Below are 69,750 nucleotides of genomic sequence, written 5' to 3' on the forward strand. Positions count from 1 at the left end.
TGAGCAGGGCTCCCTCACCTTGGCTGGACTTGAAGCCATTGTGGGAGCCCGGTCAGCTGGGTGGTGGAGCTCTGCCCTCCCCACCAGGCTGGGCGCTGGGACCGCAGGACCCGGACGGCCTGGATTACCCTGTGGCGGCTGCTGTCCATTCTTTCCAGAAAACCCTCTCATTAGCGTGTGTGTCACCAGACAGTGATTTCTGGACAAGTGAAAAGGCAGCGCCTTTCTTGTTTAAGATTTGAAATTGCAAAAAGAGAGTGTCTGCCTTTCAAGTCAGTCAGGACACCTCCCTGGAAAGTTACCTGGGCTGCTGGGGCTTGGCAGGGGTGCAGGAGGGAGCTGGCCTGGAGAGGCTCCCGCCGGCCCGGGTGGCCAGCCCCAGGGCAGCAGCTCCCCTGGAGTCCTCCAGATTTTCCTAAACTGTAAAAATCAAAAAGTTACCTTTTAGAATCGTCTTTTCTTCTAATTCTTTTTTATTGCCTTTTTTTTTATTGCCTCAGGAAGGCAGTAACACAAAAGATCCTTTTACGTCTTTGATTTAAAACACAGAATCCGAGCGGGGCCTGCCTGGCCGGGTGCAGGGAGGGAGACCTGTGGCTGGTCCGTGCCCATCCCACCAGTAAGAGCCCGGCTACTGCAAACAGGTTCCTTCATTTCAGCTTATAAACCCAGGAAAATGACTTAAAACCCTAATATGTGAAAATAAAAGGCCTGGATCCTCACCCGATCTGACTTTATAAATTATGAAATCTTCACCTCTTTCCTTGTGTAAAACGGTTTTTATCGTGCATAGAAGCCCCCCGACCCCAACTGCCTTCCTTCCCCTCTGGATTTTATAGCGTTTTTTTTTTTATTTTTTTTCAGCTTAATTTCAAACTCTTTGAAACCCCTGTGCTGTGAGCTGTTTTGTTAAAGGAATTTATGAAGAATTTGGGATCATTCAAGACAAGCATATGCCGTTTCCTTTTAAGTGTTTCCCCGAGAGGTTTCTCAATACTTCTTTCCACTGGGCACCTAGAACGGTGATTGCCTGGCCAAGGGCAGGATGCAACCGAGAGAGTGAGGAAGAGAGGGGCGTCTGAACTTGTCCAGGAGTTGTGACTCAGCACGCCGTGGCCCCACCTCCTCTGCTGCGATGGCCTCCCTCACAGCTGGTCCCCGACCACCTGTACCAGCCTCACCTGGGCGCCTGTGAGAAACGCAGACTCCTGACCGCCGTCTAGTCCCCAGTTCTGGGGGTGGGACCCAGCCAGCTGAGTCCCCGCCCACCCTCCGGCTGACTCCTATGCTCTTCAGGTCAGAGAGCAGCCTGGGCTCCCTGCCCCCATGGCCCCTGGACTGTCCTTGGAGCAAGGCTGCCTCTGTCCACCTCACCCCTGGGGCTGGGGAGAGACTGGCCCGGCTTCTCTCTGCCTGCCTCTCTTCAGCTCACCCCAGGGCTGGAAGGGTCTCCAGTCCCTGCTGGGCTGAGGCGGACCTGGGACATAGTCCTCCCCACGCTGTGGGGGACAGCGAGAGGGACCAGTGGCCATCGGTGCTTCTGTGGGGCCCATGTGTGTGTTCAGGCCTGTGCTCAGGGGAATGTCTTTATCCAAAGCACACCCTGGACAAACACCACCAGGAGAAGGGCAGAAACAGGCAGCTCCATGGCCAGGAAGACACCCAGGTGCCCGGGTTAAGCAGGTGGGACCCGACTGATGGCTGCTTAGAAAGGACGTCCACACCCGTCCACCATTAGCACGTGGTGATGCTTTGTGGCATGTTTAACTGTGTTGACCCCAACCCTGACCCCATTCCTCCCCTACTTCGTTAGCTAATTCCCACAGAATTCGCCTGGTTATACCTCAAACCTTTACTTCATTTAGATTCTGTCGGCTTAAGATGTGGTGGCCTCCATTTTATTTGTTTTGACAAACATGGTTTTAAAATAAGTTCACTCTATAAGATAAGAGAACACAAAGTGATCAGTACACTGTCGACAATGTGAAATCTCACCAAAAGTTACTTAATACAAGAAATAGAGACCCCTTCGTTACACCTGCAGCTGGTCTTTGTGCAATGCAGGCAGGGTTTAGGGGTGCCCAATCCCCCGCTGTTGAAAATCTGTGTAACTTTACAGTTGGCCTCTGTATCTGTGGATTCAACCAACTGTGCATCTAGCAGTGAAAAAAATCCGCATATAAATGGACCTGCACAGTTCAGATGTGAGCCGTTCAAGGGTCAATTGTATATTATTACATATTATTTACTCAACAATGTGCTTGTGAAGTAAAATGATGCTCAATATAATTGTCTCTTATCCTTTTATTGTGTTTGGGCTAAGTTTAGGTATTATGAGATAAAAACATTTAAAAGAGAGGGAAGACTTACTTGTCATCAATTCAGAGAGAATAATCTTCTCCTAGGAAAGCTTGTTTGCAACTTTACATAAACATTAATAAGTAACACATAATTAAACTGAAGTGACACAGTGAAAGTAGCCTGGGAACTAGAGAAAAAATACACCCACTAAGACTGAATTCCACTTAGCAGAGTGTCCCGTATTTTAAAATGATACAGGGTAACCAAGCAGGGAAATCTGCACGGCTGCTCCCGAAGGGGCGACGAGCATCTCGGGAGGAAGCCAGGGGCTGCCCAGTTAGGAGCCCACCTGACTCCCAGGGGAGCCTCCGGGTCCTGAGGGGCTGGGCGCTGAACCCTGCCTCTCGGCAGGGACACCTCACAGCCAGCTGCGACAGTGTGGCTGGTTTTTCTCCCTTTGGGGTGAAATCACATTTAGAAGCATCTCTGCAGCGAGCAGGTCCCCCTCTGTGGGGTGAGTAGAAAGAGCTGGTATGTTTCTGGCCCCAAAAAGTGGATGAGGATTGAGGAAGACAGGAGGCGTGCTTGGAAAATTAGAGCAGACGTGCAAACACTGAAGCACAGCCCAGTCCCCCGTTGTGCAGATCAGGGCTCACACAGGTCAGGGGATGGGGGCAGGCGGTCAGGAGCGGAGGAGCTGCTTTGGTGGAATTTTGTGTGGCCTGGTCTCCACCGCCCTTAGCTCGCGGCTGTGTTGCGGGTGTGGGGGGTGTGGGACAGGGCCAGAACTGAGCTAGGCTCACGGCTGGGCTACATGGGCGAGGTTTCAGGATCAGCGGTACACGGGTCACCGGCGAACCGGGTAGAAATGCAGACTCCCAGGCCCTGCCCCGGACCCACCGCACCGAGACGCCAGCAAGGCCCACAGGTGACCCTGTGCATGTGGGCTTTGACAGACGGGGGACTGACCACCTCAGGCCTGCAGCTCAGCGAGGCTGAGTGTGGCCAAGTGGTGACCTGTCTCCTTTCTGCCAAATCTAAGTAGAAGACTGACCCCATCACGGAGGGCCTAGCCCCAGCACATCCGATGGAGAGACGGGCCGGAGCTGGGACTCATGAGAAACGTAATTACCACTCACTGCCTTGTTAAAAGAACGTGTCGCGTTTTCACCTAATCCCCGTCTTTCCTTCTCGCCCCTGAGAACCAGCTGCGGCCACCTCCTAAGCACGCGGTGGAAGAAGCCCTTCCGGGCTCGGGGTGGGGGCGAATTCCAGCCCCGAATGACCCCTGGAGGAGGCCGTCTGTCTTTGCCCACCGTCCTGGCCGCCCCTCGGCGGTTGTCCAGGAAAGCGAGTGGGTGAAAACTCAAAGCGCCCCCCGGTCGCCGCTGCGCATTTTCTGGAAGGCCCGGCTGCGGGGACCAGAGGCGCCCGGCCCCCCACGTGCGGCTGGGACCCCCGCGGGCGCCCCGGGGGGGGCCGGCGTTCCTCTGAGCGTCCTGCAGGCCGCGGGGGTCGCTCTGGCCGTCCCCGCGGCCCTGCCCTTGGCCGTGGACGGCCCGCCTTTACCGCGGACGGCGGCCCCGCGGGCCTTGCCTCCTCGCGGGCCGTCCCGGCGAGGCGGTGCTGCTGCGTCTCGCCTGCCTTTGGTGAAAAGGCGAGAAGGACGAAGAGGCGTGATGACAACGCTCAGCTTAGTTTTGTCCAGAACGTTTCCCACGTCTAAACGAGGGACACCCCCTGGGATGCGAACCCTGGCCGGAGCAGCCTTAGACGTCGCACGGTTGTAGTTGCCTCGTTACCCCGCGGTGCCCACGTCTCTGGTGGTGAGAGGAGCGGCCGTTCTGCTTGGAGGACTCCGTCTCGGAAGATAAAAGCCGGGCGAGGGCTGCGGGGGTGCGAGGGAGCCACGGTGGTCTTCAGAAGACGAAGTGTTAATGGACAGAGGATGGAGACCAGCTGCTTTCCAGCTCCGGCGAGAGAGGAAGGGGCTGGCGCGCCCCCCCCGGGGGGGGGGCGCGGGGGAGCCGGGGGAGCGGGTCCTGCTGGGCGCGGCCCTGGAGGAAGCAGGGCCAACGGGTTTCCAGGACGGCGCTGGAGCGGCTCTGCAGACTGCTACACGTGCTGCGTAACCCCCGAGTTGTGCTGCTTCCTAAGTGAACCCCTCGGCTGTTAACCGTTTAATCTCAGGGCACGCGATCTCCCCTCCGCCGCGCTGCAGCCTGCGCGTCCCAGGCCCTCCCTTCCCCTGCAGGGGGCGAAGCAGGAAGGATTCGGGTTTGGGCTTCCATTTTGCAGCTCAGGGCCTCTGCTGTCTTCAGTATCTCTAACCGGAAAGACCAGCTGCGGAGAAGCCGTGGCCAGCCGAGGCGACCCGGGGGCAGGCGTAGCTCCGGTAGAATACAGCGTCGCGCCCCGGGTGCCACGGCGTGCCGGCCGGCAGTGCGGGGACCCGCCCGTCCCGCATTGTGCCGCTGGGGCTGTTCCTCGTTTACACTTCAGGGACCGGGCCCCGAGGGGTTACGTAAGCTGCTTAAGGATGTAAAGCCAGTAATATGAACACGTATGTTGAATTTAAAAGCTGGTGCTTTTCCTACAATGCCGCCCTGTCTCGTATTATAGGAAACAAATTAAGGCTACTGAGAATGCTTATTAGAACGTGGATCTGTTATTAAAACCAGTTTTCAGAGCTCCGGCTCTCAGAGTGTCTATCACACCTGGTTCACCTGCCCTGGATTTGCCTTTATTCACATTCTGAGCATCTTACCTATTCGTGGGAGGCTGTCATCACTAAGTTGGGAGACACCAGTGAATTTGCTTTTCTCAAAAATTATCAAGACTCTTTGCAATAAAGGGGAATATGTGGAATTTATTTTAGACCTGCAAGCTATTTTTCACTAATTTCTCTTATTTTCTCCATTTATTCATTCAGCAAACATTTGTGGATGTGTGTGTTCCAGAGGACGTGCCGGGTACCAGGAACTTATATGTTAAGACGCTCTGTCCAGTGAAAAAGAAAGGTATCAAAAAAAAAAAAACCCCAAAAAACCTGCCACATTGTAAGATAAACGCCCCATTGTAAATGATATAAAGCTCCCAGAAAGAGTGAATCTGGAAAAGTATTTAAACTATGTGACATCCAAGCCAGGTCTTATGTGCTATAGGACATGTAGTCAAAAGCCTTGTGAAAATGCTGAAGTCTAAGAAATCACTGAGCTGTGTTTAGACAAAATCTCAACATGTGATGTACCATGTGAAAATAAAATATTTGTATCACAAATACACCGAGAACGGTGAGGACAAAGCGGAAATACATTGCAAAAATATTGCCACCGATTCTTCTTTAGGAAATTAGACAAATGAAGAGATTTTTCTTTTTAGAAAATTATGTTTGCACTTCGGACTTGCCTGCAGATGCACAGATGAGAGAAGGAACGTGAGCAGACGTGGTCCCTGGGAGAACCAGCCAGGTCACTGCAGGGTTGCTGACTCACTCACACGGGCCCTTGTGGGGGTATTTCCATGTATCACCTGGGCTGCAAACTTCCAGGCATCATTTGTACACCAAATGCACCAACTAAAGTGGTCTTTTTATGACTTTAGAGTGCCCCAGACAAGCCATTTCTTTTACATTTATAAACTGCTTTCCAAATAATTTTGCCTTTGAGGTATATGTCCTGAGATGTGAAAAGAAAGTTAGATGTAGAATATTCAATTGAAGGGTGTTTTTTTTCAGTTAAATAGCATACCTGCTTTCTACGTCGGCTAAAACTGAGATGTAACACACAGAGGAGTGCGTGTGAGCGTTGAGGGAATGGCCCTGGTTTGCTTGTGGCCCGCAACTAATCTGAGATGCCAGCTCTGGCTTCCATTTGTATCACAAGAACATTGGAAGGCAAAATGATTCTGCAAGTCCTGAGCCAACCAGAGAGAAGTGATTCGGAGTGGCGGAGCTGTCATCACGTGAGTGTGGAATCTGGATTTAAATGCACAGATCGGTGGCTGTCACAGTGCCCACAACCGCACATGTACCTGTGAGTGAGTTCACCGCGTCCAGGGAGCATGTGCTGCTGTGTGGACTGGCTGGCTCCGCTGCTTCATCAGGTGCACGTGGGGTCTGGGTGGGGGCCTCTTCCAGGTGCCATCAGAACCACCTTGATGTTCTCTCCCTGAGCCCTGCACCCATCAGACTGCTTCTTTTTGTATCAGTCACTAGATACGGGGTTTTCTTTTCAGTTTAATTTTCCAACTTGTGTAATTGATAATAAATCCATTTTTCCCTGAACACTTCATGCAGATTTTCTATTTTTCCTATTACCTGACATTTTTTCAAAACCTTCAGCTGTTCTAGTGGCCTATATGATAAGCACTCATTACAACAAGTGAGAGGAATTTGATTTCATAGCAAACATAATAAATAAATAAAAATAAGCAGAAGGTACAGCTCGGTGGTGGAGTGTGTGCTTAGCGTGTGCAGGGTCCTGGGTTCAATCCCCAGTCCCTCCATCAAAACAAACAGATCTAATTACCTACCCCAAAAAAGTTTTGAAAAGCATTCTTGACTATTAACAATGTGAATATTTTTAGCATTCAGAAAGCGTGATTCTTGTTACAGAGATATGCTAACAAACTCCTATTCTGATGTTGCCTTTCTGACTGTAACAGTATTATCTTAAGAGTAAAGAAAAAATACGGGCTGCTTATTCTAATCTATCAAAAAATAACACTTGATATTCATGGTAAACACTATTCACTTTTTCTCTTATGAACAAAAGAGACAATTCTTTGTATAACAGTTTGGCACTCATCATAAAGTCAGTCAAGTCTCTGAAAGTCATATACAAACGAGAGATTTTTAAATCAAAAATGTTTATTGTAAAAAAAAGAACCTTGAAAATTGCTTTTTAAAAAAGAGACATTGATTTCACAAGTCTTTAGGTTGTATGTAGGCGGCAGCTCTAGACAACATCTCACTGTCACACAAAACTCATTCAATCATAGAAAAATAAACATGAATTTACACCGACTCGTCAACGCTGCCGTTCCTTAGAAAGGCACTTGGAAGGGGCTGTGTGAGTTGCATTTGTGGTCTGCATTTCACATAGTTTAAGTACATGACACATTTTCTAAAAAATCCTTTGTTGCACATAGTCCCATCTTTAGTTAATTGCAAAAAAAAAAAAAAATAGAAATCATTAAAAAATCCATCAAAAAAAAGGAAGACACGGAGTATGCACCAGGAATGTTCAAAGCTAGTCTTCCTCGTATCCCTCAAGGCACTGAATGTGTATTGGCGAAGAAAGGACAAAAAACACGTTTAATACATTCTCCTGTGTTTTTTGTAAAACTTGTTCTCCCTCTGTCTTAAAAAAAATACAGTTTAAAGCATCACGGGTGGGTAATCAAACCAGGCTTTCGTTCAAGGATGGTGACCAGACATCACACATGTGATAAAGTAAACTTGGAACACTCTGTAAGGCACCTGAGAGAGTGTCTGGTCAATTCTCTTCCCATGGGAAATCTGATCACAAACTCCATTCGAGGCAACACTTTCCGTTGAAATGATTTGGCAGCAGTGTAAATCTTTGCGTTCTTTCTTGAGAAGAAGATGTGATGTGCTTTTTGCTTCATCTCTGAAGACAAAGATCCTTGTCTTTTATCCCCTCGATCTAGCTGTCAGGAAATAGATAGTAATTTTAAACTTCACATGGAAAGGATTAACTCTAAATGCATGGATTCCGTGCTTGCGCAGCGTGTGCGTGTGTGTACGTGTGTGTGTGTGTGTGTGTACGTACTGTTTGGTCGGTAAGCACAAGAGAAAATGCCTTTGGACTTTTACTTGTTGTTTGGAGGCGGAGTGAAGAAATGCCTTGTGTTCGAGTAAACACTGGCTGTGTCACTCAGTGTGCCACACAGCAGCCAGACTCCTCGTGCTTGTGCAGCAGGGACATTCTGGAGAAGGTTTTGGAGCAGTTTTTGCACTGGTATTTCTTGACGTCCGAGTGTGTCTGCAGGTGGGCCCTCAGATTTGACCTGTCTGCAAACGCCCTGCTGCAGTGAGGGCAGGAGAAAGGCTTCTCCCCTGGGGGCGGGGCGGGGGATGGAGAGAGAAAGACGGTCAGTGCTTTCAGAGGAAACAAAAAGCCAGGTCACATTTATGAGTAACAGCTACATTTTGCCAAAAGAATGAGAAACAGCAAAACTTGATTACATTTCCCCAGAGTGCGTTCTTATTTCAACGTCTGGCCCTTTAAGATAAATTTGCACTTTGCCTTAAAAACAGCAAATTTTAAAAAAAGAGAGAGAATATTCTGCCTGCTGCCAGTCACGCAGAAATAATTCCTGCAGCTCTGGGGCTTCACTGGTAGAGCACTGGCAGGTGCAGCTGAGGGCAAGCTCCTCCCCGAGCTTCCCAGCATTTCTCCTTTCCCCTCCTGCCGTGTTATAAGCGAGGCTGGACAGATGCCTTGACACCCTGCAGGGTGATTTTGTGCTAGGAATAGAAAATTCAGCAGCAAAACCCAAACCAGACCGACCATCAGAAGCAAATTCAGCCTTGCCACCCAGCTCGCTGGGGGGTGACAGGTGTCCCCTTCATCTGCCTGTCTGCACCCTCAGTTCAGCTAGCCACGCATGTATTGCTGACTTCAGGGAGCTGCTTCACAGAAGCCACGTTCCCGGACTGCCTTCCTGACTTTCTAACTGATCTTTGAGACCAAACCCTCCGAGTCTACCTCCCAAAGCCTCAGTGCTGCTTGCGGCCTCTGGGGCAGAGGCTGTGAGCCAGCCCTTCGTGCCCCGACCACTTTCTGAGTCGGCAGGAAGAAGCTACAGATGGTCACCCATCATGGAAAGCACTGTGTCGCTGCTTCATGCAGACAGGACAGGCAGCCCCGAGCTTCCTCCTGTCGGACAGCAACGCCCCGTCCCCGTTTTCCTCTTACCAGTGTGCGTTCTAATGTGTCCTTGCAGCAGCCAGGGCCTGGAGAACGCCTTGCCACAGATCTTGCAGACACAAGGCAAGGTGTGGGTCCGAATGTGCATCTTAAGGGCGCCCAGGCTGACGTACTCCTTGTCGCAGTATCTGCAGCTGAAGGACTTCCTGGCCTGGGCGCCGCAGTGCAGCTGCTTGTGCTTGCCCAGCCCCGAGAAGGTGGAGTAGGTTTTGTTGCATAAATTGCACTGAAACTTTTCAGCTTCAATGGCGTGAGGGTCTGAGAGCTTGGACTGTAGTCTTTCCTCTTCATCGCTAATGGGGCTTTCCGAGCCGCTGTGGTCCTTGGACGAGGTGTCAGACGGAGGAGGGGGACTCACGCGCCCCAGGGATGAGGGGTATCCGGATAGAGGAGACAGGCCGCTGGGCGGCGGGCCGTGGAACGGGGCGGCGGCGGCCCACACGGTGATGGGGCTGTAGGCTCCCGAGCTGAGGATCTCCGGCTGCGGGATGACGGGCACGGAGTAGCTCTCGTAGAGGTACGGGGAAACGATCACTGCGGGGTGGGGTGGGGCGGGAGGAGAGCAAGGTGAAACACAACGTGGAAACACCCTAGGAGGCGACTGGGCAACGCGCACAGGACTTGAGGACCGGGGGGCGCGCTCGTGGGGAGGACGCGCGCGGGGAGAGCATTCCCTTCCCTCCCCCAGTGCTGGCGGTCCTTGTGCTTAAGGCACGTCTGCGGAGGGTCCCAGGGGCCGGCCTGGCCCTGCGGTCAGCGAGCGCGCCCGGGCCCGCGCCTTCGCCGTCCCAGGCGAGGGGGAGCCTCCCACCCTTTTGAAAGATACGGAAAAGTTGCTTCCATTTTCTGCGTGGGCTGCTGGCAGGACTTAACGACCGTGAGCACAAAGATGTGCGTGAATCAAGCTGCTTTCTAAAGGAAGGGGGCCTTAGTACATGAAAAAAAAAAAAAAGGCAACAATTCACCCTTTACGCATCGCCTCACTCATCCTCCACGTACTCATTATGCAAGTACGCACACGCTTCAGAAAATGACGTTGCAAGAGTAGAACGGAGTCGTCCTTGCCAGTTAGGAGTTTGAAAAGTTTTGAATTAAAACGGCCTAGATGATCAAAGGAACGCCCGCTCTTTCCGGCCGCCGTTTAGCAGCAGACAGCTCAGCCTCTCGCTCTTTCGGAACCGAAGCTGAGCTGCAGCGGACACCAGTATTTGTCTATTTACGGGCAGATAAAGGTCCCTGTTTACCTGTGTGTGTGTCCAGCTCGCCATAGTTGGGCTTCTTGGAGGCGTTGAAATGCTTCTTGACCAGGAAGGAGCGCGGCATCCTGCCGGCGGCGCGGGGCGCGGGGCGCGGGGCGCGGGGGCGCGGGGCGCGCGGTCCTACAGCATCGCGGCCCCGGCAGGTGCGCGCACGGCGCCGCCAGGTCGCGGGCTCCTCGCGGACTGAGCCCGCGGTGGTGGGGAGGCCTTTTTTTCCTCCCTTTTGCAAGAAGGGTCCAATCACAGCCGAGAGGTTCAGATTTCAGCTCCTCCCTCTGGGACAGCTGTGAACAGAGGAAGAATCTGTTGTCAGACTAAATTATTCTGGTTCAGAATGGGTAGTTCTCCGGATTTCAGTGGCGAGGAGGAAGAGTGCTTAAGCATTTTCAAGAGAGGCCGTTTTCCTTCTTGAGCTCGCCGGTCGTTCGCGCTCTCGGAGGGAGAGAGCTGGATCCGTCGGACCGGGCATGGCTTCCAGATGTGGGCTCCGTGCGCGCTGGGGAGGAGAGGGGGTCCCCCGGATCCCGGCCAGCCCCTGGGGTTTGGAGAGATTTTGCTCGCACGGGGACGGGACAATTAACTCCTGGCTTTTGGAAAAGGAAGGTAGCGGCCAAGACAAAGCCCAGTGAGTGAGGAGTGGTCCCCGCAGGGGGCTTCCCGGCGCCACACGCTGGGGACCCGCTCACGCCCAGAGGCCCGGCACAGCCGGGGGCGGCACTTCCTCTGGAAATGAAGCGGTCCTGTCACCATATTAGCCATGGTGCTTGAAAGAAACGCTTTGTAGCCCCTGAAAGACCCGCTTGTGGGGAGAACCGGGCCACTGCAGAGATGAGAAGGAAGGAGGGGTTGATGTCACCGGGAAGGCGGAGAGCTGGCCACAAAGGCATCTATAAGGGCCTGTCTCTTCTCCCGCATCGCGATGTATTTTTATGGAGAAAAAGCGTGAAGGGGCCTTTAGAGGCAACGATGTCGGTATTTATCTGCTTTTATGCGGCGGTGTTGCTTCAGCATAAAGTCGTCAAAACTCACCTGGGTGTCTGTCTGGGGTTTTTAATGAAACGACGCAGCTTTGAGTACTGCTTGGTTCAAGTTCTGAGCTAGTCTAGTAACCAGCAAAAATACTTTGATTTCGTCTCTGGGGTATTAAATCTTAAAAGACACCAAGGGGGCTCACTTAAAAGATGAAGTTTCAACCGTATTTTCAAGCATCTCTGTCCCTTCCAGACTTTTCTCCCTCACTTTGGCTTAAAGATTAAGGAAGGAACAAATTTGCAATCAGACAGCCCTGCCCTTGATTCTAACAGGTGCTGGGAGAAAAAAAAAATGAAAAAATAACAGTGCGAAGTCAAGACTTGTAGGAGGGAAGCGCATGTCGGGCTGCACAGCTCCCTGATCTGGGGGTGCGGGAGGGGGGAGGAGTGAGCTGGGGAGGGCGGGCGCCAGGCTTCCTGGCTCATTTCAATGGTCCTATTTTTTTTCACCTCCCCAAAGTCACTAATTTAAACACCAGAGAAAGGAATTTAGATGCATCTCTATGCTAAAAGGAACAGAATTTGTAGGCTCATATGAATATGCGTGGGAATCCTCCCCAAACTGTACCCTGGAGGGTACAACTCAGAGCAAGATTTCCACGCCTGGTGTCCCCAGGGCTCGCGCGGATCCGCCCGTTTACTGGAGCGGCAGCCTGCCTTGTCCCGCCTGCCTGCTTCCTGCAGAAGGCACTTCTTGTTAGAGATGCGACCCACTTGAGAAAACGCAGGTGCCCGGGGCTCTCATTTCTCCCTTTTGCTCCCCACGGAGTCTGTTCACAGCAGTGAGGAGTGGAGGACATTTTGGTGTTTCTTTGATGGTAATTACAACACAAGATCACCTGCTAAAGTGTATTTGAACAATTCATGTTTAACAGTCATTCACTACTCTTGGAAAAACCCTTGGATTTGGATTAAGGATGCATGTCCAGGGGAGCTCATCACACAGACAGGAGTCAGAGTCAGAACATGTTCCCATGCCTGCTGGCCGAGGGGACAGCATTGGGGGTCCTGTCTGAGGTGTGTCATCATGCAGGTCTGTGCTGTTCTCAGTCTCTAGAGGCCTGTGTGAGGTCTGCTCTGCTCCCAGGAGGGGCTCAGCTCAGAGCCCTGGGTGGGTGACACCAGGATGCTGTTAGGGACAAGTGAAGGGCCTTCAGGTCCCCACCCACAGGCTAGCAGCAAGGGCCCTGCCAGATGAGATGAAGGTTCTTGCCCCACAAGGCAGAGGGGCCATGTGGAGAAGCTGGCCTGGGTTGCTGACTCAAGATGCTCCTTCCTGGGGACAGAAACCTGTGCCAAGGCAGGATCTCGGCCTAAGTGTTTCATTTGGGCAAAGCAAACCCAAGTGGGTTTTGTCGTGGAAGATGCCAGTCCTGGGTTGATATAGTCAGGCTCGCTGGGCTGGTGAGGGCAGGCGCTGGTCCTGAGATGTCAGCCCTGGTGGAGGAGGGGTGCAGGTTTCTGGTTTCTGAAGAGGCTGACAAGGATGGTCTGTGGACAACTTGGTAAACGAAAGGTCTGTGACCTCGCAGGACGGCCGGCCTTCCCCGCAGGTCCCTGTGCTGGTAGGATTTCTCCTGGCCCTGGTCTTTCCCGTGAAAGACATATTCTCGCCTTGCCAAAGAGGGGACGGGTCAGATTCATGAGATTAGGGACTGCACCTCAGGCTTGTTTTCTTGGCACAGAGATTTGTGGACACAGAGGTACTGAGGATGCGAGAGGCCGGGCGGATACTGACAGCCAAGTTAGGAAATACAGCGTGTCCAGCCCCAGGAGAACCCAGGGCTTCACAGAGACAGGGAATCTGTCTTTTCTGCTTGTTTGTGGCTCCATCGCCCAGAGCAGGCGGGGGAGGGATGACCTCCCTGGAAAGATATGCAGTCGTGGAATGCGGTGGGTTTGACTGTGATGTCTGGAGAACATTATAGGGCAGAACTAATAATTTAACTATTTAGATAGTAACAAAGTGGTTCTTGGGTGTGACTTTGAAGTTCGAATGACATGTGATGTCCTCATGCTTTTGTGTGCATCTGTATTTGTATGCAGGTGTGTGTGTGTGTGTGTGTGTGTGTGTGTATTTGTATTTGTAGTCCTAATTCATAATCCAATTCAGCTTCAGATAAAGTCAACCAACCGCTAAAAGAGAAATGAATGTTTCCTTTAGTACCTGGGTTTCTCCACCTGCGGATTATGTTGAATACTCTTCCCCTATTTGTTTTAGGATGATCTGGGAACAAACGCTTCCCCGTATAAAAGGGGAACCGTCAGCGGGTGGAGAACTCTGCTCCTCTATTCTGAGTTGCATCACAGGGAGGGTCCCTTTCCTCTGGGGACGTGGCTGTAACTCACGTCCACCTCAATGCACACGAGTGTGTCCGCTCAGCGAGGTGAGTGTGAGCATGAGTGTGTGTGAGTGTGTGTGCAAACCCCCGGGGAAGGGTGCTGTCAGGTGTCCTGGTGCTGTGTGACAGAGCCCGGTCCTTCCCACGTGTTCCCAGGGCAGCAGCGGCTGCGCCCCCAGCCGCAGGGCTGTGTCTGTCCAGCTCCAGTGCTGTCCATGTAGGAAGCGCCCCGTTTGGTGCGTATTTAGCACCAAACGGAAAACCCAGCTTAACATGGGGGCAGCTTCCAGTGAGATGCACTTCGCGTCCAGTCACTTGTGCTCGAAATCTCGTTTCTAGTTACGTGGTTTCCGCGCCCCCTTTCCGTCTGGGTGGCTGCAGCACGGCCGCCGGTCCCTCGCGGTCAAGGACACCCAGCTCCTCGGCGTCCCGTCCGTCCCGGGGGAGCGCCGCGCTCCTGGAGCCGGGCGGAGGCGCGCGGCCGCGGGCTTGCCCGCCCCGGCGCGGCGCCGGCATGTGTGGTCGCGCAGAGACCCCTGCCGGCGCCGCTGGGAAGGCGCCCTGCTTCGCTCTCCCGGCTTCCGTTCCCGCGGGCCCTTAGCGGGGCCCGCCCCCTCGTGGACAGCGGGCGACTCGACACACCCAGGGCGTCAGCCCGCCCTCGCTGGCTACCGGCCCGCGTTCCGGCGGACGCTCCCTAAATCCTGCATTTTACTTCGTTCCCGATTAACAGTGACTGCTGTGTGTTCGCAGAAGCACAGGAGGCCCTTGCACTTGGGGGCTGTGTAGGCGGTGCGTAGCGGGGTGGCGGTCACCGTCTGTGCCGCGGTGCAGGAAGCAGGCGGAGGCGCCGGCCTCGGGTCGGCGCTCAGTGGGCACCTCCGTGACGCCCCCTGCCCCGCTGGTGCCCCACCGGGCAGAGGTTTCAAGGCCGGAACAAAGCACCGGGGGCCTCGGAGGGGGAGACGGAGCGGGCGCGTCCGTCCTCCTCCAGGGCGGGGAGCGCGGGATGCCGCCTGGTCTGCTAGGCGGGGAGGGAGACCCGGGTCGGGCGTCTGCGGAGGGGGGAGACGACGCAGGCAGGTTGCCGGGGGTGCCGTGTGAGCCCGGCGGCGCGGCGCCCTCCGCCCTGCTCGCTTAACCCCAGAGCAGTCGGCCCTGCGGGGCGGGGTGGGGGCAGTGGAGACACAGGCCAGGCCGCCGGCTGCTAAGGGCCAGGGGGCGGGCATTGGCCTCCAGGCCGCTTCGCTTCAGATCTGTTACACGCTGATTTTCCGTCCTAGGACTGCAGAGCAGAGCACACCTGTTTGAAAAGTGCCTTCCTACATCCTCCTCCCCGCCCCCCCGGAAGGCTCACACGCGGGTTTGTAGCCTTGGTGCGGCCCCTCCCACTTCCCACAGTCTCGCTGCCTGTCTTCCTCCTTCCTAAGTCACCTGGGGTCGTGGCTGCCTGACTTCACACCCGACACCGCCCCCCAGGTGCTAGGTGTGACTCTGGGGAGACTCGCGGCCAGGAGCCCGAGTGCTCAGCGAAGCGGCTGCGTGGCCTCTGCTCTGCCCTGGCTGGTCACCAACTCCCATCCCGTAAGCACCACGTGCTTTTCAGAACCAGAAGGGGCTGGACGTTACTTAATGGGGGTTTTGTGGGGGCGGTAAGCCCATTAGTCAGGACTCAGTGCTTACAAATGCACTGGAGACATTAGTTCCACTGCCTGAAAGTGTCTCTCTCTGCAGACATGTGTGCGTGTGTGTATGTACGGTCTGCACGTGTGGGGCGTGGGGTGTGTGCTTGCGCCTGTGCACACGCGTGGGCCGATTGGGCCGCTCATTTACAAGAGGGGCCAAGGCCCTTCCTCAGGGAGGATGGGGAGCCCGCCTGTCAGACGTGACCCCGAAACCATCCCTGAAACCGACCCTTGGTCCCCGGGGGAAGCGCTCCACCTAGCGGGTCTTGGACTCCGCATCCAAAGTGCTGCGAGAGTTGGGAAGAAGCCTGGAACAGGGACTCACGAGGAGCCCTCGGGTTTCAGAGGAAGACGGCGCGGCTGGGGCGGAGTGACAGAGGAAGTGTGAGCGCCTCCAGGTACCCCCGCAGACGCACGGGCATCCAGGCATGTAGGGTCCAGGGCACCGGCCCTAGAGGCAACCGCACCGACAGGTGCCCAGGAGATGGGTGGGTGCCCAGGGAAGGGGCTGCGGCCCGGAATGAGGGGCTGCTGGACTCCCGGATGCCCAGCGAGCAGCAGGCGGGCCGGGGCAGAGTTGCTCCCTGCAGACACGGGGGCGCCCGGAGGCCCAGCAGCAGGGGTCGGAGAGGCCGGAGTGGCGGGAGGAGAACACCGGGTTCCAAGGGGGAAACGAACCCTTGTCCCATGGACCCCATGATAGCCCTGTGGGACCCGGGATGACTTCCAGGAGCTCAGGGCCTGGGTCAGTGGGCAGAATGGGGTGTCCCCGACATGCTGAGCAGGGACAAGGAGTGGGGAGGGGGGCGGCAGTTTTGCGAATATTGCTGCCCCAGACCTCCGCCCCGAGATGCTCGGTCAGTGCCTCGCCTCCCCCTTCCCTGGGGTCTGAGTCGTCCGCGTCCACCCCGACGCTAACGCCAAGAGCCTTTCAGGCAGACTGAGACGTGTCAGGGCAATGCAGAGAAGCCACGTCTAAATCATGCTATTCTGATGGTCATGTCCCCAGTTTAGGTCCGGGGTCACCCCCTGGTGAGCCACTTCCCAAGCAGGGTCTGCCAGTCACTCGGAGAACACGTGGCTCCTGCCGGCTTCTGCGTCCCCTGCTCACCCAGGCAGTGGCCGTCGCCAGCCCCTCGCAGGGGGGGACACTGTTCACAAGCCCCACGATGGGGAACTGGGCCCGGTCTGGCAGACCCTGCGGGCGTTTTGATTCACCACTGACAACTGTCTGTCCTGGATAGAGACTCACTTCATACTCCGTGATTTCTTCGAAGTAGACATATTCTTAAACGCTGCCTGTTTAAACACACACACACACACACACACACACACACACACACACACACCCACTGGCAAAGTGATTTTTTTTCTTCTAAATGTGCTCTCTGGCCCGCATTGAAAGTAAAAGTCTCCTCTGAAAGCCGGTGTCACAGTGGGAGCCAAGCACGTGCTCACTCGGCACCTTCAGACCTCAGATGTAAACCTCTCGCTCGTGCTGGGTGACAACTAACTGGTCCCCCTCGGCCTCTGCCCAGCTCCCGGACTGCAGAAGAGTATTAACACCTCACGCTGAAGTCCCCTGAACATGACCTCCCCACCCCAGCAGCGAGAGGCGACTGGCTGACCGCAGAGACTAAGTCCCTTAGGAGCTGGGCTGGGAGTCTGCACCCTCTCCCCAGCACAGCCGCGAAGGCCCAGGCTGGCTGAGGGATGCAATCCGTTCTGCTCTTTCCGACAGGAAGCCGGAGACCCCGTGAAATCACTCACAAGTGACAGTGGGTGGGCGTCAAGGGCATGAGGACAATTCTAAAACGTCAAATTGTCTTGAATCCTTGGAATTACATTACCGGTGATGAGCAATGACCAGACCCAGCCGTGGCTGCGTGAGGTTTTCCATCCGTGGTTGGTCTGGGTGTCATCAGCGTGAGGAGGAGGGGGTCCCCGAGATGGCTGCGAGTCCCCTCCACCCTGCCACCTGCCACAAAGCACCAGGCAAGCCAGTGTCCACACAGGAATGGCCACTGGCCCTGCGAGCAGGTCCACGTCCTCCATCAACAAGAACCCCTCCCTCCCAGTCCCTCCCGTGGGGACTGCCAGACACCTGCAACCATGCTGGCTCCTCCATGTAAACACACGTCCCTTGTGTCTACAGATGACAACGAATGTTTGTCCAGTTACCTACAAAAAGGAATAAAAGGAAAACCCGCCCCAGGTAGTTGCTGTTTAAAGTCGTGGGCTCAGGCGAGGACACACCCCCGAATCCCAAGGGCTCAGAGCCAGTCGTCTGCGTGGCTGAGACCTGGAATTCGTGGCAGCTGTTCTCTTAGTCCACTGTTTTTTAAAACTAGATATTAGCAGAACAACCGTTTATTAACCTCCAAGTATTTGGAAATCAGACAATAACAGCCCTTATGCCGACTGGGTATTTGTGTCTGGTCAAGGGCGTAATAAAGAATAACGTGACCCAGACGGAGCGCCTGTGGTGGCGGCAGGCTTTGAAGCACAGTAGGTCTGGGTCTGATAATGACCGGTGTCGCTGACTAGCTGAGTGACCTCAGGCGAATTATTTAATTCCCGTTTGTTCATTGGTAAAGTAGGAATATCGGTGCTATCCAGCAGAGCTGCATAAGGACCTGAGATGAGGCGCATGCGTGCAGACCGCAGGGCCCAGCGTGCGGGGCGATGGCACTGCCCTCCTGCAGGTGCGTGCTGTGTGCCAGGTGCTGTGCTAAGCGACTTAGCAGGTTTTACTTTGCTGAATCCTCTCCTAATCCCTTTAGCCCAGGCCTGATAAAGTCTCCGTGATGCACACGGGCTTCCCAACTTAGCCGCCCGCAGGTCCTGCGGACGAGGATGGAGTCCGGTTCACCTGACTCCGGGGAGCTGTGCCCCGCGCCTCCCCCACGGGCCAGCCGACCTGCTCCAGGGAGGCACGTGAACAGCAGCTCTCACTGTTAGCGACTGCGGTGCAACACCACTGTGTGACATCTTTTCTTGCTGTAGGAACGTTTTCACGAGGACCCGAGCCGGCTGTTAGGAGCCCGGCAGCAGCAGGCTGGTTCAGACACACGGCTGTTGCCTCTTGGAGCTGTGACTCTAGGGTGGCCCTTGGTCACTTTTTGTTCTGCTTTGTTCTGCAGCATCTTGTGTGGGGCTGGGGTAGAAGCAGTTCTGGGGCTTCTCCGAAATGAGATCCTGCCTCCACTGTCATTGCTGTAGGTTCTCAGGTTGGTGCTCATATGACGGCACAAGGGGGCAGTGGGTCTGAGCCAAGGCAAGCGATGAGACCTCCGTCCCTTCCCAGCTGGAACTGGAAAGGACAGTCGACTGTTGTTACGACACAAGTCATTGCAGACTTGGGTATATTGCTGGTCGACCCAAGTCTTCCAAACTTAACAAGGGCAGCAGCCAAAGTCTCGGGTACCTTGGTCAGTCTACAACACAGGCGTCAGTGCCACTCCTGGGGCGGGGTTCTGACGTGTGGCGGAGTCATCGCTCTGAACGCACTGCCGGAGCAGACGCGCTACGCTGTGACTGCTGCAGCGGCGCCGAGCACAGAAGAGCGTGCGCCCGGGGTGAATGCGGCGGGGCTGGGGGCGGGCAGACTGGGTTTCCCCTTTGCCCTGATGCTCGAGGATGGCTCCCTGGAGTTCACGCTTTCTACCCGAGGCGGCACATGGGGCTTCGGAGGCCTTGACTGCTAGGTCAGTTCATGACTTAGTTGACAAGTATTGAGGAAATGCCCAGCACGGACAAGGCCAGGCGCTGGACACCTGGGGACCCACGGTGAGCAGGGCCGAGCCCCGATCTCGGGAGCTTGCGGCTCGGGGGACTGGGGGTCTCGTGCTCCTAAAATGCAAACTACAGATGAGGGCAGTCATGGTGGGCGAGGGGTGCTGCAGGAGTACATCAAAGGAAATCAGGCTTTCTTGGGAGTCGAGATCCCTCTCTGCTGCAGCGATGTTTGAACTGAGCTCAGAGGGTTGAGCAGCTGAGGGAGAGGCGGGCCGGGGGAAAAGACGTTCCCGGCAGAAGGAATGACACGCAGAGGGGGGCAGAGAGAGGCCCCGATTTAGGGCAGAGGGTGGACAGAAGGAGCAGCTAGTGAGGCAGAGGAGAGGGGCTGAGTCCAGGGCCGCTGTGGTCAGAGGTGTGGTCCGATTCTAGGTAAACGGGAAGTCACTGGAGGAAATCGTGTGGGCAAATACATATGCTGACATTTCACTGAAATAGAAAATGCTCTGTGTTCAGAGAGAAGCCAGCTGTCAAGCGTGAAAAGTGGAAGCCTCACCCTGGTGCCCCGACCCCGTTGCGCCCCTGGAAGCTCCGTGTCTGTTCTCTCTGTTGCTGGATGCACCCTCTCGAGTGCGGATGGCCCTCCCGGACTCCTCCACCGTAAGCAGTGTCTACTGACTCACCACCGTGAAGGCCGGGAAGGGGCAGGGAGGGTTACTTTCCCGCCTCCCTCCCCCACCGATTTGTGATGTTGGATTTTAAATGCAGTAATTCGAGGCAGAGAATTGGCACTGACACAGAAGCATCGCGAGAAGATCCCTTCATACGTTGTCTGCTTTGTAGGAAACCCTTCAAGGTCCGCGTTGTTACGAACACTTCTCGGATGAGGGGCCTTAGCACACGAGATGCCTAGTGACCTCCCCAAGGTCACAGGCAGAATCTGGACCGTTTACAACCTGGCTTCACTCTGCTCTTTCCCGATTCGGGGCAGCTGGGACCGGTTGTCACGACTGAGCCATGTGCTGGTTCTGACTGTAATTTATTCACAATCTACTGAGTCCTTCTGGGGTGTAAGTTAAGTCTGACGAGAGAGTCAGATGGATGCAGGTGAAGACTTTGTCATGTGCCTCCCTCTCGCCCTGAGTGGGAAGCCTTCCTTCCAGTGTCCAGCCTCCCCGGGGAAAGGCTGGCCTATGTGTCCTTCCACCACCAAATGCCACCAGAAAGAATCAATTCCAATCGTATTTTCTTCCACAGTTAAATCCGTTTTGTTTTGAGTTATTTCAAACCTAGAAGATCTTTCTGCAGGAACAGGACAGTGTCACAAATGCACAGATCACCCCCAGATGGTGCTTTGGGGCTGGTGTCCAGAGACCAGAAACCATTTAGTTCAGACGGCGAACGTAGCCTTTCCTGTTGTGGGACCTAATCCTGCTGCATGGTTGGCTTTGAGGGTTATTCAAGGAAGCCTGAAAGAATAATGACCTTTGCACGTACACCCCATCGAAGGCAAACGGCTTCTGTGTGGAGAGGGCAGGCTCCCCAAAGGCTTTCCAGCTTATTCCAGCTTGTCAGCTGGATGCGCCGCAGGCTTAGCAGACCCGCTGGACCTGGCGTTTCCCTTCTGAGCACATGAGCATACCACCATGCGGGTTTCAGCAGGAAGTCGCTTCTGTGACTGAGGCTGTCCCACATGCTTCACACGGAATAGTCTGTCCTTCAAAAGGCTGGAGGACAGTAAAATTTAAAAAATAACAGTTGTTCTTTTATGTTCTGGTGTATTTATTTTTTCACTTTGTTTTTATCTTTTGATGTTTAAGAAATCCTAAGCTAATTGATGTTAACGGTGCTCAGCAGCCCAGTGAGACCATGTTTTCTGGATCTGTTATTTTTGTGTGCGTATTACTGGGTGTTTTGTTAAAAGCTAAAAAATACCAGTTTTTAAATTCACCAATTATGTTTTCCCCTAAAGCTAATAGCTTTACTGGGGAGTCTTAGAAAAGAAAAAATTGCTACTGTCTGTTATATTTATTCTATTTACAAAAAATGCAGTTTAAAACTTTGTTAAGAATTGACATTTTTTAAAAAAATCTGGGAAGTGGAGGAAAAACAAGTTACTTTGCTGCTCGCGTTATAACAGAGCCTTTGGGAGCATCTTGTCGTGTTAATTTTCAAACTTCTTTCTCTGCATGTTTTATATTGTGTTGTCGTACTAACGTCCAGGCAGAATTGCGTCCTTAGGATTTTCCTGTCATTAAGTGCTCCTCAGGATTGTAACGGTAAATGATTACATAATATTCCATCACAGGGAAGGATCCTAATGCGTTTTAATATCTTCTCTCTGTGGACGTCTTCTTGTTTCCAAGTGCTCACTGTTACCAGCGATGCCACAGTACGTATGTTTGGTGGTAAAGAAAGCAGTCCTGGAAGTTCACTTACGCCAAGGGGTGTAAACTTCTTCATGGCTCAGGATGCAGACGGCCCAGACTCCAGCCATCAGACTGAGGCGGCCTGTGCGCAGGGCCGAAGTCTGGGGGCAAGTTCCTGCAGCCATGCCGCTGTCAGCAGGGACGGCGTTGCTGTTCTTTAGTATAAGGGAAGAAAGCATATCAGGGTTTAAGTTTTTGTTTGTTGGGTTCATTTAAGTCGTCCAAGGCCCTCAGCCACTAAAGCTGAGCGCAGGACCCAGGTATTTCTGATCTCAGGGCTCCTTCCGTTAACAACCGCGCTGTGCTGCTTCTGCGATCGTTCGTATCCTCACGGATGAAGCTGAAGCTGAAGCCCTCGCTGGGCTGTAGTAAGTCGCACGAGGTGACACGAGGCGTCAGGTCTGGGGGCGTGTCGAACATGGAGCTCGCTCACACAGTGGCATCGACGTCTGCTGTTGTGTGCAATCCCCGCTCACGAATGTGTATATTTTCAATTTTCTCTGTTTGTTCTAAAGATTAGAGAGCCCTTTGTTCTAGATCTTTTTAAAAGAAAATTCGAATTAACTATGTAGTGGAGCCAGCGTTTCCGGAGTGTCTGCTCCGGGACGCTTCCTCCCCTGGGGACTCTCTGAGTCTCCTGTGGGTGCCACCCGCCCGGGTCTCCTGCACTTTCCTGCCCCACGAGAGCCCTGCCTGCACGCAGCCCAGTCCGAATAACCCCGTGTCTGAGAAGTGTTTTCTCCCTCAAGTGCAAGAATGTTTTCTGGTTGGGATGGACCCCCAGGAGCCCCAGTGAAGAGAGAGTTCTTATTTCTCAGTAAATTGCTTCTTCCAGTGCTTAAGTGCATCGTTGTAAACGGACCTTAACTGAGATACTAAATGACAGATGTTTCAAGTGATAAAAAGAAGCTATTTATCCCTTTTACCACAGGAGTGAAGGGCGTGGTTCACTATGGAGCCCCCTTGGGGTATTTTATCCACATTGAGCAACTAAAGTGTCCCCTGTGCACAAGGTCCCCTGTCAGACTCCATGGGACACAGACAGTGAAGATGGTCCCCTGCCCTTGGGGGCTGGCCATGTGGTGGAAAAGTGGGGGTGGGAGGAGCTCTGCAGGACAGACCCGAAGACGCCATTAGGTGCGTAAGGGCAGGTGCCAGGTGTCGACAGAGATATGCCTTCTCCACACCCCTGTTCTTTGAGCAGTTCCCATATTTCTCAGTCATGCAAGTAGAGGTAATAGAAGTAACCGTCTGTGATAAACACATAAAAATCTCACCTTCCAAACCAGTTTCCATGGAAACCAAAGAATAAGAATGGATGCATTATATATTCAACTGCTTTTGGGGACGATGCCATAAATCCATAGTTTTGCCTTTTATTTCAATTAGAACGCCTTACTATGTTGAATGTGAAAAGCATTTGGGCACATAGACTCTGGAACATGCTAAAGTCTCTCCACTCCAATCATCACTTGCTGAAACTATTCATTCACTAACAGTATTATTGGATGCTTAGCATGTGCCGAGGTTTGAAGGTACAGCCCGTGAGACGGAGGACCTGACCGGTCGTGAGCCCCGGCTCTGCATCAGGAAGTGGTCTGGGGACCCAAGGGCAGCGTCCCGTTCTGTGACATATGTGTTGTTTTGCACTCTTTGTAATGGTCCCGTGTCAGGCTGACCCATGGTTCTGAAATCCTGGCTGCCTGTCCTTTACCGTACGTCCTCTTTCAGCTGTTCTGTAACATTTTTCTTTTTACAGTTTTTATTAAGTTACAGTCATTTTACAATGTTGTGTCAAATTCCAGTGTAGAGCACAATTTTTCAGTCATACATGAACATACATATTTTCATTGTCACATTTTTTTTTCCTCTGTGAGCTACCACAAGATCTTGTATATATTTCCCTGTGCTGCACAGTATAATCTTGTTTATCTATTCTGCATTTTGAAATCCCAGTCTGTCCCTTCCCACCTCCCGCATGGTCTGTAACATCTTCATCAAATTCTAAATCAGTGAATTAAATCCCCGTCCATTTTGGTGGATGCATCCACCTGAGGAGCTGGCAAACTTTATTGCAATCTTGGGGACATGCCTTGTTTACCATTATATAAAATATGTAAAAATTTTCACATATGAAAACAGATTAAACAGAAAATAAAAGTATATGAAATTGAAAAGTGTTTAAAAAATGTATGTAACTGAAGAGTGGTTCTTCCATTGCACGTATTTTATTATTGTAACTTTACATCAGTGACACTTTGATAAAAAATATTCTAAGAAACAGACTAAAGATTACCTTTAAGTAAGTACCCCTGACCAGAAATTCAAGAAATAAAAAGATGAAAATTAAAAATCTGGAAGTTTGTTTATTGGAAACAAATGTCAGAAAAAATTCTGTCATTTCCCTTGGGGAAAAAAGGTTTGTTTCCTGGTGACTGTGGTTCTCGACAGAACCTGTGGCTTAGCGCGCTCGGTCAGGCTCACGTCGGCCGGCAGAGGGCAGTGTGGACTCCCAGTCGGCCCAAATCTATTAAAAAACGAGAGAAAAAATTTCCACTTCCTTAATCCAAAACCTGACTGTAGTGGATAAAGTCCTAAAAGCACTTGCACTGTACACACGGGGGCCCATGGCATCTGATCACCTATCATGACAATGTATGGCAGTCAACTGAAAAAATAAATCTGGATAATCGGCATTTTAGGGAAAAAAATCAGGAAGTGAGTTTGCTCGAAGCAAACGCTGATTTCTACACGACAAAATTCACTGTCATCCGGCGTTCAGGGCTGTAAGAGGCCTTAATTCATGGCCGTGTTCCTGATGAAATGCACGTCTGTGAACGGAACAGCGCTGCGTCTTGTGGTTCTAAGCTAAGCAAGCGCGTAGAAAACTGAAGCCAAGAAAAACTATCTAAAATCATTTCTGCGGAGAGGAAGGAAGGAAACGAGAAATGTGCCCTCTTGGTAGGTACAGCTTCGCGTGGTCCTCTCTGCTGCGGCGAGTGAGGGCCCAACAGGAAGCGGAAACGCACCCGCCGGCCTGTGTCGCCCCGTCCCCGAGGCCCCCAGGCCGCGAGGCTCAGGAGGCCCCCAGGGAGCCCGCGTTCGGCAGGCGGAGGCGCCGGCTACACCCCCGCCCCGACGGCGGTCGCCCAGCACAGCAGCGGAAGCACCTTTCGCCCCGGTGACGCCCCGGGCCACGGCGCTCTCGGCGCCTGCGCAGCTCGTGGGGAGGCGGGGCCGGCGCGTGGGGAGCTGGGCCGCCGCGCGTCTCTTTCCGGTTGTGCGCGTCTGCGTAGCTTGGGCCCAGCTCCCTCACCGACCTGCTCCGCGTGCCGCCCGGTGCCGCGAGGGGACGGAGCAGAACCCGCCGCGAGGATCCAGCTCAGCTGGCGCGCCGCGGACGCTGGCAGGGCCCCGGCGGGTGCTCGGCGGACGTGGGCAGTTCAGTCGCGCCCATCAGCGCGCTGCCGGCCGGGTCCCGGGCGCGCGGAGAGGGGGGACGCGCAGAAGAAGGGACGGAGCTCCTTCGCCCCCTCCGGCCCCGCGAATCCAGGCCGGGGCTTCTGTGGAATTAAAAGCGATTTTCAGGATAAACAGATCCACATCGCTAGATGTGAAACAGACGTTTAGCAGTGCGATTGCTGGGCCAGACGCTGGTGCCCTGTTCAGGGTTTTAAAAAACTGCTGAACTATTTTTACCATTAATGGTCCCGCCCACAGCTGGGGCGGATGGTCCTGTTTCCTTGCTTTCTCACTTTTTTTTGGTTCTTGTTGTAGACGTTTTGTACGCGTGGTGGCATCTCACCGTGGGTTCAGTTTGCGTTTGACTAGGGGCGAGTGGCGTGAACGGCCCTTCGCCCCCCGCCTTGCGCGCGCGGCCGCTTTCCGTGGCTGTAACCTTTCCTTCCCGACGCAGGCTTTCCTTTCCACCTGTCCTGGCAAAGCGTCGCACGGAGCAAAAGCTCTGCGTTCTGATGAAGTCCAGTTTATCAAATGTATTTGTCAGATTATGCTCTTAATTTCCTTTCTAAGAACTCTCTGCCAACCCTAAATCTCAAAAATTGGGGGGAAGTCAGACATTTTATTACGTGTTTTATGCTTGTTTCCTCTGGTTCTTGTTCTGTTTCTCTTTTCTTAACTTCCTTCAAGTCATCTGCACGTTCTGTGTGCCCCCATCTGAGATACTTGCGGTGTATGTTGTTTACGGTGCTTTGAACACGGGGCACATACAGCTGCGTCACACACACCCACGTGTGTGCACACACACGGGCGCAGCAGAGAAGAGGGAAGAGATGTATTTAAATGTACGTATATTTGTTGTTGTGTTTTAATTCCCTATTATCTGCGTCCCCGGAGTAAAGGCTGCAGGGAGGGGCCACCGCCACGCCCACATGCACGCTGAGTGGCCGGCACGTGGCCCAGAACGTGGATCGTGACCGGGGTGGCTGATTCGAGAGCGAGGACCCCTCGCTGGGCTGAGCGGGGGCCGCAGGCGTTCGGAGGAGGCCGAGTGGGCTAGCGACACCGCCCCTGCAGGAGGCAGCCCAGCGCTCCGGGGGCACGGAGCTCCTACAGGCCGGAGACTGGCGTTCGCCAGGCGCGTAGGACAGCGTCCACGGGAGAACTAATGTCCAAGGGTGACAGACACCCGCCGTCTGCCGGAAATGCCGGGGCGACTTCAGCCCCTGCTTTCCGTTCTATTGTGGACGGAGAAGACATGCCCTGTTGGCCTCAGGATTCCTCCCGAGACCACGGGATTCTTGGAAGTAAAAATAGCAGCGCGGCGCCTGGCACAGAGCAGCCAGTCTGCGCGCAGCTGCTGGGCTGGGCCACGTGCTGGAAGGCTGGCTTCCCTCCTAGTCCGTCATCTGACGGTGACACGTGATCTCCACTTCCTGCATCACAATACGACTTCCCCAGTATTGCTTCAGGATTTGCTAGTGCTGAGCTCTGTGAGCTCAAGATTGGAACTTTTTCTTTCCCCCCAACTTGTGGGAGGTTTTTGACGTGTTTATGGGCTGTTGAGCAGTGTTGCTAAGATGCTGGGTGGGATCTAAAACATTGCTAGTCCCGAGTGGGCATTTGCCATCTCTGTTCTGAAGGGAAAAAAATACTAGTGCGTCCCAACCTAGGCACGGGTTTTATTTAATTCCTGGACATTCTTCATTGTGCCTCTTGAAAGGATTACAAAGTGTTTCATTTTGTGATCTCGGTTTTTGATGAAATATTTATAAACTTTTTTTTATGAGTCTGAACAAACACTTGTGGGTTTTGGACCCTGAGTTTTCGTAAATATTCATTGAAAAACCATAAACACTTCATCCCTTGTATGGAAAATTTAATGAATTAAAAGTAACAAAGTGAATAATTAAAAGAAAACAAACTCAGCATATTCCCGTTAGATATGAACGAGTAGCTTCTGTTTTGTTTACTCTGAACCCATTACAGATTCTATGTTATAAAATAACATCTGTGAATTTGCTATCATTGGATGTGTTGTAGCATGAACATTGCAGAAAAGATGTGCTAATTCTGTTAGAAATTCTCAATAAACTCAAAATCAATTCAAAGATATTTCAACGTAGAGTGCTTCACAAATGGGCTACATTCAGCAGGAATGTGAAGTGGCTGTGAGGCTGGACTGGTTCTTAATGATGAGGGAAGAGAGCTCTAAAGAAGTTCTCTGAAGGGAGCCCTTCACCTCTAACGCGGTTCCAGGCTCTGTAATCCGACTCCAGTGGACACATCCCCCGGAGACCTGCCAAGAGAGGCTGCAAATAGTTCATGATCTTTCCCGGACTCTCATGTGCAACTGGAGATGAACTTAAAAGTAAAAGGAGAGCGCTGGCTGGGTTAAACTGTGACAAGGGCCACAATGTGTCTTGTTTTCAAATACACACACCAACTTGAGGATTCTTACGTATAAAACCTTGGAGGATATTTAAAATTTAACGACCCTGTTCTCACAGGGAAAGATAAAGGCCTAGGAGAAATGCATGCTGTCTTGCTCGCCGAGCACAAAATCCAGACTGAGACGGACCGGCTCCTGCATCTCATTGGCCCTTCTTTACCAGCAGGTACGAGTGAAAACAGTACACTGTGGGGAGCAAACACAAGGAAACTCGACTTGGTTTATATGATTAACTCAAAGCACAGTTAAACCTTGAACCCACCTCTGATTTCCAATTTTCAGTCCTGAAATCTGCACTACATTTCTTCCCAATTCTATGAAATAGAAATGGTCTTACTAACAAAGATGAACAATTTATAATTCAATGGTATATTATGCACCGTACATTACAGTTTGTGACTCTATGATGCATTATTCAAATTCTGTGCTTAGACGCGCCATGTTGCCGGAGGGTCCTCGCTGGAAACACGTGGAGGCAAGGGCGGTGGGAGGACCCCGAGGGAGGTACCCATCAATGCTGCCCGTCTTGGAAACCAACAGGTGAAGAGCAGCTTGCTGGAGGGATTTCGTCAGCCTGACCGAGCAGGTTAGACGTACGTTCCCTGAGAAACGTGTTTTAATTAGAGCTGAAAGCAGCCTGAGCCCTTGTCTGACAGGGGCCCTAGGCTGACGGGGGCTGAAGTACCTTCCTTCCCTCAGCTTGATGCTTTCCGGCCAGCATGCCACCTACCATGGGGCACCTGAAAAGTTGCGTCAGCTAGAACGGTTTTGTGCTTTCATCATGTGGGAAGGGGCCAAGAAAGAAATGCATGTTTCAGTGTAACAAAGAGCCTTGAAGGAATCTAACCTCCGAAACCTCCTTGCTCCGTGGCTCCCTGGGCTCCGTGCTGAGACCCCCTGACAAGGGGTCTTCACTCTGAGCACCAGTGATGTGATGATCCCCACCCCCTGGACAGCAGATAGCCTCAGGGGTGTCCCTCCACCCCTCGCCCTGCTGGAAATACTGTGTCGCACAGTCGTCGAGATGGTGCTGCCGGACAGCTGCTCCCAGGGCCCCTCAGAACTGGACACGCCTGGGAGCCCAGCGTCGGCCGCTCCCACTCTGAGCTGCGTGAAGACGTGCAGGCTTCACAGGCTCCTGCTCTGTCCCACTGTGACTCCTCACTCCCCCAGCGCAGTTACTACCTGACCCAGGTCCAGGTGCTGGGGGCTGGCGGGGATGATAAAATAGAGGGAAAGACAAACACGTTTGGCCCTAAACAAAGTGTGGACAAGGGGCGGTGGCTGGTCAGAAACGGGGCCTGGGCAGGAATTATGAAAACCTCAGAATACCTGCACCCGCTCACCAATAATCTGAAGTGAGTGTGGATTCGGGAACGGAGTCCAGATTTTTCCTTTGGGTTCACATCAGAGGTGCACACACAGAAGACAGTGCTGTGTGTGAGGCAATTCTGTTTTCAGCAGATCTTTTTTCTGGCATTGCAGTAATATCCTTAGATTGCAGGTCAAACTATTGTTTTACAAACATCTACCATATCAGCACATGTAATTCCACATGTCTTTTGTTTTTGTGACTGAGTGCCTGTGTTTAAACACATAGAAACGTAATGCTCTAGAAAAGCATTGTGACTCACATAACATTAATTGCTTGTGCCTTTCCATAGTTAACTGTTCATAAATTACCTTGAACTACCGATCTCGATTACATAAAACTATTTCATGATGTTAAAGTGGATTTGCAATACAAGCGAGTTTCCTATGCCTTCTGGCACCAGCTTGGGAAAATTCTGCCAAAAGTACATTTCCCCCCTTCCTATCTTGTGATGAAACTCACCAAGATAGATTGCTTTCCCTGGGCTGGAGTTCAAAATCCATTTGAGCTTGGGATCATCTGATAGTAGTTAATGGTTCATCTGAAAATTCAACAAAGTTTATTTCCATAAGAGAGAGAGAGAAAAAAAAAAAACAGATGGGAAGTGAAAAAACACTGTATTTGAAAACTATACGGTCAATTAGGCATAAAGATTGAAAAGTACCATAAGATAAACACCACTGTTAAAACTTTTCTCTTCTTTTATGGGTAAGTCTCAAGTTTAAAATTTGTATTCCAAGTAAACAGTGTAAAAGCTAATGCTTGCAACGTGTTGGGTTGATGTGTGCCCTTTGATAATCACCACTGGGTGATTCAAATTGCGTCTTGTGTCTCTGCCTGTAAAGCTCATTGCATCTCTGGTTTTAATTCTGAAACAGAACAGCTTGTTGAAAACAGAGAGATACAAAGAGACACACACCTTCTGGTCACTTAGCAAAGAGCTGGTGCTGTGTTGCTCACATTAGGCCGCCCAGGACCTGGGGCAGAAGAAAAGCTTTAGTGCTGGCAGGAAGGTAAAAGCCAAGGTCTTCCGAGAAGATCCGACAGTGGTGAGTCTGCGCGCCAAGCGCACAGTTGCGAAGTGTGCGGGGCTGAAATGGGTGGGATTAGGTGACGCGGTCCTGCTGGAAAGAGGTAGAACAGGGTGACGCGTTGTACGCGTGCAGGCTACTGTTTAACAAAGTTAAGTAACATGATCACAGACGCATGAAACAACGTGTGCAGGAGATAAAGAATTTTACTCTTCTCAGCACACAGAGAGCCACTTGCAAAGATTATTTCAAAAATGAATAAAAACAAAACATTCTCTCTCAACAATAGAGTGGATTTAGAAATCATTAATTAAAAGCTAATTTTGCTAACTACTATATATAAAATAGACAGACAACAAGGCCCTACTGCAGAGCACAGGGAACTGTATTCAATACCTTGTCATAGCCTGTGATGAAAAGCAGTATGAGAAGAAATTTGTACGTATGCCGCATCACCATGTCTGTGATCACGTCCAGCCCCCGCTGGCCTGCAGCCAGTCTGTGGTTCCCCCGCAGAACCCAGCACAGTGGCCCTGTTGATGCTGAGAGGACCCATGGCTCTCACCCCCGTCCCTGAAAAGGCAAAACCACGTCTGGGCCGAGCCCGCCCCCACCCCGGCACCTAAGCCCCACTGGGCAGGTTGACACGGTCAAGGGCAGGCAGGCAGAGGGTGTCCAACCCCGCCTGGGGTGGCCCCATGCCCAGCTGTGCCTGTTCCCAGCTCAGGTTTCAGGCCCCCAGACAGAAGGTGTGCTGGGGTCCAGACCCGCTCAGTCCCTGCAGGGCAGCCAGCCTGTCCCGGGCACTGCCGGTCAGCTCGGCCAGCGCCTGCGGTTGGAGGATGCTTTAGAACCAGGTTTACCGTCAGGAACAAACTGGAGAAAGCACGCAGGTGAGCAGGGGGCGGGCTGTGTTCACGCTGCTCTCACCTCTGTGTCTGTTCCGGGCGCAGTGACTTGTGGGCACTGTTAGTAGACGAATCTGTGTCTTTTGCTTTTCCAAGCAGACGACGCAGCCATTGCGTGTTTTGTTGCTACAGTGTCTATTACAGCTCTGTGTCAACACTTCAGTTCTCTGAATCAGATTTTTATTACCTTACCATGTTGCTTTGCAAAAAATACTCATATGGAAAAAGAGAAAGAAACTCCATGTGATTAATTTCAGCATCTCTTTCCCGTCCCTGCTTCTCAGACTGCTGGTCGCCGTCCAGCTGGCCCCTGCTCGGGGAGCAATGGCATCGGTGCCTTCCATCGGTTGCCTCCTGGCCAGAAATCAGTATTATCGAAGTAAGTGGTGCCATCACAGAGGCCGTCCCTAGGGAATATGGTTTGAGGTGACGTTTGTGGGGTGTTGTTAACCCACGTATGGTGTCCTGGTCTGAACTTGAGGGAGAAGAGTGCCTGTGACCTGTGACAGTGAGGAAAGAGGGGTGGGCGTCACCCGAGGCAGGTCTGAGTGAGTACTGTCCAGCCCCTTCTCCTGTCTTAACCGGGCTGTACTGCACTGACGAAGCCATCAGCACGGAAATAAGGAAAACAAGCCTGTGTTTCATAATGATGTTTTGTTTCATGTACCTTGCATGTAGCAGGATACACTAGAAACTGATGATTTTACATAAACCAATATCATCCACTTCTTAGATATGCGCAGCATGGTTCTGCTCTCAGGGTTTTCTCATTTCCACTTTCTGCCATGGGTAATAGTCAGCTTCTGTCTGGCCAGATTTATTTTTATTTATCTCTCCATCTGTGAATATTTATAGTGGAAGAGAAAATTGTGGCTTCTTAAAGAAAATTCACAATTTTCATAAAATGAAACAATCATTTCAGGACCAAATGATTGTTTGCTGAAAGTCTGCCAGCATGGAGAGAACTCTTACTTCCAGGGTGGTTTGTGGATAAGAACTGGAAACATCTATTGACTTACTTTTTTTTTTACAAAAAGGCTAAACTATGCTCGCTTACTTGTTATCACACCCACAGAGGTCATTTCTATATTCTGATCTTTTAAAAGACTTGTAAGTTTAAAATATAAATATAAGACAAATTAAATATTTATTCTTTTAAAATAACTCCTTTATTTCTAAACTTGATAACTTTGCAGGACACGTAATCACACGCACAGTAAGGTACCTGGTGCAGCAGTGTTCATTCTTCACTTCGTGCTTCCTAAGACTCTGCATCTGATAACATCTACAGTACATTTTAGATTTTATGTTTATATCTGTGGAGAGCTGCTCACCCCAGAGAAGAATATTCCTTATTAACAGAACATGTAATATGTGTTGTTCTTTCATTGGTTAACAATTTAATCAGATTTTCAGTCCACGATCCAGGGCGAAACGACCTGAACCGCGCTGCTCGGCAGTTCGTGTGAGGCCGTCCGCTTGCCTTTTATTTACTCGTTTGCTGTCGTTTGCTTCTCACAGAGGCCAGCGTTTCTTCAGCTGCCTCGGAGTCTGTGAGCTTCACAGATGATGACAAGGCCCAGCAAGGTATTTCGTTTATTTTTTTATCAGCATCACCGTCTTAGTTCCCTTCGTTTTTCTCCCTCACGTGTGTCTGGTGAGGGAGTGACAGGAGCTTTATCTGACAGGGCGACCTGAGGTGGCAGGACCCACGCGGTGGTTCAGGTCCTTTTTCCAACCCGAGTCTGTGCAGTCGGACGTGGAGCGAGAAGGCCCGGCCGCGGGTGAGCGCGAGGCTTTTCTGAGAAGGGCGGTTCCTTCTCGGAGTGAAGCAGCGCGCGTGGTAGCTACCGCGGCAGCGGGCGCGGGTAGGGCAAAGCTGCTCCCGGAAGGGGGTGACGGCCCTGGGGCAGGGGCGCGAACAGTCTGTCACCCAGTCGCCGTCAGTCAGATCTGAGCGCTGTTCTAATTCTGACGCTGAAGGGAATCTGAAAGTCATACGTGAATGTTTACCATGGTTTAGGTGGAATAGATTCGGAATTGAGGCGAGTTTCTAAATTCATTCTTCCAGTGCCTTCCGAGAGCAAGTAGCAGTGCTCTACTCCAGTAAAGGAGTCGCAGCTCCTTGGAGACGTGGCTGATTCCAGGACGGGGAAGAAGCAGCAGAAGATGAGCCTGGACCGTTTCATGGTGCAAAAGAGACAGAAATGCTCAAACAACGGTGGGGACACGTCAAAATAACACAGGAACAAATTGGACAAGTCTGGGACCATGTTAGCGATGAAATAAATAACGATAATAATGGGTAACTGCCCACAGCACAAAGAGCCCATCAGTCCGTCCGGGTGTAAGTAAATAACTGAATGAGCAAATAAACGAGAGGCGAAGGCTCTCTCCTGCAGCAGAATTCTAGTTAGTACTAGAGGTGACGGAGACGGGGGCACTGCCGCCTGACAAACCTCACGGCAACCACCGTCCCAGCAAGACGCGCCAACGGACGCTGAACTCAACGCGCAAAGCACGAGAACAGGACATCACCTGGTCTCAGGATGAGTGCTTACGAATTACGGAGGGGAACACAGTGCCTTCTGACGGAAAAGCCTGTCAGACGCCACCTCAACAGAAACCAGGAAGCAGGCAGAGACCAGCGACCCCCCCACCCCGCCCCCAGTCGCTGGTCGTCCCAGATGCCCGCTCAGTCCCACGGCCGGTCCGCCCGGCCCCTGTCTGGGTCCAGCTACCAGAGGCTTGTGCCGAGCAGCTTTGAGCTCTGCCACACGAGGGTTATCCCACGGCTGTAAAGCAGTGCTTGTGCTATGTTTTAGACACCTCACTAAGGACTAGCTACTACATGGATCAAAAAGAGTAGGTGACCACACAGTCCGAGATTCTAACGTTCAGGCAAAGGGTTGTGACGAGTTTTCCACACGTGACAGACATAAAATAGAGTCAACTGACAATAACACTTGCTAAATCCGAAGTAAGGCCAATTGTCGAAAGATACATTCTTTTTAAAAAAATACGTATTTTTAATTTTTAAATTATTACTATTATTTTTTAAAAGAGGTATTGAGGGTTGAACCCAGGACCTCGCTCCACCACGCGCCCCACCCTCCCTTCGGGAAAGATGTATTGTTTACTGTCAGTACATCGATCTGAGTTCTCTAGGCAAGTGTTTCATTTATTTTTCCACTTTACTTTGACTGTGAAGACAACCTCTCTCATGAAAAAGCGTTTCTCAGCGCATCATCTTTGTCTTGCAATTCGGGCGTTGTTGGAACGGGGGCTCTCTCGTGCAGCGCTGACAGTTGACGTGACAACCCAGAAGGTCACCCCGAGAGCTGCTTGCGGGACCCACACCCGTGCCTGTTCCCGATGGGAAGCGGCCCCTCCTTGGGAAGACACATCGTAGGGGACAGGTCGCCGCCACCCTCACGGCGAAGCTCAGGCTCGCTCCTCTGCACTGAGACTCTCCCCGCCACCGCCCCACTCCCTGGGGAATGTCGGCCAAGCCTTTGAAACTGTGCGCCTTCCAGCTGCAGTGGTTGATGTGATGTAGTCTTTTCATTCCCCAAATTATTTTTCAAAAATTGTTTTTTTAATTTTCAAAAAATTTAAGTTCTGCTCTCTTTCGGTCTGTTGAGTGATTTATTATGGCTTAGAACTGAAGCACGGGTGCTTAACACAATGGTTTTAAGGGCATTGGGTTCAGAAGTCTCTAGAAGAGTCAAAAATTGTATTTCTGATCATGAACATTGGAAATGGGAACCATGCCCACAAGCACATGACACGCCAAACACACTGCTGTGCACACAGCCCGCTGGCCATGGGGCAGACGCACACATTCATGGTTTGGAATAATCTTTAACAACATGCAAAATCACGATGACACAGAGGTGAGTGAAAAAAGGCAGGGGAATTTATGTGTGGTGTGATCTGAGGTGTATTAAGAAAGCATCGTGCGTAAGATCAGATTGGAAGGAGACGTACCAACATGGACCCAGTGGCCATTTCTGGAGATGGGATTTTGGGTGATTTTCATTTCCTTCTTTCTGTTTTCCCCATATCTTTTTCAATTTTCTAATATGAACACATTTTGTGTATAATTAGCAAGTAATAAATGTTTTTTAAAGTTGAAGTATAGCTGGGTTACAAGGTCGTCCCGAATAGGAGGACTGGAATGCGTTTTCCGAAGTGACTGTTCCCTGCGGTGGGTAGGAGAGTCCCTGCTCTCCTCTGTGTTGGATAGACAAGGCTCAGTGAGTTCCAGCTGAAAAGCTTCTGTGTGCTGTTGCCAGTGTTTTTCAGTGTAAGACGTGAGGCTGAGAAATTCGGGTGCTGAGCTTGCTCAGAGGTGGCTGTCCCTGCAGAGCGAGCACGCAGGATCATCACTGACACTGCCTTCCCGCCCGACCACAGGACCAGGCGCCACGTCAGGACTGGCCAGTCCCCCTGCTGGACGCTCCTGGCCTGTCCTTCACCGCCCTTTCCAAACAGGACATGCGTTCCTTCAAGGCCAAGCTCCCGCATCCCTGTGGGTCAACAGCGGACTCAGAACGCCCTTGCCCAGCAGCATGTCACTGTGAGGTGTCACCACTTCCCTGGTGCTCGTTTCGTCTGCGCTTTCTACATCTTTGTGGAGGCCGATTAAGTTCTTGGACTACACATCTCACTTGGCTTTAGTCTAAAGGCAAATTACAGTGAGGGAAGAATCCTAATTTTTCTAAAGTGAAAGAAAAATATGGAGAAACAAAATGGCGAATTGTGGGAGATTTGCTTTTAAGATGATTGACAAATTCCTTTTTTCTTAACCACCTGATACATGTGTGAGCAGATTGCTTGTGAGTTTCTTTGACGGGTTTCCCCAAACCGGTCATCAAGCTGGTATTTGCTTTGTTCACTCAGAAAGCTGCTGCTTGTTAAATTCAGTTTTTCCCTCTGTGCTTGTAGTATTTCTAATGTGTCAGAAATTATTGGCTTGTATAAGAGTTTAGACTAGTGTTACTGTTACTGAAAGTTATTATTGCTTAAAATAGTTGAATTTTACATAAGACTTAAAATATAACATATTATCATGAGTATATATAGTTACCAAGAATTTTAGAGTGGGTAGTACCTGCATATGTGTATACGTGAGGACACGCAGATGACAGATGGACAGACAGATACAGACCCTGAAAAAAACATAAGGAATTTTTCCAAAAAATAATGTTAAAGTGAACTCTTATATAATGAATAGAAAATTGAAAGGATTCCTCTGTGCTCTTCTAGAGTTTCTACAAAATTATGATAACAGAAATGAAGGAAAAAATGTCTTCTGGGTGGATTCCAGTTAACTGCTTCTACTGTAATTCTCCTACAGCTCAGACACTTTGAGGCTGGCTTTAAGAAGCACCTCAGGTCCCAACATAACCGCGGTCTTAGTTGGAGTATCTCCTGTGAGGCTTTGCTGCTGGCTGGGTGGATGACAAGCAGTGGCGTCCACCTGCGGCACAGGCTGCGATGACTCCGGGTGGCCGGAGGTGCTCTGTGGTCGTCCGGGCGCCACACTGTGAGATGCCGTTTGATTTGGCCTGGATGTTGGTATTCAGTGCAATAAAGTTTGGCAATTCCTCCCCAGGTTCTGTGACATTATATGTTGAGATTCTACTAATTGTTTTGAGATGCAGTTTTGATAGCAGATTCCCAGTGACTGGCCCTTCAGCCTTTACACATAAAGCCACCAACAGCCACTCCTCCAGTTCTCATCAGAGCAAGAGTCCCCTGGCTGGAATGCAGGCCTGATTGGTGCTCCATACACTCTGTAGAAGTTAGAGCTGTAGGAAACAGAATTGCAGAATTCCATTTGGCCATTAGAGAGTCGTGATGAACACTTGCTCAGCTTGAATAGAGCCAAACTTCTGACTCACAGAAAGTCAAGAAATGTGAAGAGTGATCATTTATCCAACCCCTCAATGACATCCTGTGATACCTCGGAGTTTCTCCTTTCTCAGTCGTGGCAACACTGCTCGTCCACTCAGACACGTAGCCCGTGATCTTTGATAGCTTCTCTTGTGTCCAATCTGACCCCAAGTCTCCGATTTTATCTTGTCTGTTTCTTAGATTTTCTTAATTTCCTTTCCCACCATCACTACCTGAATCCAAACATTCTTTTTTTTTTTTTAATTGAAGCACAGTTGACAATGCTGAGTCCCTTTCTGGTGCACAGCATCATGTTTCAGTCATACGTATACATACATACATTTTTTCATGTTCTTTTTCATTATCGATTACTACAAGATACTGAATTTAGTTCCCTCTGCTATGCAGTAGAAACTTGTTTATCTATTTTGTATGTAGTAGTCAGTATCTGCAAATCTTGAACTCCCAGCTTATCCCTTCCCATCCCTTTTCTCCCCTGGTAACCATAAGTGTGTTTTCTATGTCTGTGAGTCTGCTTCTGTTTTGTAAATAAGTTCATTTGTGTGTGTGTATGCTTAAGGTTCTACATATAAGTGATATCATATAGTATTTTTCTTTCTCTTTCTGGCTTAGTGTACTTGGAATGATACTCTCCAGGATCATTCATGTTGCAGCAAATAGCATTATTTCACTTTTTATGGCTGAATAGTATTCCATTGTGAATATGTGTGTGTATGTGTATGTGTATATATATATCTATCACATCTTCTTTACCCAATCATTTGTCGACGAACATGTAGGTTGCTTCCATGTCTTGGCTATTGTAAATAGCGCTGCTGTGAACATTGGGGTGCGTGTATCTTTTCGAATTAGAGTTCCCTGAATCCAAACGTTCATCATCTCCCCTGAGGGCACTGCCAGGACATCCTGTGTGGCCTACCTACACCCTTTCTAAATCTTCCCAACAGAGGGACCATCTTCTGTAGATCAGTCACAATCATCTTCACAAAACACAGAGCTGGTAACACTCCCCTGTGAACACACTCACACCCCCACATTTTCAATGATGCTGTTAGGCTCAGGATAAAGTCACAACTGGCAGCCCCCCCGCCCCGTGTTGTAACCCACGCAGATTTGCACGGAGTGTTCTTGCCTCCCGCGCCCCCAGCTCCAGGTTCCAGGACATCTTTCTGTCCTCCCCAGGCACCCTCTGCCCTCCCGCCCCCGGGCGCCCACAGGCTGCTCATCTCCCTTCCGTTAATATTCCTGTCTACTCATCTTTTCAGTCTTAACTCTAAGTCTCTTCCTCTGCGAAGCCTTCTCCATCTACGTAACTAAACGAGGTTTTCCGCGACAGGCTCGGCCAGCCCGTCTTTCTCCCGCTGCCGGCGCTCAGCGGCCCCGGCGCCACGCCGGTCCCGCGTTCCTCTCCCCTCCGCGCAGGCAACCACGGCGGCCGAGGGTCACGGCGTCAGCGGCCGGCAGTCCCGCAGGCCCTCGGGGGCTGAGCGGCGCTGCGGCTCCGGCCGGAGCCGCCCCTCCTGCAGCCGCCGCACGTGTCGGTAGAGGAGTGAGTACGAAGCAGCGCGGAGGGTCCTACCCCGCGGTGACAAGTGCCGAGGGTGCGGACGGAGGCCTGCGGGCGGGGCAGGGGCGGGGCCGGTGGCTCTGCGGGGCGTGGTCCGGGCAGGACGCTGGGAAGACGGCGGCGCTGGGCTGCCGGAGGGGCGGGGCCGGGGCGGGGCCAGCGGCGCCGGGGGCGTGGTCCAGGCAGGACGCTGGGAAGACGGCGGCGCGGGGCTGCCGGAGGGGCGAGAAGCGGAGGCACCGTCCCACGCGCCGCGTGCCGGGCCAGCCTCCCGCTGAACTGCCGCCCGGAGGAGGTTCCCTCGGCGGGGAGCTGGGGTTCTCCACCTAGAGGTCCGTTGTCCACGGCGTCTGTTCCCGGGGAATCCCAGGATGAGCCGCGGCGGGCGTGGGCCTCTGTGCGTCCTCCTTAAAGAAACCTGTGGCCTACGGACGAGTTGTTCAAAGCCACGCTGTGTGGCAACCGCACGCAGTAAACTCACCGACATCCTTTCCATCCTCGCCTCGCCAGGGTCTCCGGGCCCGGAAGTAATCTTCTCCCCACCTCTCACACCAAATGACTAAATACACTGCTGTTATTTAATTTTTTTTCTAATTTCTCTTTAAAACATTGTCTTCTTAGAAATATTTCGTGTCAAAGGACTAGAAAAAGCCAGTGCCACACCTTTGGCCTCCTTCCTCGGTAGTTCAGAAAGAATGCATCTCAGTTTTGGTGCCTGAAAATCTGCTCTTGTTACACTGTGATTATTTTGTTCTTAAAAGGTCGATGGGGAAGAAGTCTGCTGTGTTCCTGATACAGTGCTTCGAACAACTTGTAGTCAATCTCTAAATGCATTTAAAATAAATTCCTTATAACCAAATTTGTATTTCATTAATTTAGAAAAATAATCTGTATTTTTGTTTTAGTTTTATCTACATAGGTGGGATGTAAAGTTTTGCTTTGTCATTTCTAATTAGATATATTGAAACTTATTTGCCTCCAGGTTGTAAGTGCAAAATAGATTAAATCCTTTGCATTACAGTGATTATTTGATTAAGAGCCAGTTGGCATGTGAGCATCATAAATATTTTATCCTTTTTCTGTACTTCGCAGAGGTTTCTAAATTACTGAATGAATGGTTATGAAAACTATGATTTGTACCTGGACTCACTGCAAAGGTTAGGATTTTGAAATTCCTTTGCAAGGAAGAGTGGCAAACATTCTACTTTCAAATAAACTACCTTGAATGCATTTGTGCAATCTTAGAGAGCACTTCAAGGGAGCTGGCCGTCCAGATTTCAAGCTACAGCTCACCGTGAAAAAAGAAGACATAAAGCCCCCAATGTCTGCTCGTCCTCTGCTCGCCTTCTCCTCCTGCAGAAGCTGCTTCCCACTCGGGGGGAGGCCGTGCCGCCCCTCCTGTGCGGAAAGCACCCTTCCTCTGAGCTGCCCCAGGTTGGGCTGCAGTCCTGGCAGCGGGAGCACATCTGAGCCTGTCTGGTGACTGCGGGGCTGAAATGAGCCTGAATTCTGGTCTCCATGGGAGTCGTAGCCCACACTGAAGGCACAGCAGAAGCAGACTTCACTCAAAGCGGCACTGCAGGACCGGAAGAGGCGTTTTGAAATCCTATCTTTAAAAAATTTTTTTTCTATTGCATTTTTTATGTTGAAACACAGTAGTTGTTTCCTGTTAGCTGACATAAATAACATAAAGAACACTGTCAGCCAACGAGTTGGAAGTGCTGACAATCCTAGGCTTCAAGATGTAACTCATGGGGCAGTCGCACCCTTTCATGCGGCTTGGAGTTATCCCCGCATTTGCTCAGTAGATTAAAATGAGTGCATGTTTAAATGCCATTGATAAGCCATTATTTTGTATTTTGCTAAAAGAGTTTATATAGTTGTTTTGTTACATTTGGCATAGAAGAAAAATGAAAACACTGCAGCATCTAGGCAAGGAAGTGTCAGAACAACGAGGGATCTCTCATCACTGAAAGTGGAGGGAAGGGCAGTGGCGGGAAACACTGGAGCAGCTCTGAGGGAAATCTGTGAAGTGGCAGTTTGCCTCAGGTGACAGCGGCGTGTATGTGCTTCAGGGGAAAACACCTGGTGATAAAAATGGACAACAGAGGATCAGTGTTCCTAAATGAAGAAAGGGGTTTTTTTTGTTTGTTTTTTTTTTTTTTTGGATGTGAAGTAGTTTTGCTTAAACATACTTAAAAAGTTTACCCATCTGTAGCTGGCCAATTAATTCCAGTTCAGCCAACAGGTATTTTCCTTTCAAAAGCCAACTTTAAACACTATTCTATACTCCTCCTTCTGTCAAAATTCTAGAAAATGTTAAATTTAAAAATTCTAGAAAACACTTAATTTCAATAACCTAGAAAACATTAAATACCAACATTCTTAAAAATATTGCATTTCAGTGTATCAAGTCTGTCTGCAGCTAGTTATTATGACGTCATTTCCAGCGCTTTGGTGAACACTGAGCTTCCTCGGATGGCAGCGATGACCTCTCTGATATTAAAATGGCAGGGATGGAGAGAAAGGCTGGAAAATACCACAGAAGTGTACAAACTGCGTGAGACTCTTGCTGTTGTCTAAATCAGCGGCAATTTATCTCAGCAAAGCTGCGGCCCCACGGTTCTCCAGATCTGGGGTGTCTGAGGTTCCTGCGGGGAGTCTGATAAAATGCCGATACCAGGGCTCCAGCTCCAGAAACCCTGAATCAGTGGTCCTGAGCTGGCGTCTGGGAATTTCTTCTTTGCTAAGGGCTCCTTGACTTGCTCTGACGTGCAGAGTCGTGCTTTATTGGATGGGCGTAATCTGCAGCCTCCCTCCAACCAAACTCGGGAAAAAGCTACCGTGCTCAGCTCTAGCTGGACCTTCAGGTGTGAAAACTCAGGGGCCTGGGAGAGCGTGCGGGTGATTCCGGAGCCCAAACCACGTAACACAGAGAAGTTATTTCAAATGGGGCAGGGTTAGGAGTTGAACACGTGTAACCAGTCGACTCCAGTGTTTGGAGGGAGAGCTGGAGTTTGGAAGGGTTTTCCATTTTGGCGGACGACTTTCTCCTACATCCTCAAATGTTAACGATTACCCAAAACTGCTCATTTTAAGTTAAAATGTATTTGTTTTTCAGTTCCTAATTCATTCGTGACCTATGTTAGAGATAAATATAATTTAAAAGAATGATTGTTTTTCTTCATGTATCTCTGTTGCACACCTGTCGTAAAAAATGCACGTTGTGCTTCTTTGGTAATAATATTTCTTTTTTGTCATTGCATCTCACAGCAATGGCTGTCAAAATAAATATTAGAAAACCAGTCTGTAAAATCATTTAATTTGCAAAAATTGCAGTCGTTGAATTCAGTCATTGTAGACTGAGACTCTGTCATGGGGTCAGTGCAGGATCCAAAATTTTTGGGATTTTGGGATGATTACATAGTGCTTATGCGCTGTTATTCCCGGGATCTAAGCACGCTATTGCTATTGGTGCAGAAAAGAGGAGATTGTAAGTAGCCTCACATTCGGATCAGGTTTTGAATTGCATGATTATCTAAGTAAATCACTGTCTTCAGAATCAGGAATTAAGAACTTCAGAAAAAGGACTGTAGACATTTGTAGAGCATCTTATTCTATTTTCCCCACCAAAACATATTTAACTGATTGTACTATTTTTCTTTGTTTACCTTTGTAACTTTAAATATACCTGTATTTCTACCAGATATCTTAGCAGCATTTAACTACATCTCTGCCAACCGGCTATTTTAAAAAATTGAGGAGACCTGAGTTGTACAGAAACTACATTTTCCCCCCTTCCATTGTTAGCAATTTTATATCATTTCTACATTGCCAAGATCTACAATTTTTACATTTTTTTCTGTAACCATAATTACTGCATTTATTTCAGAGTTTAGGCAAACAAGTCACATACTCCATGCTCCGTGCTGGAATTTTGCCATAATCATTTAATTCACTAATTTGTTGGCTGAGGTTCGTTCTCTAATAGTTTCCTGAAGAATAACTTATGGAAACAAGACTCCCCAGGCTCTCACATGCCTGTGTGTGGGTCCTTAATTCTGACTCTGTCTTGCACTGTTGTTTGGCTGTGCTGGAAGTTCTTGGACCAGTCTTCTTCCCCTGAGGACTTTGTGGGCACTGTTCTAAGGTCATCCAGCCTCGAAGACTGCACATATAGCTGGACTCTGCCTTTTTCTTTCTTTGTAAGAAGAGCAACATTTTATGTACCTGTTCAAATTATTATTTGTAAAGTAAATTCATGGAGCCATCTCAGTGTTGCTTGTTTCGTGCCATTTCCCCTCCTGCATTTACAGCGTTTCTTTTAAATGCAAAGATATGAGTAATTCTTTATATCTGGAGATTTTCCTTTCATGGTGTAGGGAATTTTTTTGTTTGTTTCATTTTTCTGGTTCTTTTCTCGGGCACAGGTGTGTATTTGAGTTCCATTTTCCCTTTTATTTTTGTGTTTTCTGATAATACTTTAAAAATTAAAATAGAATTTACATACTGTAAAATCTACTCTTTTAAACTGTATAATTCAGTGAATTTTAGTATATTTGCAAAGTTGTGCAACGTTCACCATCACCTAATTCTAATTTCATCACTCTCCAAGCAAACCGCATTCACATTCATGCTCACCGCTCCCTGCTCCCTCCACCCAGACCCTGGTAACCACAAATCCACTCGCTGCTTAGTCTGGACATTATAAGTGATTAATCGTACAGGCTCTTTTAGTTGCCTACGGTTTTCAACGTCCATCCACACAGGTGTATTTGTACCTTCTCCTTCTTTATGGCTGAACGTTAGTCTACTTGTGGATGCATCACAGTTGTTTTGTTCACTCATCCGTTCACACACATTTGGGTTGTTTCCACTTTTTGACTGTTACGAATAACACTGGTATGAGCATGCATGCGTGAGCTTTTGCGTGAAATTGTGTTTATTTCTCTTGGTTTTGTACCTAGGAGTAGACTTGCTGGGTCCGTTGGTGACTGTTTAACTTTCTGAGAAACTGACAGACTGTTTTCCAAAGCACTGCACAAGTTTCTGTTCCCAGTGGAGATTTATGAGAGTTCTAGTTGTCCCACATCCTTGCCAACACTTGTATTTCCCTGATGACTAATGATGTGGAACATCTTTCCACAGGCTTATTGGCCAGTTTTATACTTTTTTGAAGAAATTTCTATTCAGATTCTTTATACACTTTCAGTTGGGTTGTCTTTTTATTGTTGCATTTTAGTGTCCTTTATATATTTTAGCTACTAGATCAATTAAATGATTTGCAAACGTATTCTCTCATTCTGTGGGTTGTCTTTTTACTTTGTTGATAACGTGCTTTGAAGCACAAAAGTTTTGATTTTAATAAAGCCCAGTTTATCTTTAAAACATTTTCCCCTGATTGTTTGTGGCTCTGGGATTGTAGGTAAGCAGCTGTTGCATGATGAAGATTTCTCCCTGTGCTCCTTCTAAGAGCTGAGTGCCTCCTCAGGTTTTTCCTGGTCATGTGAACATGGCCGTCTAAATTTCCAGGGACACAGCAAAGCTTTTCAAACATCTATGGAGCTCTCTTTCCCCAGCTTTTCCTTTTAAGCTTTTTGGTTACCCTAATTTCTCCCAACTGTTATTCACTGCCTCTGGCACCTGCCATGTGAAATGATTGCTTCTGATTGTTTTTGTCAAACACCTCCAAGGAAACACTGTTCAGGCTCCTGCAGGACAAACTCTGAGTCAGATCAACAGCCTTGGGGGTGGGGTCTTCGGAAGAACCATCAGACAGCCAAAACAAGCAAAATTCCTTGGAAATGCAGCTCCGAAGGAGCTCAAAGTCTGTTGTGCCTTCTCAGGTCACTGCAAGGCTGTTAGTTTTCACCATGATGGCAGGTGTTTTCAAGCCTCATATGGAACTGGGGAGAGGAATATGGAAATGGATGTTAAACTGTCACAAAGTTTATATTCTTAACAATAATTAGTCCTTTTTTTAAAAAGAATAAGTGTTTGGTTAATTTCTAAAGTTCTGAAAACGTTGATTCTGACAGTGTTTGTGATTATTCTCATTGCTTTAATGAAAGAGAGTAGAACAGTGTCTTGTAATGACCTATGATGGAAAAGACTCTGAGAAAGAAGAGATAAATATATATATTTAAAACAAACAAAAGCATAGCTTTCCTTTGTCTAGCTTCTTTACGTTAAATGAGAATCAGGGCGGGTTCCTCGTCAGCCTCGCCCCTGTTGCTGTCACCACCATAGTCGGGTCTGTTGGCTTGCAGCTCAGTCTGCACCGCTTCCCAGGCACAGGGTGACCCACTGAACTTGTCTGAAATCCACGAACTTCTGTGAGTGTCTCCGTGCACGTCTCTTTCGTCTTCACCGTTTTTACTTTTTACCTTTCTTTCCTCCTATTTTGTGGTCCATAGGTTAAAAAGTCTCTGAATTTTACTTGAGACCGATTATTCAGTTCTGCTTTTTCCCTGTCTTGCTTACCTTAGATGAATTTCAGGAAGAAGGAGTATTGTAAGACTTGACTTTATGTTGCCATATTAAAACGGGCATTTCCAGTCCTAGCTTATGTTAACTTCATATACTACCAGGAAAAAATAATTAACTTTAGCATTTGGAATACACATGTGTAAGATCATCGCACTGGAATGCGTGCTTTGAATTTGGATCACCACAGGATTAATTAATTGGAATTATCTGCTTAAAATATCTTGCTAGGCCCCTTGGGACCGATAATTATTTATATAACATCTTTTCTGGGCTAGAACTTAAGGCTGCAGTTAAACATTGAGTGGTTTACATGACGATAGAACATATAAATCTGAACCTACATTATAGTTTAGCTTTGGAGCTATAAATTCAGACTGTATCTGTCAAAATCTCACCTTTAACCATTTCTGTGTGAGTTGGAAGAATTTTCTGAATTGAAATCGCACTTTTCTAATCTTCAGGATAGGAATAATCAAAAAGAAACCCCAAAACTATCACTTGGGTTTATTGTAATGTAATGAAATAACACACCTACAGCTTCTAAGCTGGTGGCTGGCATGTAATACACACGTCACACATTTGAGCTGATTTATAGTTAGCTGTTTTAATGTGTACGGAACATGCAGAGTAGGAACACGTTCTAACCAAGTGGGTTAATTAGCTAGAGATTTTTAGGTGCAGAGTTTTCTATTTTTTTAAATGTAAATATTTTTTAAATGCCATAAATGCTCTATAGGCAGGAAAGCGGTAGTGTTTGCCTCTTGCAGAGGCATCGCCTGTGTGTCCTTGATCCTCACAGTGAGCCAGTGAGGTGTGCAGATCAGGTGGGAAGAGAAATAACAGGAACACAGGTGTATTTCTCCATCGCTCTGTGTAAAACAGCGTGTGGGGATGGGCTTCACCGACACTGCCATGAAGGTGGAGTCAGCATGGCGAAGTGGAGAACATTCTGGTTTTGGAGGCAGACAGACCCAGACCTAGCCTTGTCAGCTGCCGGCGGTGAGATCTTCAGCAGGTTATCTGACACCTCTGAGTTCCATCTCTTATATGCCAGTGGTAACAAGACTGCCTCATCCCGCAGGTGACTGAGAAAACTCTTAGTTACTTCCCCCCATTCCTCTGGATTACACTGCTGATGATTCCAAGGCAAACATGTTTAGGTAATTATTTTCTTTACTGATCCTAAGACCAGGGAAGCCACAACTGAAATGATTTAACATCAGGTGGATAGTGTCAAGGAATGTTAAGAGTAATCAAATTTTTAAAAAATGGGATTGATAATGTAGACTGCCCACTTCCTGGAAAGCATTTGCTTTCTCAGGCCAGCATCCAGCACAGAGCTTGGGGGTGCTCAGTGATGCTTTTGAACCAATACACTTGTCTGTCAAAGCCAAGGTCAGCTCAAGGTCATGACTCAGTTGGGGAAGGGGCACTCCCCAGGTGCTTCCATGCAGAGGCTGAGGCTGGGGTGCGTGGCGGGGTCACCCTTGGGAACAGCTGTTGCTACTTCCGAGTGGAGATGGGCAGAGAGGCAGGGACTCCCTGACCTAGCTTCCTGGGGCTGCCCTAATCAAAGACCACAAGCTGAAGGCTGGAAGCAACACTGATTTACTCACGCACAGTTCTAGGGCTCAGGGGACCAGGGCTACTGTCGGGAGGTCAGCAGAGTGTGCTTCTCCCAGAGGCCCTAGGGGAGAATTTGTTTCCTTGCCCTTGTCCAGCTCCCAGAGGCTGCCCGTGTGCCTTGGTCGTGGCCGCCTTCCCCTGCACCTGTTGTGGAGAATAGCTTCTTGTCTTGATCAGGAAAGAATTCAAGAGCGAGGCATAATAAAGTGAAAATAGGTTTATTCAGGAGAAACACAGCCCACAGATGAGTGTGGGCCGTCTCTGAAGGCAAGAGAAAGACCACGAGGTGCAGGGTTGTTGGTTTTATGGGCTCGGTAATTTCCAGTAGGAGGACTGTTCCAGCTATTTGGGGGAAGGGGCAGGGGTTTCCAGGAATTGGGCCCCGCCCACTTTTTGACCTTTTTTGGTCAGCCTAGGAACTGTCACGGCACCTGTGGGTGTGCACGAGGCTCAGGGTCCACTGGAAGTCGAGTCTTCCACCATCCTGTTGTAACCAGTTTGTCCTCAGTTGCTGTGTCACTCCTTCAGGGGTGCTGCCCTGTCCCCTTCCCTCCTGTCTCACTCCCAAACACAGCGCAGAGTGCTGAGTCCTCATGACAATCCTCCCGCGTCCAGTCGTCAGGGCCCTGTGGTCACTTCAGAGCCACTTGAATAACCCAGGATAATTTCCCATCTTCAGGTATTTCACTGAATCACATCTGCAAAGTCTCTCTGCCATTACGTACCATGTGTGCTGGAAACAACCTAAATGTCCATTGATGGGTGACTGGATAAAGAAACTGTGGTACATTTATACAATGGAATACTACTCAGCCATAAAAAAGAATGAAATGATGCCATCTGCAGCCACATGGATGGACCTGAAGATCAACATTCTAAGTGGAGTAAGCCAGACAGAGAAGGAAAAATACCATATGAGATCACTCATATGTGGACTCTAAAGAAAATGACACAAATAAGCTTATTTACAAAAGAGAAACAGACTCACAGACACAGAAAACAAACTTATGGTTACTGGGGGGAAAGGGAAGGGGGTGAGAAGGGATAAATTGGGAGCTGGAGATTTCAGATTCTAACTACTACATAGAAAACAGGTAAACAGGTTTCTTCTGTGCAGCACAGGGAGCTCTAGCAGTAGCCACCTATATTGTAGAAGAATATGAGCAGGAATAATGTGTGCGTGTGCATGGCTGACACATGAGGCTGTGCACCAGACATCGACCCAACATTGTAACTGACTACACTTCAATAAAAAAGCAGCATTTTGCGGCTTCCAGGGATGAGTATATGAGCGTCTTTGGGGGGACATTGCCTGCCTACCGCCGAGCTCTGGAGCAAAGATAAATTACGTTAGCCCGGAGCCTGGGCGCGAGGCTAGGGCGCCTCCCTGCACAGCAGCAGCAGTGGAAAGCTGCCTGCTGTGCCTTCCGCTGACTCTCATCTATTTCCTTCCAGACCAAAGCAGCGCCGATCAGCTCCGAGCATCCTCAGGCACGTAGGCACCACGCTGCAGGCACCCCTCACACGTCAGTGTACTTCTTCCAGCTGCTCCAGATTTAGATAGTGGTTTATGCCTAAAGTGAGTTTAAGGACAATTGGAAGCAATTACTGCCTTGCCGTACTTTTCAGAAATACAATACCGTGAAAAGAATGAGGGGAGGATGGTTCTCGGGGGAATAACTGTCTTTTAGGGCAGAGTCCCCTGGTAGCCGGTCTACCTTCCAGTGATAATCGTCTCCCACCGGGTCTGAGATGGCTTGTCAACCGCTCTGTGAATTTAACGCCGTGCAGGGCGCTCACTCCCCTGCAGACTGTCAGCTGGGACAAGTCTGTCGGCTCTGCTCCTCCGTGCTTCCCTCCCAGGCCCGTGTTTTCCAGCGACTGTAGGTGGTGAGAGGGCCGAGGACCCCCCTCCTGAGTGTTTGAGCAGCCAGGTAGGAAGTGGCACTTTCAGGGCTCCCAGGAGAGCTTAAGACCCAGTGTTGGCTTCCCTACGTGAACAGCTGCCCAGAGCACACATTTAAAGTCAGCCAAGTTTTTTTTTTTTTTTTTCTCTGCATCTGCCTTAGACCCTTTCAAGCTCCTCCCGAGTCTCATTTCATCATGCATCTGAGTCCTCGCATGTTTCTCCGGGTCTGCTCAGACCCACCCGCACGCACACCCAGACACAGCCACCCTCTCTTGCTTTTACAAAGCGGGGCTTGCAAGGTATCATTCCTTTTGCTTTGCGTTATGAACAGCAAGGTGAGGCTGAAGTTCCTGTTGAAGGAAGCATTTTTCCTCTTTATTTTCAGGATCAACTCCAAGAATTCAAGGACATGGGGGTCTGAGTTAGGTTTGGATGCAAGTACTAAATTCCATAGGCGGGTAATTGTGTCTGTTCGTTTAGTGTCAGAGAATGAAGGTGCCAAGAGAAACTCAAACCACTTCCTGGGAAGTCAGTCAGCCGAGCCGCCCCATCCAGGCCTGGTGGTCCAGCAGGAGGCACAAGCTGTCTCCCTCTGAGCTGTTGCTTCTTTTTGCCAAAGTGAGTTAACAACCCAATTACAAATCATCTGAAGTCAGTTTAAATGTGCTTTGCAAATAAAGTCAACACACTTTCAGTGGTGGTGGGGTTGGAGGTAGTTCCTGCGTCCAGACAGTTTGGGGCTGTATCACCTGCCATCTGTTACAACCTGTTCCGCCTTAACCAGCCTTAAAATGTTTAAAAGTGAATTGTCAAAGAATCTAAAAAAGCTAAATTGGTGAAAACAGAGTGAAGTGGGGGTTACCAGGGGGTGTAGGGTGGGGCAAGAGGAGAGATGCTTTTCATGGTATAAACTCGGAACGGGTAGTAAATAAACCCTAGAGCTCTAATGCACGGCACAGAGAATATAGGCAAAAACATCACATTATAATCACCAAGAGGCTAGACCTTAACCATTCCCACCACAAAAAGGAAATCTTAATTGTGTAACTGAATGGAAGTGCTGACTGTTGCTGCAGTGGCAATCACATTACAATACATCAACGTATCAAATCAACATGGTGTACACCTTAAACTTACACAATGTTATATATCAAATATATTTCCATAAAAAGTAATTTTTGAAAAGTCAAGTCGTTCTTTGCAATTTTCCCTTTCTTTCAGCAGTTTATTTTCCATTTTGTAAGAATCTGAAAATTACTTTTCCCCTTAAATATTTTTCTTTTCTTTTCATTCTTTTCTTCCCTCCCTCCCTCCCTCACTTCTTCCTTCCTCCCTTCCTCCCTTCCTTCCTTCCTCCCTTCCTTCCTTCCTCCCTTTCTTCCTTCCTTCCTTCCTTCCTTCCTTCCTTCCTTCCTTCCTTCCTTTCTTTCTTTCTTTCTTTCTTTCTTTCTTTCTTTCTTTCTTTCTTTCTTTCTTTCTTTCTTTCTTTCTCTCTCTCTCTCCCTTCCTTCCTTCCTCCCTCCCTCCCTCCCTTCCTTCCTTCCTTTCTCTCTCTCTGTAGTATTGCTCCCATCCACTCTTCCCCACCCATACAATTTAAATGGACTAAAGATTGAATGTAAGACCATCTCAAATCATAAAAAGCCTAGAAGACAACATAGGTGGTAAGTTCCTTGATGTTGATGTTGGCGATGACTTTAGGATTTGACACACAAAGCAAGGGCAACAGAAGCAAAAGTAGATAAGTGGGACAACATAAGACTTCTGCACAACAAAGGAGACCGTCAACAAAATGAAAGGGAACTACTGAATGGGAGAGAATATTTGCCAGTCAGGTACCTCGCTATCGGTTAATGACCATAATACACACACACAAAAAGTCAGAAAACTCAATAGGAAAATAACCCTCCAACCCCCCCAAAACCTGATCCCTGATGCCTACAAGGTTGAACACAGACTCAGACTAACTTATGTCATAGTATACGGGGCCACAGATGGGCATAATTATTACGTTAAGCTTGCAAAATCTGAAATAGTCAGAGGAACGCTGACTGTCACACTCAGGGTAGCTGTTACGGCCAAACTGCATCTCCTCAAAGTCCATGGGCGGAGAGGATGGAGAGCGCCAAGGGGAGGGTCCTCGGAGGAAGCCGGCAGACGGCGGGACCGCCGTCGCTGACTTCCTGCCCCCAGACGGGGACAAAATAAGAGCCTGGTGCTGAAGGCGCCCAGCCTGTGGGACTTGGCTGAGACAGCCTTGGCAAAGCGATTAATGTGGTTGTTTTCGTGTAGGTATTTTGTTATTTAGAAAGTGTTTTATTGGTGTGTAACTAACCCATGCTAACTGGGCATTAGGAAATAGAAATTAACAAATTATGAAATTGCACCCATAATTAATGGTAACACTTTGGCATAAATCCTCCCAGATTTTTTATGAGATCCACAAAAAATATGTAAAGAGAAAATTGTTTTTCCGGCAAGAAAGTGATCTCCTTTCTATTTGTTGTGCGTTTATGTTACATGGCATTGTTACCATGGCTTTTATATTTGTAGTATATATAACATATAATGTTAATGAATGAATATTTATACCCTCTTGACTGCAATATGTGATGTTGACTATTATACACTTGAACCAATTCCTTGTTGTTGGAAACTGGAATTTATCCCATTTTTCACTGTCTGAGCAAAGCTACAAGTGTAATTTTACAGGTATTTGGCATACTTTTTCAACCATAAATAAAATTCTAGGCATGAAGACACCGGGTCAAAAGTTATGAATATTTGAAAGTCTCTACTGTGTATGAACACATGGCCTTACAGAAACACTGTGTGGATTTGTGCTTCTACCAGGAGTTACCTCTCATTAAAAATTCTTCCTCACTACTCAGTAAACCTAACTTTCCATTAACTGAGACTCATTCTCTAAGTTTTTTGGCAGGTGAATTGTTTCACTGTAAATATCTTGTTGACTTGAACTGCAATCTGCTTTGCATGGTTTAGAGGCCCCGCATTTGTCACTGATACCGGTCTCCAACCCTGTGCTTTAATAGGATTTTAAAAATTCTTTCATAAATTTGTTTTAAAAGATTTAGCTGTCTATTTTCCATTTTTCTTTCATCAGTTTAAGTTTAGCTTTATTCTATTTTTCTTCCCACAGGGTTACTTTTTTCCTTTATTCTTTCCCAAGGACAATTATAAATAGATTTGTTTTTTACAGCATCTACTTCCTCATGCAGTATGTGTATCCCCCGCAGTCTCGACTATTGTGATCTGTTCTGTATTTATCCTTAGTCGTTCCATGTTCAGATGGCTCTAATTATTTTTAAAAATCTGTGGGACTACGAAAGCTGCCTTGGTGTTTCTTTTACTCTTTTTCTTAGTTATCTTCCTGAAAAATATAAGATGCTTCTAATCATATTTTCATGGGTAGCCCTTGAACTATTTACAGTTTTAATTTTGGTTAAATCATGTACCCATATTAAATATCTCTAATTTATTTTGTTGTTTTCCATAGAAAGATGTGGAACTCCTCCACGGAGCTGATCACCTCCAAGGAGAGTGTGATTTTCCTTTACGCATAGTTGGGCGCATGACATTCGGCCGTTTGCAACAACACAGATGGACTTAAGAGGGTGTTATGCTCAGCGGAATAAGCCAGGAAGATCTCGGGCCATAGTTTTCCCTGTGAACTTGACTGGGTCACAGGATGCCCAGCTACTTGGCCAGACGTTGTTTCTTAGTGTTTTTCTTGAGTGAAGTCGGCGTGGGGCTCCGTGGACTCAGGAGAAGCAGATTACCCTCCCAATGTGAGTGGGCCTCGTCCCACCTGCCCACAGCCGGAATGAGAAGAAAGAGGGAGAATTCAGCCTTTCCCTGCTGACTGTTGAGCTGGGGCGGTTCTCTCCTCCTGACATTGCTGCCCTGGCTGACATCACGGGCTCTCCTCCGTCACCTGCTCGCAGAAGGCAGGTTGTGAGACTTTCTCAGCCTCTGAAACTGTGTGGGCAAGTCCTTCTGATAAATGTCTTCATGATAAATCAGATCTGTCGTCTGTCTGTTTATCTGTCTGTCTGTCGGTCTATTATCTATCTGTCTGTCTCTCTGTCACTTTATCTCTCTCTCTCTCTCACTCTAGATTTCTTTTTCTCTGAAGAAAGCTGGCTAATCCACAGGCTAATGTTCAAAAACTACTGAACTAATTATGGGAAGACTACAGTTACCTTATTAGAAGACCTGGGGGAAGCGTGACGTGCGCAGCCGAGGAAGACGGACAGTATGTGCTGAGGAGGCACTGCCGGTGCTGGGGGACTGGGGGTCACCCCGAGGGAACTGGTCAGCCTCCGGGGACTTGGGGCTTTCTCTCCTGCCGGGCTGACTCCCACCCCAGGCTACCTGTCATCATCCCTGTGCACATCGTGTTCCGCCTCCATCCCCACCACATGCGCGCGCGCACACACGCGCGGTAGTACCGAGTCCTCCTTGAGCCGGAAGTCCTCTTCTCTGCGACCCCAGGGCACTTTCTAGTGCTTGCCCTGCACGAGCGTCTTTGGCTGAGATTATGTTCCCGCTGCATCTGTCCCAGTTGATGTCAGCTCCTCAGAGAGAGCGACTGGGTTTTGCTTCCATCGCCGCCCTGTTGCCTTGTGTAAGCGCCACCCGTCCAGCAGCCCTTCCAGGCCTGCAGCTGAACTGGGCCCCACAGTCCGTCCTCAGTGCTGAGAAGCCGTCGGCACCACAGCCCGTGCACTCGGGCAGCGCATGTGGCATTTCTCCCCCTCGCCCTCCTCTGACCCCGAGTTTCCCTGGCAACCCATCTTTATGCGTTCCTCTAACTTCCCTTTTCTACCTCAGAGCATCTAATTTATTTGCAAAGACTTGGCTTTGCTGCTAAAAGCTGCAGGCGTCTGCCAATTTTAGGCTCTCAGACTTGCAAGAACCACCCAAAAGGGCCAGTTTGTTTCTGTTTTATCATTTTCAAATACACGAGAGCACAATTTGCAAAAGAACATAGAAAGGTTTCTTTTAAGAGTTGGGTATCGCTTCATGGGAATGAATTCGCTCTTTAAATTGAGATCACATGCCTTCACTGCAGACCCGAGAGGGGCGGGAAGTAACTGTGAGAAGCGCTCTAGCGGGCGGACGTGAGGTTTATTTCCCGCTGCGCGGGTTCAAGTCTCCCGTCTTGTGTATTTCTCCCTCATGCAGTGTGCTCTGAGCTCCCCCAGCCTGCTGACCTGGTGGGGACTTCTGCGTCATCATTTACTTTGGGATGCCCTCTTCCTCCTGCTCAATTCCCCCAGGTCATCTGAAGGTCATGGGACCTTCCCTGCTCTGTAATGCTCAGGAACTTTGGTCTAAGGACAGTCGCCAGTGATGTTAGTCTCTTGGAGGTGGTGGTCCCCTGCTCCTGGCCACCTTTGGGCAGAAGGGCATGTCCAGGGCTGAGCCCGGGTTCTTGGGCTGAGTGTTGACCCCCAGAAATTCCCTTCCGAGGCTCTTGTCCCCTCCACGCGTTCCAGAGCTGTGTGGCAGGTCGGCTCTACGAGGATACGTTTTGGCCTCTGTCGCCTTCCCTTATTGGGGGAAACGGCCTCAGTTCTTCTCCCGCTAATTCTAAGCTTCTTTCCTTTAGGACAATTCAGTTCTTCCTGAAAACAAGAGTTCTTCACTCTGATGGGGGTCATGGAAAGGAAGTTCCAGAAGCGCGCGCCCCAAAGCCTGTCCTACTGAAGCCCCTCCTCACGGTGGGGTGGGGGGCACAAGGCAGACAAGGGGACAGAAGACTCACATCTATTCTTCCTGGTACTTCTGCGTCAGCAAGGGCGGGTCTGTGGTCTTACCGAGAGGACAAACAGCCACCACGCGACTGTTTGCTGAGCACTCGTGCCAGTGGTTTCCCCAAGCATTTCATCACATGCACATTTCACTTGTACTGCGTTTAAAGCACAGAAGAAACTAAGGAAAGTGCTCATTCTGCTGACAGATAAACTGAGGTTTCGAGAGGTCAGACCGGGCAAGACCTCACAGGTAGCTGCGCCTGGTCAATCCAGGATTCAAATCATGGCTTTCAACTTTGAAATCTTAGTTTGAACACTGTGGTACATAAAAGTCTGCCGAACACGGAAACGGCACAGTTTTGCACGTCTGAACTGAACACGGAGTGACGGGGCAGCGGGTCGGTCAGCCTCTGGCTGCAGTTTCTGCCCCCTGAGGAGGCCGAACCATGGACGCAGGGCCGTGGGTGCTGGGCCGGCTGGGCTCCCGGACTCGCCACCCCACACGAGGACGTGCGGGACCTGAGTCTGCAGACTTTTCCCTTTTTATTTAAAGTCCCTGAGACAAACGTTAATTTACCACCATCGAGTATTTTTTCCCTGAAATGAGCCGGGTTCACCTGGCTACGCTACCTCTGGGCCTGCGGCAGGCCGAGAGCACCATTGCCATTGAAGTGTAGGGATCGCTGAAGGGACAGCGATGATAAATGTCACCACATTTCACAAGGCTTTTTTTTTTTTTTTTAACTTTAGAGGATTTGAGTAAAGCTGGCAACTTTTCAGAAAATAAAACTGTTAGGAAATGGGATTTTTATTCTTCAGAGTCCTCTCCTCCGCTTACCTCGACCATCAGGTTGCTCAGGGCACCCCGGGGGTAAGGGTGTTCGCTGCTGTTTTTGTTGTGTTTTGTGCCTTCTAAGTTACCCTGACCCCTGGAGGGCATGCTGAGGACGCGGTGGGCCGCCCGCCCAGACTCTGCCCCGTGGTCTCTTCCTGGGGCTGGCTCTGATCCGCATCTTCTTGCTATAACCAGCCTGTAATTTTAAGCTTAGTGCTTTCCTGGATTCCGGGTCACTGCGGAGAATTCCCGAACCTGTGGGGCTCTGTGGGGAGCCCCCGACTTTAGCCGGCTGGTCTGAAGTGAGGGTGTCCCTGGGCTGTCGGACGTCTGGGGCAGGCCTGGCGGTCTGGAGTCGTGACCTGGGTGGCCTCACAGAGGTGGGCATGACAATGACATTGTGACACTGAATTAAAGGTGATGCAGGTCTGGTTCCTTTTGCTGGATTTCTCTCTTTTGACTGGACACTTGCTTGTCACCCTGCTCGATGCAGCCTCAGGTCCTAAACAAACCCACCTGCCCCAATTCTTAAAAACCTAATTTTTAAAGTGATAACTGGAATTAGACGTGGCTTCACTTTCCTCAAATGCTGCCTTTGCGTTGGGATAATTCACCTTCGTGGTTTGTCGGAGCTTCCGGAGTAATATTCATTATGATGTCTGTTTGGGCTAAAAATACTTGTTGGCTTATTGTGAAGTCAATGAACTGAACGAACTAATGACTAGTGAATTGCAAATGTGCAAGGCTTCGGTGGAATTTTACTTTTGAGTTAATTCCTAAAGAAGATGCCAATACGGTGAATACGTTTAATGTCACTCCTGGTAACGGATGGTTTCGGAGATGCTCAGTATTCAAAATAAATATTAATGAATGGCTGGCGCCCTTTGCGGTCTCACCCTGTTAAAATAAAGTGAGTTGCTGGTTTAACACAATGTTTTAAAGATAACAGAAAATTCTAGAAAAGGCAGAACTGTGACGCCGAGGTCCACACCGCACAGCAGGCGTGTGTGTCTGCAGCTGCCCACCCCAGCGTGGGGGCTGTTGAGGTGAGCCTCCCGCCACTCGGTCACCGTCAGAGCGGGGAAACCCGTTGCTTTTGCAGAGTGAGACCAGCCAGGCACGCGGCCCCACACTGCGCCAGCCGCCAGCCTGCCCTGCGGACACGGCCTCTTCAAGGCCGAGCTGCGCGTCGGAGTGACCGTCCACAGCAGCCCTGCTTGGACAACGCCTCGCATTCCACCACGAACATCGTCTCTCTGAGCGAAGCAGAGCGCGCACTCTCCGCTGCTCTGGCACAGATGAGGTGTCCGCTCAATTACAGTTCGAAGGAGTTTCGCTTATTTCATACCTCGTGTACAAATACCTTTTTACCGTCTCTCAGTTCATCTGTCCGAGGTCCTGCTTTATGAGGGGTGGACTCGCTTCTCAGGGGTTGGGACTCACCTGCTGCAGGTTGGCGGTGGGGGAGTCTGCGAGGGTGACGCAGAGCTCCTCCTGGTCTGGCCCGTTTTCTCCTCTCACACTTATGATGACGGACAACACAGGGACAATCTGACAGGCTAGCAGTCAGCCTTCTAAAATAGATCATGAGAACTGCAAAGTGAACATGCCTCTGTCGCCTTACAGACCCTGCTGTCTGTGAAACGAGCATCATGACCGAGTCTCTGCACCAAGCGGCCAGCGCCCGGGCTCAGATTTGTCTGCGACTTTCTCGTTACACTGGCTCAGAAAGCCCGGATTTGCTCATTTAAAACACATTAAATTGATACCTATTTTAATCTATTTATCAAGTGGAGTATTTTTTACAGCTAGCAATTTCCAAATTTCTTTTTAAACGAAAAATAGCTTTTTCCCCCATGGATGGAAATCTGTCGTGGGCTGGTAAACGATTTGCCAGGTTTGCACCGTTTGCTCGTCATTTTCCAGGTGCGAACGCTCCCGCCACGCAGACTCGCGCTGTCTTGTGGCGACACTGAGGCTGAGAAGTTGAGAAGGGATGCTAACAACCAGCTTCCTCGAGGCTCTGAGCTGCTCCAGCACGTCCCTCCACGTAATTTAGTTACCGTGGGGCAGGGGCGGCAGGATTTCTAAATTGCAGCGGAAAAAAATACAGAGATAAGTGTAGGCATCTCGGGGAAACGTTAGCCTTTACTGAGTCAATGCATTGTCTCTGGATTACGAAATCAGGCACACGCTAACCCAGTTCTGTTTTCATTAAATGAGCGGTTTTAAATTAACATCGTAGACGGAAGGAACTAAAAACACCTGGAAAGAGAAGCCCCGTCGGCCTTTACAAGTCTCTAACGGGAAGCAGCAAGGTCCCTTGGGACTGATACACAAATCCGGAGAGAAACGCAGATTCATCCTGGAAATCCTTTGCACATCCTTTTTGCATGGGAATTTGAGAATAAAGTCACCCATAGCGAGAAAAGTACATTGAAAGACGTTGAGAAGAGGGGCGAGTGTCGCAGTCTCACACCAGCCACGGCTCAAAGTGCAGGAGAACCGTCATTATTGCCCTTCGTACCGGCCGACCGCAAGAACTCTGTGAGGGGGCAGATCAAGCCTCAGCAGTGCGCAGGGCTTTTGTCTTATTTATACTTAGATCCTGAAATAACCATCATCTGATCCACCGGAAAGTGTGGCTTCTTATCATTAATGAGCACAGACTGCGGACAAACGCAGTACTCACTCCTCGCTGTCAGCATGTGTTCATTACAGAAATGCCACCTGGTGGGACTGTTAAGCAGGAGGCGCCTCTGGTTTGTGGACCAGAGAAACCTGGATCCACGTGCCTGCACTTTTATTAAACAGATGGACAACCCACCTGCTGACGGACTCGTCTCCTCACCTGTAAGATGGACAGGATAGCATCTTCCTCGGGAGGTGATTTTAAGGATTAACAAGAGCGCGTGCACAGACCCTGCGCGCTGGGGGAGTGTCCCACTGCGGCTGCACTCGGCGGTGGCACCGCGGCCAGAGCTGGAACGAGGAGACAAGCTCCAAACGGACTGGAAGCTTGTTTCCTGTCACAGAATCACCACGAACAAAAACAGGCTTCGGCACAAGGGTCTTGTCTCTGACCCTGGTTTTTCTTTCAAAGACACCGTTGAACAATACAAAGCTACTTGGTGAGAAACGACGTTGATAATGTAAGTGGGGCTGCTAAAATCAAAATACTCGTTCTTCCTGGCCTGAGAGACAGGTGTAGGATCTCCACATTGCGTTTTGCTGGTGCAGACGGGAATGTAAAGTAAAAACAAAGGTTGCTATCTGCAGTATCTGTACTGTTTACAAACATCTAAGAGGATTGATTGGCTTTAGCACAGCAGCTGAGAAGCGGTGGCGTGCGCCAGGCAGACGTGTGTCCGGGGTCCATGGCTGTGGCTTTCTGTTCAGCCTCGCCGCATCTCCTGTCGCTGCCAGCACTTAGCACAGCTCGCGTCCCCCCACTGCTGGGTCAGGGGCGCGGCCGGCTCAGCGGTGCCTCTGCGTGGGGTCTCCATCACGTGGCCCTGGGCCGCCTCCCTCTGGAGGCTGGACGGGAAGAGCCAGCTTCCAGGGACCGGGGCGGCTGACTGGATCTGTTCTATCGCAGCTGCTGGACGTCAGCTGGCAGCCACCCACCTCGCCGTGTGGGACTCCCGACACCAAGGTGGGAGAGAAGGTACCCGGGTCTATTTGCCGAGCCGGAGGGCTAAGTGACGGCGAAATCGTGCAGGTGGACACACCGCACCTTCACCGTGTTTATCGCACAGGAGCAAGTCCCAGTTTCTGTCCACAGACGGGCGTGAACAGCCTTACACGGAGGCGTGCACATCCTCGTGTGCACACAAGGGGGCGAACACCAGGATGTGGTTTGACACGAGTTCACCTTCTAGTGTGCTGGCCTCAAGTACCAAGTAATTTGAATTTAAAATGATGTAAATGAATCACTGTGCTGTTCACCAGAAACTAACACAAAATTGTAAATCAACATACTTCAATTCAAAATAAAACACAATGATTTATGGAGACATTGCTTGTTAAATCTTTGATAGCAGGTTTGTATGCCAATCAATGTTTGGTCACTTGAACAAGTTTTACCCCGAATCTCAGCGAGACGTTTGATCTTTGTTGTGAGAATAAACACAGAGAACAGGAGCAGACGACTGTGAACGGCTCGGAACACAGGCTTCTTTGGAAAATGCACTGCAGAAGGTGAGCACCCTGAGCTTACTCGGGGGATTTCCACCACTTTGGTAAAGAGGGCGGGTGGACAGTCCCACAGACCCGCGCGCCGGGCGGCTGAGGAGGCGCCGCCAAGACCCGGGGCTCCGGGGAGATGGAGCGCCTTCGTCCCCTCTGCGTGGGGACGCCCTTCTGGCCCCCGTGTGCCTGGATGGGAGAATGATTTATGGAAGCACTTTGTCTCCTTTTTATGGAAGCAATCCCACCATCCAGGCTGTCCCGGAAGTCTGACCTTTGCGCGGATGCAGACTCACTCCACGTAATCCCATTCTGGACGTGCACTTTATTGGTGCCCAACCCCTTCTAAAGGCGGGCGTTGTGTTCGTTCGTTGTTACGCGACGAGTGACCCCAGACGTGGCTTAGGTAGCAGGTAACTGTGTGTCAGGATGTCTGTCCAGAGGCCTGGGCGTGCTTGGCTGGGTGCCTCCCCCCAAAACCCCTGGTGAGGTCATGGCAGACCAGGTGCCAGCTGGGGCCGCGTCGCCCCGGGGCTCGGGGTCCGACAGGACTGCTCTGGGCTCACCCATGAGCTGCTAGTTGCTGGCAGGTTCGCCTCTTTCCTGGCTGTTGGCTGGAGCTCGGGCTTCTCCGCAGGGCTGCCCAGCCCTGGGCCGCGTGTCCCCGGCGGCCGGGTGTCTGAGGGCGTGAGAGTGGACAGGACCTCCCCGCAGGGCGGCAGCCTCTGGAGAAGCTCATCCGGTGGGTGGCCGCCCGCCACTTCTGCTGTCTGTGTCCTGGGAAGTGAGGCACTAGGTCTGGTTTACACTCGGGTGGGGGCTGCCGACGGAAGGGGGTCCAGGGGACAGGACCGCCGTGGGCGTCTCAGCGGCGCCTGCCACAGGTGCTGGCTGTCACCACAGACTGGAACATGACACGAGGAGGGATGGTGACATGCCCTTAGAGGCCACCAGGGACCAGGAGTCTCCATCACACTGCTTTCATCTGCACACGACTACGGAAGCTGAGCTTCAGAGACGTTCCAGACGTGGCTGAGGTCCCAGCGCTGTGATGCTTGTTTGATCCGAAGCCTGTGTCCACCAGGTGTCCCCTCCAGGCAGCGCCTGGCCGGGCTCAGCCTCCGTCCCTCGTCAGGCACCACGCGGTACTGGTGACGGCTGCTTAACGGGACGAGAGAGCGGTTCACAGGCCTACCGGGTTCTAAACCACGGCGCGTAGGAGGTAGCTTCAACATTCTGCATTTTGCTGAAGATCCTTACAAAACAGGGCAGCCAGGACCTGGTTGTTCAAATGAGTTCAGTTCAGTGTGTTGTGTGTTGTTCTGTGGGTGGTCTTGGTGACACTTTCTAGGGGCCCGTTTCTGACCTGTGTAGCCCTTCAGTCCTCCTCTCTCTGCTCCTTCTTCACGTAAACACGCACTCACCCTCACACACACTCACTCACACTCACACACCCTCATACACACACACACACTGACTATTCAGAAACCAGAGCTGAAGGCGCGTGTTGGTCACCGTGACTTCCCGCGTCCATTCTACCTGTAAGTCCTCCCACGCGTCCTCTGTCCTTCCTGGAGGATTCTGTCCATCATCAGACTTCCCACCTGCCCGATCCACCCAGTCACTTGAGAGCTTATAGCCATCATTAAAAAAAAATTAATGACACATCGGCTCTCTCTCTCCTGTTCCTAAATTACATCCTGTGGATGTTCCATGAATTTTCAACATTACATTTGATTGTTCAAAGTCTAACCCAGGTAAAAACCCAACCTCAAAAACAGTTTAACCCTTCTTTCCCCTTCTCCCGAAAAATTAAATTCCCCCCATCACAGCCCTCGAGCAAGGCTCCCCCCTCACGTCATGTGTGGCCGCCAGCACTGAGTCCACTTCTGTCCCTTGAGTGACGCCCAGAGTCGCGGGGATTGTCTTAACACGTCACCTTCCTTAAACCGAGGGTCCTACTCTCTCCCGAAGAGGACAGCGAGCGTTCTGCTTGTGTTCCTTCCTGAAAAGCACACGATGAATCCTCTTCTATGAGAGGAAAAGGAGGAAGGGGGTCAGCAAGGAGGTAAGACGTCCACTCCTTGAACTATTTCCAGGAGCACGTTGACGTCCTTCGCACAGATTTTCATCCCAGAGAAAGGTACTGAGTATTTGTGGAAGGCAGAGCAAAAGGCCCCAGAGACGCCTGCAGACAGGCCCCTGAAGCCTGCGAGGACGGCGAGGTCGCTGGACGGGCCCTGTGTGATCCCGGGAGAGGGAGGCAGAGGCCGGGGCAGGAGAAGGGCTCTGGGACCCGTGGCCGGCTTGAAGAGGGAGAGCCCTCGAGGAAAGTTCTGGAAGAAGCTGAAGCCTGCAGGTCTGGGGGGCTTGGAAGAGGACCCCAACCTGAGAGGAGAGAGGCTTCCCCGCCCCCGTCTCAGTCTCGGCCCCGGGAGACCCTGGGCAGAGAGTCCACCACTCCGGGCTGGGCTTCTGGCCAAGGGTAAGGAGAGCTCGTAAGTGGCTATTGTTCTAAGACACTAAGTGTGTGGGGATTTGTGGGGGCAACATCAAAAAATTAATACAACCTTTAGACTGGTGCCTGCACGTGTGTTACACCACGGAGTGCGCACAGACGGGCGGCCAGACGCCGCCGCACGGGCTCGGTCACGTGTGCGGCGGACGGAGTGTCCCCAGGGCCCCGGGCGGAGGCCTGACCTGTGCGCGACAGGACCCGGGACCGGTTCTGTCAGTTCTGCGTTGACCGGCTTATTCCGTGGGGAAATTAACCCCATGCACAGTTTCACTTTGCACAGTTCCCGCTCATAATAACGCAACAATCTCAGGCTTATTTCTGGATGTGGTCGCCCGCAGCTGGCCCAGCTACTATGCTACAAGCCCCACGTTGCCTGGTGTGTGTGTGTCTAAAGACGCAACACACTGCTGCTGCTTTCCACGTGGCCCTGGGCCCCACGCGGACAAGAGCCTTGAAAGCTGGGGACGTGCTTTTACCTGCATTTTACACCAGCACCTTTCATGGTGACGTGTTCAACGGCTATTTAATTCATTATTAAAATTGTGTAATTAACGAACAATTGCATTTTATACTGTATTAGCTATTAAAGTGTCTCTCCCTTCTATGTCTCTCCATAAAAGCATTTCTGTGTGTGTTTTTCAGTCCTTAATTCTTGGAAATCATGTTTTTCCTAGACCGATTGTTGTAAGTTCTTTTTAAAAATAGAAATTTTGAGATTCCAATAAGAGAAAAAATAAATTGACTTTGTAATAATGGATCACATTAGAAGAGTATTTACTTTTTAACATCATGTAGTCTTACCAAGTTTCTTCTCTTGAAATTTGAACATTTAACATGTAACAGATTTTCAGAGATTACTAAGTGAAATGCTTTAATTTTTGTTTCAAAGAAAATGATTCTATAGTGATATAAAGATAATCAAAATCACTAACCGTTGTTTTACATTTATACTATTCAAATGGATCTAGCTCGAATGAGAAAGCTGGGTAGATGCATTTAGCATTAAAATACCTAAGATGCTTCCAGAATATTGAAACAATTGTCAATCACTTACAGGTGTCTCGTTTTCATAACCACAGTTTTCTGCAGATGTGAAGCTGTCATGTGCGCGCTGTCACAATCTGCATCACCCGGCTGACACAGGGAACAGCTGTTGGAGCAAAATGAATGTCTTCAGACTCTCAGAGGACGGCTTCCCCCTTGTGCAATCAATCATCTGATGGAACTTAAGATTTTGGTTCTGGTAGGAGATTTGGACCAACATCAGGAAAGGCTGTAAGAGACACGGTCGGGTGACGTCACGGAGCAGAGCAGTCAGTGGGTGCCCGGTACCAACAAAGGGCGTGGGGACCACCTAACGTGAACCACGCAGACGACTGACGCCTGCACAGGTGAGCTCCACGCGTGCGAGTTAATGGGCAGCTGTTTCTCCAGATGCTCTACAATCGTGATACGCCGTAGCTGTGTGTGTGTGGGGGGGGGTACCAGCACCTCTCCTGAGCGAATGTGTCTGTAATCAGTGCAGTTATATCTGATATGGAACTAGGTCACATGCGGCGTGCGTGGCTGTGGCCATGCGTTCTCCCTCCAAAGCCTTCCTCACCCCACATGTCCAGTCCCTTCCCCTGTGACTTCGCCGTTCCTCCCACGCAAAGTGGAGTGCACGTCCCAGTCACAGTGGTGGGTGAGTCCATTTGGTCCGGGGGATGTTAGCAGACATGACAGGAGGGAAGGGTCCGTCCCCACCTGCCCTCAGCCTGCGGAGGACCCGCATCACTGTCTCGGGTGCCTGGAGCCACGGGAGGCACCCCGCCCCACCTGCGTGGCCCCAGCCCAGCCCTGGTCGGCCGCCCTGCGGACACACGTGGCGTAGCCAGCACAGACGGCAGCGTGGGGGCACCTGAGCTTTGGGTCGGTTTGTTATGCAGAGTTATTATGACAACGAATGATAAGATGCTTTCCAAAGAAATTGAATACAGGTATGTTTCCAGAGTTCCCAAGTATCCAAGGCCCACGCAGGTGACGCTGACACGGGGGGTTCCTTCACGTGGCTCCACTGTGGCCGTGTTAAACCTCCCCTGGGCGCTCTGCGGTCTGCACGCCGCCCTGTCTTCCCCGCAGGTGAGCCAGTGAAAGCAGTTCTGGGGGCAACGTGGGAAGAAGGTGCAGGCACACACGCAGCTGAGGTTCCCGACACATCCTCCCTTATCCTGGAAGCACAGCGCTGTCATTTGTAGTCTTGTCACACAGCGTAGTTACCAGCAGGCACTCGCTCAGATTTTTCTACCAAGATAAACTTCCAAGAGAAACAGCTAGGAGGAGGCACATCTGAACCACCTGTGAAGGCACCAGACGGAGCCCACTGTCGGCTGTCAGCACCGACTGGAGAGCCTGTCGCCAGGGCGGGGGGCGCTCGCACCTCGTCTGCGCTGTTTGCAAACCAGGCTCCCGCCGGTGTTGCCGGCAGAGCTGCATGCTCCGCTGTTTCCATCTGCTATGATTTCGTAAGTCAAATATTTCTCTTCCCAAGTGTTTCATGACTTGTACTTTGTTTCCTCCCGTGAATCAGTTACACCACCCGGAAAGACAAAGATGGCCAGTCTAGTCAGGTCGTTGACGGCACAGGAAATGCGTGTCATTAGCTGAACAAGTCGTTAGCGGTTCTGTGATTCTGCTGTTTGTGCCTCAAAAATGTAAGTGACGAGAACGCTTGGGACCAGAGGTTTAGGTTTTGCATGAACGGTTGTTGCTAAAGGCAAAACATGGAAATTCCAAAGTGAAAATAAGAGACGGTTATGAATAAATCATGGTTAACCAATTAAACCTCAGTCATTATCGTTGTAACCAACGTTCTTCTAGAATTTTACTGTTTCTTTTTCTGTACTTTCATAAATGCACAGTATATTTAAATTTGCCTTTTTCTTTGCAAGATAGCTTTTGCCCACACTTGTACAATATTAGCTTAGGAAAACAGCTGAAGATGTGACTGAAATAAATTGTGCCTATAATATATATAGACAGACAGAGAGAGAGACAGGAGCCGAGAGCGCCAGCCTTGGAGGTGAAGCGGGGTCGCTCGGTCACTTCCCCCAGTCTGTCTGTGCGGTCGCTCGCTTAATTTTCCTCTTCACACATTGCCTAGTACCATGCCTTTAATCAGATGAACTGATTTAGATATTTCAGCTACTTTTCTGTTTCCAGTGTTTGTAACTATATCATGTCATTTTTTTCATGATGAAAAAGAGCTTTATCATTTTCAAATTATAAAATGAATACACAGCCTTTTAAAACATTTGGGACAATATTGGAAATGAAGAAGGAAAAATAAAAATACTCCACAACAGTATATAAAACACTGGAAAAGTCATCAACTTGGTGCTTAACCTCAAAGTGGCTTCTAACTTCTAAGTGGACCATGGCCCCCGGGAAGAAGTGTAAACGGGCCAGGTGTACTTGAATCCCCCTCAAGTCCCTTCCCCTCAGCGTGGGGGTGTCGCCCTCCATCCCTCCGGGGGTCAGCGACGTTCCTCCTCTCCGCGGAGGTGTCCCCGCAGGTTTGAGAAGCTGAGGTGCCTGCCGTCAGCGTCCGCGTGTGCCAGCATCTGCCTTTCGACTGAGGAGTTCAGTCTGTTCATGTCCATTTACTGGCGAGGCAGGGTCTGTGTCTGCTGTCTGTGTGTCTTATATGATTTTTTGGTACCTCTGTTTTCTCAACACCACCCTCTTATGTGTTGAATACAGGTTTCCCAGTATATCCTTGTTTTTCCCTTTTACTATATTTTTGAGTGATTTTCTAGTGGTTTCTCTGGAGATAAGAATTAACATCTTATCTTAACAATTGGGTTTTAATGAGCACAAATTTGATTTCAAGAGTACATGAAACTCCTCTCCGGTATAGTTTTGTTCCATACCCCCACCTTTGTGCTATTTTGGTCACACAAATTACATTTTTATACATCATAACCCTATCAAAGCAGCTTTACAGTTATTACTTCATGCTGTTATCTTTGAAGTCTGATAAGAAACATTATCGGGGCCGAGGCTGAAAAGGAGACTAGGTGAGGGACCGGCAGTGAAAACAAAGCAGGTGCGGATTATGGCCGGGATTCATAAGGTCAAAATTCTCACATAGAGGAGGCAACGGGATACTGAGAAACCAAAACCATGAAAAATATCCCGCTATACTATATTCACATTTTTTAAGCCTTAATTTCACCTTCCACCTGAGATCCCTTAATTAATTTCTTTTCCTCATCTGCTTTTTTCACTCTGTACTTCAAGGCTGAAGTCATATTTAGATTCATCTTCCCCATAAAATTAAAATACAAAAACCCATGTTAATTTTAAAAAACATGAAGAGATATAAGAATCAATTAACTAATTACTACCAGAGTTTTTGGTAGATCATGATTCTTTCCCTAAACACACAATTCAGGCAGCAGGTTAAGGATATAAGCTGTAGACCTGATGAGACACAGTTGTGTAAGATAAATGGCTACATGCATACGTAGCACTTATAAAAGAGTAAACACACGGGTGTGATCACACTTTAACTTACAGATTGAGAGTTTGTCAATTTTTCTCCATTAAAATCAGGACTATGCTTTCTACATGAATTTATATAAAACCACTTTGTGAACTTTTAGAAATACAAGAAAACCTTCTTGCACTTAGGAGCTAATTGAATCAATTAACCATCTTTCACAAATAACTGTACCTGGTGAAAAGGGAACCTTCCTGCACTGCTGGAGGGAATGTTAACCGGTGTAGCCACTGTGGAAAACAGTGTGGCGGTTCCTCCAAAAACTAAAACTGGAACTTACCATATGATCCAACAATCCCACCCCTGGGTATATGGGAGGGAACTCTGATTTGAAAAGATACATGCACCCCAGTGTTCACAGCAGCACTACATACAATAGCCAAGACATGGAAGCAACCCAAGTGCCCATCAAAGGATGACTGGATAAAGAAGATGTGGTATATTTATACAATGGGATACTACTCAGCCATAAAAAAGAATAAAACAACGCCATTTGCATCAACATGGATGGACCCAGAGATTATCATGCTAAGTGAAGCCAGACAAAGAAAGATAAATATCATACGATATCACTTGTACGTGGAATCCCCCTCAATAGCCTCATGTAACTGGCTCATTTCATGCGGGTCCCAGATAAGATGTCACTTTAAAGCACCACATGCCAGAGATCTCTGTTTCTGGTAGCTAAACGCTGTGGTCCAAACTCCTCCAGCCTGAAGGGTAAAAGAGAACTCCAAAATTAAATAGGCACCATTCATTGTCTGCTGGCTCCCAGGATCACCGTTTTGCGGAGGACTGTGAACCATTTGAGGGCAGGAACTTAGCCATGTTAACAGCAGGTCATAATACACACCTACATCTGGTCTTTCTTTAATCGGTGTTTGTTGCTCTAATTTTCAAAGTGCACCTGCACGATTGCTTGAGACCTGAAGCAATTATTTCACAGAACACGGAATACTTGAGGGAAGAAACCTCCCTGATATCGTCAAGGACAAATTGCTCCAGGGCGCCTTCCCAATCACAGCCCTTCCTGAGCATCTGCCTTGACGTGGCTTTTTCATTACTCTTCTCCCCTCACAATAGAAGGAGGTAATTACCGCTCCTGCTCTTCATTACAAGCGCCTCGCCCCTTGCATCTGGCCCTGCTCTGTCTCTAACGCAGTGAATCACAGCTTTTGCTGAGAAAAGTTTGTTGGGAACCAGAGCCTTTGTTTCATTTTCCTAGCATGTTATCTTAAAAAAAAAAAATCACTGCACCCGGCAGGCTTCTCAGAATGGACGTCGTCCACGGCCCTGGCAATCGTCTTGTGCTCCAGCATCTTCCTTGGAGAGGAATTAGAATGAAGACCCACAACAAGACCCCTCTGGTGCTAATTTTTCATTCTTTGCTTTTGTTTTTAGTATTTGATGGAGGGAAATTTGGGTGTCACCCTAAATATGACGCAGGCATGAGTCTGCTGCATGACTTCTTTTTATTTTTTTCCGTTGAATATCAGAGAGTCACCTCTTAACACGTTCAAAGCCGAACTTAGTGTCTTCCTCCCCAAACGTGCCTCTTCCTGTCTGCGATCCCTCTTCAGAATTTGGCTGCCACAAAACTTTCCAGCCTTGAGTGTTGCTTCCTCACTCTTCCCCCACCCCCGCTCCACCTGCTCCCCCGAAGGGGTCTGCTCACTGCTCCTGAACACGGCGCATCCTTCCTGGACGGGCAGGGATGGCTGAGGAGCCGGCAAACTTCTGTAAGGGCCACAGCAAATCTTTATCGTGATGACGGACGGGCCCAGGATGAAGGTTCTTGCCTCTGTGGTGTGAATCCACCACTGACACCAGAGAAGGGAGACCCAGGCTTTCTCATCAGCTTTCCCACATACTGGGCATGAAGGGAAGAGGACGGATGAGGCTTAAAAGCTGTCAGCAGTCAAACATCAAAAAATGGAGCCAGACACTTTATTGCAGCTTTAAAGAAAGCAGTTACTGAAATGATAGCAAAAGAAACCATAAGCGCGCCTAGCATTATAGTAAACGCTGCACCAGCAGGGAGAGAAAAATGTGACGCTCGATGGCTCAGATTTAAGTTCCGTGATTAGAGGCGATTTCCCCCAGAATCAGTAACTTTCAGAAGTATGCATAGAAATGTTTTTGATTGGTTTTTTATGACTTCCAGGAAGCATGTTGCTACTGGAAGAAATAATAACACAAACACCGGAACTTCTCAAACCCGTTGCTGACATCTTGTGACGTCTCCGTCCTTTCCCAGATTTCTTCCTTCCTCTGCAGCCTCTCCCTCTTTCTTCATCTCCTGAACTGTCTCCTCTTCCTCTGAAACACCCCTCAGTATTTGAATGCCCTAGGGCTTGGTGTAGCCACACCTTTGTTTTTGAACTCCTTCTGTCTAGATCTGGGATCGCCAAGATGCAGCCCCTGGTCCAAATCCAGCCTGCCACCTGTTTTTGTATGGCCCACAAGCTGGGGATAGTTCTTCCATTTTAAATGGTGGGGAAAAGTCAGCCAAGAATGGTACTGCATTACGCCTGAAACCAAAATGTCAGTGGCCACCAATGAAGTCTTGTCGGACACAGCTGAACCCCCTCATCCAGGGACTGCCTACGGCTGCTTTGCCTCTGCTGCCGCAGACATGACACAAGGCGCTCTCATAGCCACGCACAAGCCCCCCCGCCCCCGCCAATGTGTCCTCATCTTTTGAAGCAAAAGGCTTTTGCTTTAGTCTCCCAGACCTCCCCTGAGTCTCAAAAGGTTAGGTCAAGAGTGAATGATTAGGACACATAAATGTGTAGAAACAAACAACTGCTCTGGGACAGGAAACAGATAATGGTTTAGACTATAAATGAGCCACATAACAGTCACAGAACGCCCGGTTCCCAGACAGAGATAACGAGGTCTGACACACATTCCTAACCCCAGACCCAGACCGGCTGGGACCAGAAAGCTGATGACAGTGACTCCCGATGAGCTCACTGCCAACCAATCAGAAGAAGGTCCCCGAGCTGACCAGGCACCTGGCAGCCCCCTAATGCTGCCTGAAAACCACAGGAAAAACTGGACCTCTATCTTACATCATATGGAAATATCAACTCAAAATGGATTAAAGACTTAACAGGAGACCCGAAACCACAAAACTCCTAGAAGGAAACATAGGCAGTGTGCTCTCTGATGTTAGTCTTGGCTGTATTTTTTTTGGATCTGTCTCCTCAGACAAGGGAAACAAAAGCAAAAGTAAACAAAAGGGACTACATCAAACTAAAGAACTTTTGCACAGTGAAGGAAACCATCAGCAAAACAAAGTGGCCACTTACTAAGTGTAGGAAAGTATTTGTAAACACTATATCCAATGCGAGGTTAATATCCAAAATACACAGAGAACTCATACAACTCAACATCAAAAAGCAAGC

At 49.6% G+C, this 69,750-nt stretch overlaps 2 protein-coding genes and 2 long non-coding RNA genes across 12 annotated transcripts; 2 read left to right on the plus strand and 2 right to left on the minus strand.

Moving 5' to 3' along the window:
* Window positions 1–7,151: 7,151 nt before the first annotated feature.
* Window positions 7,152–10,702, minus strand: SNAI2 (snail family transcriptional repressor 2). The gene is made up of 3 exons (XM_010970715.3): window positions 10,502–10,702; window positions 9,246–9,791; window positions 7,152–8,383 (listed from the first exon to the last, which is right to left on the minus strand). The coding sequence occupies exons 1-3, from the start codon at window positions 10,578–10,580 to the stop codon at window positions 8,202–8,204; spliced, it is 807 nt and encodes a 268-aa protein (XP_010969017.1). The 5' UTR covers window positions 10,581–10,702; the 3' UTR covers window positions 7,152–8,201.
* A 3,839-nt stretch (window positions 10,703–14,541) lies between these two features.
* LOC141575516 (uncharacterized) lies at window positions 14,542–27,315 on the plus strand. Its single transcript, XR_012503151.1, has 2 exons — window positions 14,542–19,363; window positions 19,829–27,315. It is a non-coding gene; the product is annotated as an uncharacterized LOC141575516 (long non-coding RNA).
* On the minus strand, window positions 27,063–31,240 carry LOC123613039 (uncharacterized). Of its 7 annotated transcripts, none has more exons than XR_006720372.2 (5): window positions 30,919–31,240; window positions 30,452–30,628; window positions 29,944–30,148; window positions 29,487–29,565; window positions 27,063–27,838 (listed from the first exon to the last, which is right to left on the minus strand). It is a non-coding gene; the product is annotated as an uncharacterized LOC123613039 (long non-coding RNA). The 7 variants fall into 7 exon arrangements; XR_006720371.2 differs by having other exon boundaries at window positions 27,063–29,234; XR_012503149.1 differs by having other exon boundaries at window positions 28,999–29,565.
* Window positions 29,934–34,592, plus strand: PPDPFL (pancreatic progenitor cell differentiation and proliferation factor like). 3 transcript variants are annotated; one of them, XM_074354893.1, is made up of 5 exons: window positions 29,934–30,073; window positions 31,248–31,342; window positions 32,485–32,550; window positions 32,652–32,831; window positions 33,035–34,592. In XM_074354893.1, exons 2-5 carry the CDS (start codon window positions 31,288–31,290, stop codon window positions 33,052–33,054), a joined length of 321 nt encoding a protein of 106 aa, XP_074210994.1. In that variant the 5' UTR covers window positions 29,934–30,073; window positions 31,248–31,287; the 3' UTR covers window positions 33,055–34,592. The 3 variants fall into 3 exon arrangements, with proteins under 3 accessions (XP_074210994.1, XP_074210993.1, XP_074210995.1); XM_074354892.1 differs by lacking the exon at window positions 29,934–30,073 and adding an exon at window positions 30,628–30,948; XM_074354894.1 differs by lacking the exon at window positions 29,934–30,073 and adding an exon at window positions 30,628–30,948 and having other exon boundaries at window positions 32,652–32,747.
* Window positions 34,593–69,750: the final 35,158 nt, after the last annotated feature.

The sequence above is a fragment of the Camelus bactrianus genome, chromosome 29, assembly GCF_048773025.1.
Source record: "Camelus bactrianus isolate YW-2024 breed Bactrian camel chromosome 29, ASM4877302v1, whole genome shotgun sequence".
NCBI classification, from domain to species: domain Eukaryota; kingdom Metazoa; phylum Chordata; class Mammalia; order Artiodactyla; family Camelidae; genus Camelus; species Camelus bactrianus.

What these genes read in the sequence shown, in the direction of transcription:
- SNAI2 (XM_010970715.3), bottom strand. Translation starts at nt 10,580, where the DNA reads ATGCCGCGCTCCTTCCTGGTCAAGAAGCATTTCAACGCCTCCAAGAAG. An exon ending in CGAGCTGGACACACACACAG is followed by an intron (nt 9,792 to 10,501) that starts GTAAACAGGGAC and finishes CCCACCCCGCAG; the next exon opens with TGATCGTTTCCCCGTACCTC. An exon ending in ACACATTAGAACGCACACTG is followed by an intron (nt 8,384 to 9,245) that starts GTAAGAGGAAAA and finishes CCCCGCCCCCAG; the next exon opens with GGGAGAAGCCTTTCTCCTGC.
- PPDPFL (XM_074354893.1), top strand. Translation starts at nt 31,288, where the DNA reads ATGGCATCGGTGCCTTCCATCGGTTGCCTCCTGGCCAGAAATCAGTAT. An exon ending in TGATGACAAGGCCCAGCAAG is followed by an intron (nt 32,551 to 32,651) that starts GTATTTCGTTTA and finishes TTTATCTGACAG; the next exon opens with GGCGACCTGAGGTGGCAGGA. An exon ending in TACCGCGGCAGCGGGCGCGG is followed by an intron (nt 32,832 to 33,034) that starts GTAGGGCAAAGC and finishes TCATTCTTCCAG; the next exon opens with TGCCTTCCGAGAGCAAGTAG.